Source organism: Melanostigma gelatinosum, assembly GCF_949748355.1.
Source record: "Melanostigma gelatinosum genome assembly, chromosome: 21".
NCBI classification, from domain to species: domain Eukaryota; kingdom Metazoa; phylum Chordata; class Actinopteri; order Perciformes; family Zoarcidae; genus Melanostigma; species Melanostigma gelatinosum.
This window is the reverse complement of record NC_136654.1, coordinates 13,796,629-13,868,717: the sequence shown is the minus strand read 5'-3', so window position 1 is coordinate 13,868,717 and position 72,089 is coordinate 13,796,629. Positions and strand designations below refer to the sequence as shown.

At 42.8% G+C, this 72,089-nt stretch overlaps 1 protein-coding gene across 1 annotated transcript; it reads right to left on the bottom strand.

The window, feature by feature from the left end:
• Positions 1 to 21,362: 21,362 nt before the first annotated feature.
• On the bottom strand, positions 21,363 to 44,203 carry tbkbp1 (TBK1 binding protein 1; the record flags this gene model as incomplete). The annotated part of the gene is made up of 9 exons (XM_079293077.1): positions 21,363 to 21,491; positions 23,007 to 23,794; positions 26,285 to 26,400; positions 30,862 to 30,923; positions 32,788 to 32,990; positions 35,415 to 35,562; positions 37,779 to 37,883; positions 39,673 to 39,798; positions 43,964 to 44,203. The coding sequence occupies 9 exons, from the start codon at positions 44,201 to 44,203 to the stop codon at positions 21,363 to 21,365; spliced, it is 1,917 nt and encodes a 638-aa protein (XP_079149203.1).
• Positions 44,204 to 72,089: the final 27,886 nt, after the last annotated feature.

Here is a 72,089-nt window from a genome sequence, read left to right as displayed (position 1 = left end):
AGTTGACCGCAGCGATGTCCAGTAGTCTCCAGGGAGAGCAACAGCTGGTGCACGTTGTAACGCCGCTTGTCTTGCTTTTGTTTATCTCAACTTCTCCCACAAGCTGCATCAAGTCTGCTGAAGACTTGCTCCACGGACTTTCAAAATTAAAAAAATGCGTTAAGGCGCTATAAAATAATTGTCGGCGTCAATGAATGAATGCGTTAACGCGATAATAGCGCGTTAACTTGCCCAGCACTAGTTTTTATGTCACCTGATGGCTGCCGTAGTTCTCACAACCTGTTCTCATCCCAACGCCACAAATACCGACACTTTGTCTCGTCCTTCGACGTCTCTTTTTCTTAATTTTAGTCCTGGGAATGAGAACGGGCTGTTCTCCGACACGCTTGGAAAGGGAGGGATGAGCCGAGGGGTATTCAGTTGGTTGCAAACTGCAACCTCACCACTGGATGCCACTAAATCCTACACGCTGCTCCTTTGAAGCAACTGACTGAGAATCTCTTGTAAAAGCAAAAAATAGATTTTTTTTAATCTAGATTTCCATTCGCTGTTGTATTGAAGTTGCACCTCTAATCATAAATCACACAACAATCTCACATTTGGAATAATGACAGTGCTTAGCGGCTCGCCATCTGCAATACCTCAATTCGGAGGTACTATAAACAGAACCGTATTAAGTTCATCAATACCAGACAAAACATAGGTTTGCTGCCAAAACAATGCCCTTTTCAAATAAATGGTAAAAACAGAAAGTTGAACAAAAGAAGCCTAAGTTCTTTTTAAATGTCTAAACTCAAGCAGTCACAGGAAGGTAAATAGAATACAGCGTTAAATTGACCGACTCTCTCTACCTGCTGCTTGTTGCTTGGACTGCTACCCATCTCTGTTGTAAAAGAAACAAAACCACAACGATGTCACACGTGACTCTCTGCAGCCAGCGTCATATCCTGAATCCCCTCACTATCTATCAGATGCTGGTGTTTTGGGCGGCTGCTGGTGACGAGGGGCCGGCCAACCCGAGCAGACAGGATGTGGGCAGCGACTCGTCCCGGGTAGACGTGTGTCAGTAAGACAACGGGTGACAAGGGAGGACGCCCGCGTGGTGGGAGACGTTAAAGCTTTCTGAAAGTCTTAGAAGGAGACGGAGAGAAAGAAATCTCTTTTAATCCACAGCACACACATAAATAATGTAAATACAAACATACACCACGATTAACCGACTCTTATCAAAGTCTCTGCATTCATTGTCCCGCTCTGTGCACCAGTCAAACAGCTGTTGTAAATGAATGTTGAGAGCGTTCAGAGCACGATGAGTGTGATTTATAAAAGGATCCATTAAAACTAATGAGGCAAGATGGCCCACAACGCTGGGAGTAAATCATGGATGAATATGGTCAAAATGATAATCAGATCACCATTATTTATCATGTTTATTGACTTTAGGGACAACATGTGTTTCATTTCACATTTAGATAAAGAGAGCACTGCTTTCACCTCCATGTTGTGCTACATGTGCTAACTAACAGATCAAAATAAGACTTTAAAATAAGGTTCTTCTTCCCCTGAATTCAATAAGGGACAAACGCAGCTTCTTCTCTTTCAGCTGAACTGACTGAAGCTACCATCAGCTTCATGAGTTTAGCAAACAATCAGTTGACTTTTGACCAGAAGAACACATCTTCTTCTTTGGTTGTAATACGTACATGTATGTGCATCTTTACTGTTGACTGAGATTTGAGTTACATTTTCTTTAAGTTTGTTTTATTTCATGCTTAAATTCTTGAATTAGAATTGTTGTTTTTTTTACAAAATGCAGGTTTATATCATGAACTCCTCAATTTGTCTGATCAGAGTATAAACTGTCATGCGGTGCAGTTGTGCACATGTGTGAGTATTTATATCCTTCCAAGGTGTGAATGAGTCGTGCAAATTCTGCACATGCTGTTTGTATTTGTGTGTCCGTCTGTTCATACGTACTGTAGGTGTGTGTGTGTGTGTGTGTGGAGTGTTTTGAAGTGATGGGAGGGGGGTCAGGCAGTCAGTCATCACCCAGTTTGTGAGTGAGTGGACTGGGACCACATGCCCCTCTTTTAACTGTGTCAGATCGAGGTGGCCTCATCAAATCATGTCCCTGTCACAAACACCAGCGGCACTGCACTGTATACGCCTCCAGCTTCTTTTTTTTTTCCAAAATATTCTTGGACACGGTGCACTCATCAGCAATGTTACATTTCACTCTAGTCGGTTATGTTTTCTGCAGGAGTCGTTGCATTGTCCTTTTTGTTTACATGCATTCATTTTTCCGATTTATTTGTATATTATTTTTAACCAACCTTAAGAAGAGGCTAAAGTGGAAATAGTCTTGCAAAATTGAAAGGGGACAGATAAGAGTGTTTTCCTGATTCAATATATTCAATTTGGTGTAACTGTGCAGTATACATGAAGTGAAGTGAGGTGAAGTAATATGAATGTAAATGTACTCACGTAAGCTGAAAAAAAGTAAGACAGCAGTCAACTAGAAGGAGGAAAAACAGGGGAGCAGGTGTGTGTGTGTGTGTGTGTGTGTGTGTGTGTGTGTGTGTGTGTGTGTGTGTGTGTGTGTGTGTGTGTGTGTGTGTGTGTGTGTGTGTGTGTGTGTGTGTGTGTGTGTGTGTGTGTGTGTGTGTGTGTGTGCTCGTTCGTTCAGCGTAGCTGTGAGGGAGTCCTTCAGCTACTCCCTCGTGTTTGTCAGCTGGCGAGCGTTCTCAATATAAGCACTCTAATTGCTCAGAAAATTACAGCTAACGATGATTGCACTTGACACTGGCTGACATTACGGTGACACCACAACGCCTCACAAATAGACACAGAAAAAGAACAAAGTTCGCTCTTCTCCTATTCTATTTGGGTGTTTTTGTGTTGTGGTAATGTTTGCAGATTATGGGTGTCAAAAGATGATGAAGGGACAAAGAGGGACGCTTAAGAATTCACACAACAGACAAATGGATTGCGTGTAAAGACTGTAATTCAACATTAAAAAGGTTTTTTTTTTTTAAGTGTACATATAGTTATTCCTGTTATTGCCACCGCACACTGACATATGCAGTAAATGCACGTGTGCACTGTGAGTAAAATGCCTGCATGTGCATGAGCGTGTCCGTACAGCCGGGCCCCTGCAGGCCGCGATGTGTCGCCTCTTTGTCTTGTCAGTGTTAATGTGAGCATGGCCAGCCAGGCGTGGAGCTGTGACAGATCAGCAGACGAAACCCCTGCTTCCCCACCCGCTCCCACCTCCTCTCACCCTATTTCCTCCCCTCGCCTCCCTGCCCTCAGCACATGGATTAAATATCCTTTACTGTACAGGCATCACCTCTGGCATATGGAGTTTTTATTTCATTTTCAGGTCAGAACCTGTCCCGTCGCCGGTGCTCGGGCTTTGATGCATCAGAGGAGATGCCCAGTGGGCTCCGGTGGAGGGTGGCAGAGAGGATCAGCGGTGATACAACAGGCGCCTCAGAGGCGTCACACTCATGGCTGAAAGCCACGGTGTCTTTAACCGGTGGCACAAACTCTTACAACGGCACATATATGGTGGGCTTACATTCAGTGTATGCATGGTTGTGGCTTTGTGGCTGAGACTCCCTGACATGTGAAAATCTTTGAAAGCCAGAGCAGATGCAAATCTCAGATTTTGACACGACAACAGCTTGTTTAAATAGAGTTTGTGTTAATCTAAATACGGCAGCACAAACGTCAGACATCTTGTAGTGTGCTGGGTCAAAAGGTCTCAAAACTCCCGCCTCTCTCCCGCAGTGATCAGGGGCAAGTTAATATCTCTCAGCTCAGCTCTCAAAAAAGGAAAAGAAAAGAAAGTTAAACGGCTGGAAAATAATCTAAAGGAACTGGAGAAACAACATGCTGAGACTCAAGACACCCAAATGCTGACCAAAGTTAAAGAAATAAAAAATCTGATCTTGGATATTTATAAAGAAGAAACAGAGAAAAAATATAAATTCCTAAAACAAACATATTATGAAATCGGTCCGAAAGCCACTAAATTACTTGCTAAGAAAATACGGAAAAAACAGATCTCACACTCAGTATATAAAATACTTCACCCTGAATCAGGACAAATAAGCAATAACTTAGATGAGATCGACACTGCATTCCAAACATGTTACAAAACCCTATACTCACAACCAAAACAAGAAACTAAAGAGAATATAAAATCATTCCTAAAATCTATAGACCTGCCTTCAATTGGACAACAACAGAATGACCACTTGACATCACAGATTACCAAAAAAGAATTGGAAACTGCAGTGAAGATTTAAAAAAATAATAAGACACCGGGAAGTGATGGTTTACCGGCTGAATGGTATAAGATCTTTAAGGAAGAGCTGACTCCAGTACTTTTGAACTCCTTTAATTGGACACTTGAAAATATGTCAACTCCACCCTCATGGAGTGAAGCTATTATTTCTGTCATTCCAAAAGAAGGCAAGGACAAAATGCTATGTAGCTCATATAGACCGATTTCGATTTTAAACCAGGACTACAAATTGTATGCATCCATCATGTCTAGGAGAATGGACTCCTTCATTCCTGACCTAATTGATAGCGAACAAACTGGGTTTGTCCAGGGACGGCAAACGCAAGATAATATTAGACGCGCTCTTCATGTTATAGACAATATCGGCGAAACCAAATCAAATGCTGTGCTAGTTAGCCTAGACGCTGAAAAAGCTTTTGATTGCGTGAGCTGGAAATATTTGTTTTTGGTTTTAGAACAATTTGGTTTCGCCGAAAAGTCAATTAACAGTATTAAAGCTCTATATTCTGCCCCAACAGCGAGAATCAAAATAAATGGACGTCTTACTGACCGCATAAAATTGGAAAGATCCACTCGTCAGGGGTGCCCCCTCTCTCCAACTCTTTTCGCACTCTACATGGAACCCTTGGCACAAGCAATAAGAGAAAGCTGCGATATAAAAGGAATTCTGATAAAAAAATGAGGAACATAAGATAGCGTTATACGCTGATGATGTATTACTATACATCCGTGACCCAGATATCTGCCTTCCCAACCTTTTGGAACTCCTTGATAAATTCGGTACATATTCAGGATACAAATTAAATATGCAAAAAACTCAAATATTACCATTTAATTACAATCCTTCACCTTTTATAAAGCAAAAGATCCCCATTAACTGGTCACAAAAAGCAATTAAATACCTCGGAATTTGGTTAACTCACTGTACTCGTGATCTGTATAAAAAAACTATGAAATTGTAAACAAAAAAATTAAAGAAGATCTGAGTAATTGGTCAACACCGCTATTGAACCTAAGTGCGAGAATTGATATTATAAAGATGTCCATTTTACCGAGACTACTGTATTTATTTATGTCACTGCCAGTTAAAATCCCAGCCAGACAATTCCAGGACTGGGACAGACAGATCTCCAGATTCATTTGGAACGGAAGGAAACCAAGGGTTAAATATAGCACCTTAAGCATCAGTAAGGAGGGAGGTGGTATGTCTCTCCCTAACCTTAGAGAGTATTTCCATTCCGCCCAATTAAAAATAATAGTTCTTTGGTGTGATAATGGTTACGAGGCTAAGTGGAAGGAGATGGAAAATGAATGCAAAGGTATTCCAGTACAAGCAATGATCGCAGACCACAAATTAATGGTAATTTATCGCGCCCATCTGAACCCCATTGTCTCATTCACCCTGCACACCTGGTTTGACGTTGTAAAGCAACTAAATCTGTGGACCCAGTTAAGAAAACTTAGATGGCTTGCATATGACACAGAATTTACACCAAATAGTATAGATTCTAGATTCAGGTACTGGACCAAACAAGGTATTACTGCCTTCTGTACAATAATGGAGAAAAACACATTACACAGCTTCCAGATATTGAAGGAAAAATACAATTTAGAAAATTATGATTTCTTCAGATATTTACAGTTACGGCAGTACTTTTCAAAAGAAATGAAGAGACATGAGGTAAATATGGAACCGACTGAAATAATAAAATGAATAGTACGGGCATACATTGGCAGCTCCAAATCAGTCGTTTCAAAACTTTACCAGGGAATCACAAAGGGCAGAGGAACTACCACAACATATGTCAAGGAGAGATGGGAGAAAGAACTAGAGGATCAAATATCCAGTCAGCAATGGGAGAATATGTGTGAAACCGTGTTCACGACTTCCTGTTCAATGTATTGGCGTGAATTTAGCTGGAAGAACCTTGTTTGTTTATTTATTACCCCTAAAATGAAGACATACTTAGTCTCAATAAACCGTACATGCTGGAGAAACTGTGGGGAGGGCTGTGCAAACCACCACCATATCTTCTGGTGCTGCTCCAAGATACAAACATTCTGACAAAACGCTTGGACAATTATGCAGCAGATTTTATTCACATGCAAGTCACTTTATTTGGGTGATCTACCAGAAGGAATAACAGGAAACGACAGATACCTCCTGAAAATATTAACGGTAGCAGCAAAAAAAGCTATTACAAACCGACCCACCTTCAGTCGAAAATTGGATTGAAATCATGACAGAAATTCACGATATGGAAAGACTGACTTTCCTACTGAGATTAAGGAAAGACGCATACATAGCAAGATGGACAAAATGGACCAAATATTTGTCAGAATAAGAACTTGGCTGGTGACTTGCCCTCCCTAACCTCACACAGGGTTTTTTTATTTGTTTTTTACTCTGTTCATTGCTGAAGCTGATATCTTTTAAGAAGACAGGTACTCGCTTCAAACTAGGGCTGGGCGATATGGCCTAAAAAAAAAATCTCCGATTTTTTTACAAAAAATCCGATTCACGATTTAAATCGATTTTTTCCCCCACAAATTTTTGCAGATGACAGAAGCTGTTGAAAACATTTTTTTTATTTTATTTTGTGATGATTTTCCCTCGTAGGTTGATAAAAATAAAGTGCAAACAAAACCTGAACATTGTAGAAAGGTGCCTGTAGTATACAAAAAGTATTTGGTCACTCTTTTGTTTCCCTGAATCATTTAAATATAAAATTAAATTAAACATAACATTAAATGGCATTAAATAGTAGCCTTCCATTGTAAACAACTGTGCAAATGTAACTTTTTACACTAAGCTTTTCTAACTGAATACACTGATACAAACACAGCATGAAATAAAATGTATGTGACCCTTTAACATTCACATTTTCAAAAGTGCAACATCTGATCTAACATCAACATAACATATTTTGCACAGTAAATAAGTGCATGTAAACAAAATCAAGTGCATTCACAACATAACCAACAGTATTAAACAGTAGTTTATGTTTTTTCTAAATATTTTTTGCCAGGAAGACGGCGTCGCTTGTGCTCCCGCGGTCCTGCTCCCTCCTCAGGGCGCAACGCTTCTCCCACTCGGCGGCATGCCTCTGTTTGAGGTGCTGCATTAAATTTGTTGTGCTGCTTGATTTTGTAGCAATAGCTTTTAGACAGACCTTACATCGTGGTGCTGTTTGTTCGGTGTCAGATGACATGAACCCGAACCATTTCCAGACCACCGAAGACACATTCTTCCCTCTCTTAAGAACGAGAGCGTCACTGCTGGCCGCCATTGTTTTCGTTTGTAAACAATGCGCGCGCACTCTACTACGGGAACCCAACGGGGGGGAGGGGTGGGGGCGATTTTCTCGATTTTCAATAAAACACATCGCCTTAAAGCACACATTCGAATTAATCGATTAAATCGATTTATCGCCCAGCCCTACTTCAAACAGGATGCTACTTTATCTGTGAAAATCTAGACCTTAACATAAATATTGCTGTGTATAGAACTCTTCCAATACATCATTTTGATATCTGATCCTGAAGTTATGGTTGACACGAGTGACGGACAATGTTGTTGGCATGCTGCATGGTTGTTTTGATGTATTTAGTTTTTTGTTTTTGTTTAATTTAATTATTTGTTTAAATGTATTTCCTCCTGGCCTTTTGCCAGGTGCATGAATTGTTAGTTTTATTCCTTACTTGTTTAAGATGTGTTTTTGTTTTTCTTTGCAACAAAAAAAAACAAAAAAACCTTAAAACAAAATATTGAAGTATAAAAAAAAAACTCCCGCCTCTTGTTTGGGCCTCAGACTAGTCAGAGCCGTCACATCGTATTAAACATCGACTCAAACAACAGATTTGTTTGACTTGAAGCTAAATGAGCCTGTAGTTTGAGTTAATCAATGATCACACTGTTGCTTACAAGCTAAATCTGCAGAAGTCCCTTTATCATGAATGATAGTCGACACTTTCACTAGTCTGGCATCATCTGATTTTGATACGTATTCAAGTGATTGTTTATCTAAAATAAACAACATTGACATTGGGAAGACTTCTGTGCATGTGGTATCTGAAGGATATCTGCATTATAATGAAAAAGTGATGTTTATGTGGTGCATGCATTTCCACACATGGGACACAAGTTGACCATACACGGCATATAAGAAGTGGCCGTGGTCCGTGTGGCGCCACCCACGGGCCTGTGGACTGACGTTGTGAAGCCTCAAGTTTGCCATTTTGGCCAGTGCCATCTTGTTTGCAACCAGAAGTGACGAGAGAAGGTGGAGCTTAGTACAACTGAACGCTGAATAAGACCATTTTAGGTTGACCAACATGTTACAATTAACTTTCATGAACTGAAAACACACTGTGAAAGGGTTCAAATTATAGACAAACACTCAGATCGGAACTGTCAATCACAGTAAGCCCCGCCCAAAAGCATCCCCTGCTTTATGGTCTGTTTGACTCTAGATGGAGCATAATGTACGAAATGAACATCATGCTGTATTGAAGAAGACTTGAAACTAGAGATTGAGACCATAAACTCATAATATCAAGAGAGAAGTCGAATCATTTTCTCATCGACTTCTATACAACCAGACTTCGATACAACCACCTTGCTGGCTATTAGAAAGAATGCAAGTTTAAGGCACTTCAGCATTGGCTTCACTCCTCAGACCCTGAGGCCAACATGCAGTAATTTAAAGAAAAGTATTCAAGTAGAATGTAACGTTAAACAGAAGAACTGCAAGCTGCCTGTGTTGTAGGCTCATTTCCTTTCACAATGAAGGATCTACTGACCACAAAAACACAGATATAGATATTGTGGGTGGGACCCCCCCCCCGACACACACATACACACGCGTGCATGGCTGATATGTTTGCTTGTGGTCTGTGATACTCCTTGTTAGTCAGTGGAAGCCTCGTGACTCACAGAGTCGACACTATCTCCACTTACTGAGACCACTCATCGTCTGATCCAGATCCAGGCAGCACAGTCATCAAGTCTGCCGCAGTGTTCTGTGTAATAGGCGAGTTGGAAACTATCATTAATATCCTGTCTGCTGTTTCCTATGGTTCCACTCTGGCCCTTATTTGTAATGTACACATATACTGGGTATTTTTTTTTCCATCATCCCACAAAGCAGCCTCTCACCTCGTTGTATGACCTCCACTGCAGCGCTTTGGTTCTGAATGGTTTGATCGTGTGAGGAGGCGTCTTCTGTCGGATACTAGTAAAGCAGTAAGTGACGTTGTCTTTTTAATTTTTTGCTAATGATTAACTAGACTGATCATTTAATCGAACTGCGCTCATTTATTGGAATCACTTCACAAATCACAAATGTGGGCGGCGGTTTCAGAGGTATGGAATCTGGGTAATCGTTGATGTAGAGTGAAAGCTTTCAGTCGGATTAAAATGGAAATTATGACCAAAACGTACGCAGTTAACTCTGTGTTGTGTGCATGATTCATACTGTTGTATGGAGGGTGTATATTAACCATATTAGTTCCAGTTATGATGCCAGACACTGGAGTCTAAAAACAAGAGCTTGTCCGAGATTAAAAAAGTTTAATTTGGCAAAATTCAGATTTCAATCTGGAGCTGAATCTGTAAATTTGACAAGATATTAGATGCCAACTCTTTACATTCAACATTTTTCAATTCCCGTTGCTGCAGTTTGGTCAATATCAAAAACAGTATTGAGATCCAACTCACATGACACTGGATTGTAATGTCCCAAAGCTTTAACCCGCTCCATTGACAACCCGATCTCATGGGACGGCCTATAAACATTTTGACATTATTATTGCATATTTTAGGCTTTTTTTTAAAAGTCATTCAAGCAGTCACAGTTATGTTTCGGCAACAAAACTACTTAGTTCGGTTTAGGAAAAATATCATGGTTGGACTTAAAATAAATCGCAGAAACAAAGTAACTGCAAACCTTTGCTCATGTAACTTGCTCACGTAAAAACAACACAACTTTGTGATCGTGGTGTCTTTTTACATTTAATACGACATCAATTATTTAAAGCTTAGCATTTTCACGCTTGATGGGTTTACGTTGCAATAAAAAAGAAGACACGCAAAAAGCAAGAGCGGCGTTTTCATTGCATGCAAAATGACTGACAAGTCATTCACAGCCAATTGGTAATCCCATGCTTCCATTGAACCAAACATGAGATGAGTGATTGAAAAAAATGGTCCCCATGAGCTGCCCCCTCTCTTTCTAAAAGTTTTTGTTGTTATCCCACCCAGTGGACCCCTGGCCCCGGCTGTTTGGCGCTCCCGTCACTCATCCAGCCAACAGTGATGGAGGTGTGGCGGAGGAGGCGGTGGTTGCCGGTGATGTGTTGTGACAGCGGGAGCCGGGGCTGGCGGGCGGTCACCATGCGGCACCATATTGCCGGGCTCCCCGGGGACGAGGGATCAGCATGCCAGCCTTGCCAAGAAGTGCTAATAGGCACAACACGTCTTGCTTTCACACATTAAGGCAAGCGAAGGGTGACAGATCAGAGCTGTGATACTGCCGCCTGTAAGGGGGGAAGAGAAAAAGGGGCCACGCGTTTGCCATGCAGTGCAGGCTAATGATGAAAACTCCCCGAGTCGAGCAATATGCCCACCAATCACCGAGTTGATATGTGCGCAGACAGACGTATCTCCGTCTCTCTCTCCATGTCACACAGTGGAGACCAGTGCAGCCTCACTCTTCACCAGAGTGATGCTGAACTCCATATTGTAACTGACAATAAAGCTGCGAGTGTTGAAACACTTATTTTTTTCTCCGAAGGAGACGTTCTCACCCAAAGTAGCCGAGGTCAAGTGGGCTGCTCCGGGCGGCGACACCTTTTGTCACATCTGTTATCCAGAGAAGCCACAGCTTGGATGAAGTCCGCTGAGGTGGATGTCTGCAAAACGAGAGCTTCTGTGCACTCTCTCTTGTTACGTCCACCTTGGCCATATGGTTGATTTGGCAGACTCTCAAGCACCTGCCTCCATTTGTTCGCCTCAAAGATTGAGTTGGAAAAGGGTTTGTTTGAGGAGCAGAACGAGAGATCTGAGCCCAGAGAAATGGTTATATTGTTATCTCGAGTTTCTATAATTAATAATCATTAATGGCAGTACAGAGAAGACTTCTAGCAGAGATGTTGGCTCAATACGTTTTGGAAGCTTGGCACGTGTAGCTGAACAATACTTGGAACAAAATGAAACATCCTATGCACTTGATTATCTTTAGAATAACCTTATTAAGCTCAGTCTTAACTTATTAAGCCCTTCTTTCAATTAGTCTCCCCTGATTGAAATGATCTTCTTGCTGAATGGGAGCAAATCCCTTCAGCAGGTGGAAACATTAAACCAGGAGAGTGTCATTTCTGGGTGTCCTCATACTTTTGACAATATATTTTATTAATACCAGTTTCCTACCTGGAAACCTGGAATTTCAGGGTCTGAAAAGCGGGTGACATCGTAACCCGGTCGTGTCAGTGGGACTGCTTCTTAAGTGTCGGGCGTCTGAGAGGCATTTCATGTCAGTGGATACCCGACTGAAGACCCTTGTGATTCGTCAGCGGCTGCCTGTTCTTGATCAAATATTAAAGTAGAAGGCCGTGCTGACAGTAACAACCGGCACCTCCACCCTCTCCCCGACTGCAGTAACCTTCGAACATCAATGATGGATCAAGTGTTCTGGATTAGAACATATGAACGTTTGCGCTGCATTGACACACCGCATGCAGCTGAATATTTCATACCGGATTCTAAAGGATGTCCTTTGGCTTTACGGTGCAACGCTGATCCAAATAAGACAACTATACATGAGAATGCGATTGAATGATTCATGGAGACGGTGGCTCACCTCTGTGTCACCCTGGATGTTAGCGGGTCCCTGGAGAGGACACGTGACTGGGGAAAAAGATGTCGTCTCTACAGTCACATCCTACAACTGCCAACACGCAGACAAACGCATACGCTCAACAGAATGGCTTCATTTACAGATTACTTGCAAACAGATGCATAAATAAATTGACAACACTGTTAAACTATTATATTAACTGTATATAGTAGCTGCACTTCTGTAGTCATTTTTACCCAAAGGACGATCGTTTCCCAAACCTAACTAAATAGTTGTGGTGACTTAACCTAATTTAGCTGTTTCCTGTGAAGACGGAAGTTTCTTTAAAGAACAAACGGCTCTATGCATGTAACAAGCGGAAATTGACAGTTGTTTGTCGCTGGCTGTTGTAAAGCACACGACAAATGAGTAACTTTTCCGTATATGGACACCGTAACAATGTCACTGAAGTAAATATACCGCTTTCTGTGCTTGTTCTTATGTCGTATTACTTAACAACTTAATAAGGTAACAAGCTTTAAGTCCACGCTTACTTCTGGTTTCAGACGGGACATGAACAGCGGTCTCTTGGGTGAAAGTCCTGTGTTTGTTTGACCCGTCCACCTCCTTTAGAGGACTCTCTTGTTAGCTATACCTGTTATTATACTGTACCCTTCAATAACAGTTGCTTTATATACCACGTCACTTGCTCCAGTCATCGTCTCTGCGGTTTGCAGAAACGTGCAATGTCAACATTTTTTCCAGGTGACTGGGCTGCTGAACTACATCCAGTCTTGTCTTCTTCTTTGAGGATGAAGAGTAACACAGTGAAGCACAAACCACTGTGCCATCTCTTCAGCACCATTCACTAAACCTCCAGTACCAACTGGGCAGAAACATCTGGTAAGTTCATGTCTCTTCTGTGTGTCTTTGTTATTCCACCATAACACCTTGACCTATAAACTTGACTGGCAATATTTGCCTGTCAACCGCTCCATCCATCCAGCCAGCCCTCCCTCAACTGCTCCCCCCCCCCCCCCCCCCCATTGACGCCTACAGTCCCTGGGGCCACGCTGTGCTTGCTGAAGCGCTGTGTTTGTGAGCGAGTGCGCTGCTCCACCATCAATATGGGTGAGTTACAGAGGTCGCCGGTTCAAACGCAGTTCACCGCTTCACACCAACACTGTGCCTCTATCTGTGCAGATCCCTTGTGGTCAGAGTCGCTGTGTGTCATCCTCCTGTATGTATTCTTTTTGTTGGCTTGCGTGTTTCCTCACTCAGTCACAGCACTGAGGGGTTTCGATCCCTGGCCTCTGCCTTCTGCCAGCCGACAAAATGAACATGTCGTCAGTGGGGCATGTGGGACAACCAGCATTGAGTCCTACTCGAAACAGCAGGTGGTGAATCTGTGTTTGTGTGATCAGCTGTATCACTGCGCTCAGTCACTGAAAGGAAAACGGCACGCAACAATCAAATACGGTGGTAGAAGTCGTCTTGGTTGATCTTTCGCTGAGTGGCTTTCTGCACATCCATGTGACACGCCGGCTAAATCTGAAAATGCAATTCACGAAAATTGTCTTGGTAAAGTTCTCGCACTGAAATATCGAAACAAAAGGAAACTATTTGAATGTCTGAATTTTTTTTTTTGGTCCTAACTTGGTGGACAAACAACTAAATTGCGCTTCGGTGAAGAGCGGGATGGAAAAGTCTGAATACTCTCAGATTTGAATGCAATCAAACTCTCAATGAAGACCTTCTCATTCATATATTTCTGTTGAAAACGGCTGATAAATAAGACCTGATAACACAGCAAACAGTCAATGAAGTCACTATTTTATGCTCCTGACAAATTAAGGTTGGCATGACAACAACAGCCGTGGTTAAAATCAGTGATCACAGACAGTTGGCAACTGCTACACAGCCCCGAGCTGTGTTTTCCTCACGCACACTAAAACACGTGTTTTCTGTTGTGTTCACTCTGGAGTCTGTTTTCAAAAAGCTACATTTCTGGGTGTCAAAAATGTAGAAAGATGCATTTTGCAAGTACAGCAGCCGGTTCAGTGTGGACGTAGTCTCAGAGGAGGTGAAGAAGAACTCGACTGTCTTAAGAAGAATCTAGTGTATTGCGCAGTCATCTTTTGGACAGTGAGGCTGTTAAAAAGTGAGGACATCTTTTCAAAGGACACTTTTGGAAAATGAGGATATTTCTGAAAGGTGAGAACATCTTTTGAAGAGAGAAGTCGTTATTTGACGACGAGGACAATTTAGACAGTGGGGATTATTTTGGAAAGGGGCGACATTTTTGGAAAATTAGGACATTTTGGACTCCCAGGACAAGTTTGGATAGGAACGCTTTTTTAAGGGAATGTTTTTTTGTTTGTGTTGTAAATCTAATTCTACCAAACTTTATCTAACTTAAAATGCAAAAATGTATTGACATACCATATAAGAAGGTCCAGAACAGTCCACTTCCACATGGCCTCTGCCTTTTTCCACTTATGTATAAATTCAATGGACTCTTGCTCCAGTATATGAGCACAATAAACAACTTCAAGAGATTAAATGGGAACACGAGTTCCTTCTTTTTGACAGTCTGCTGTGGTGTGAAGCTGGGTACAGTTCTGTGGTTTATGTGGTTTATGTGGCCATCTAGTGGGGCGGTGAAACACTTCCCACATAAAGACGAAAGATGGAAAATGTTTTTCTTGTCTTGCAAATTTCTTTTTTACACAGCTTCTGTACGGATGACATCATGTCATGTCTAAGAAAATACATTAAAAGAAATATATACAAATCCTCGGGCATAATGATTTTCACTTTCTGTCCATATCTATCCATTTATTTATATAACAACTTTATACAGCAATTTACCGTATAACTAATATAAATGTTCAAATATGCAACAGAAAAACAGCAGAGCTGTGGAGGCAAACTTCCTCAGTGGCTGTCAGCATCTTAACATTGCACTGCATCTGTTTACCCTCTTGACTGATGCCACTACTTTCTGTTAGATCATTAATGTCGGAAGTGGCAAACAAACACGTTTTGCTGATGTCAAAACATGTGAAGAACAAGCTCATTTTCACTCTTTCTGCTCAGATTTTTCATCACTTCTCTGTGTTTCAAAATCCAAACTCTGTCCCATCATTATGATCATCATCGTCATCATATCCACATCATCATGCAGTAATCTAAATGGAATCTTAAATATTCAAATTTAGTATCACTTCAAAACAAAAAAATCATGATCACAAATGATTCAACTTTAACCGTGTTGCCAAAAGCAACAGGCAAGAAGTGATGAGGGGATTATTGGAAATGCAGAAATTACGAAAAATCTGTGACTTCTAAGAATTTAGTATCTGTGTGCGTGTGTGCGCGCATTTAGAAATATGCGTGTGTATTTGCGTGTGTGTGTTGTTTTTGATCAGGGCTGCATTTCGTCACTTATTGACTGACTTTGTGGTTTTTCTCTATAGTTCTCTCTGCGTATGTGCTGCCTGTTTAGCTTCGCACATAGAAGTCTAGGGTTTGTGGTTTTGTGGCCCGGATGGGTGGGTGCATTTGTCTTTTTCCTGAGGTAGACTCTGCATTGAGGTTAGAGCTAAATATGCTAAAGATGTAAGAAACTAACTTGCTTGGAGGCAGAGGGAGGGAGTCAAAACAACCTTGACTTTAAACAAAGAAGATTTTCATTACTTTCTATTAGCACCAACATTCAATAGATACATATTTTTTTATATACATTTTCGTTGTATTTATGATAAATTGGTTGATCTACTCTGAAATAATGTTGTCTGACGTGCTTTGTGTGCAAATCAATATACCGGTACTTAAAAATGACATATTTAAAAAAAGATTCTTCTTCTTCGTCTATTCGCTCATTTAATGGTTCATACATACTTTGTTTTAGAGGTCAGTAATACTATGTTCTAAAGACTAAATTTGGGATTTTCAGCTCGTTAAAACTCAATGTTGCAGTCGGAACCAGACGATGCTCTCCAGGTGTTGGTACGTTTACACACACATCTGTTTTGGAGACGATGGTGACGTTTGTTGTGTAAAATGTTCGACTAAACTGTCAACATCACAAACGAATGTGCAAATAGATTCAACTGATAAAGAACCAGATGACGCTGAACAAAAACCAAAAAGGTAATTTGTGAATTCTTTGGAGACGAAGTATCCCAACATCTTTGAGCTGGATGCAGAGTTATAATTTTGAAGCTTTTAATACGACCGTTTTAAGTCATCTGTTCTACCGCTAGCTTTTATAGTATGTTTATATGTACAATATTTCATTTACACTCAAAAAATAAAGTATATTATTGGGTAAGGCTGTGAGGTAAACACATAATTCAGTTTGAAACATCTGCACCTACATTTACCTTTACCTAACATTTATAGAGAAATATCTACAAGCAGCAGTTGTTATTTCAAGTTTATGTAATTCGAAGCAATACTTATGGCTCTATAATAATAGTAAAAAATAAAAATAAAATAATGGAAATTGCGATTTGTGCTTTTTGGAGTCTCTCGACACAAACTGTAACTCCTGAAATAATTTGTACTCGCGTGTATTGCAAGCTCTGAATTTAATATTGATAAAGAAAGCGGTTGTGGAACGCAGCCGAGAATGACATCGTGTTTGCAGTGAGACGCCAGTTCATTCATTATTCCAGTGCATGTTCCAGTTTATTTATTACATTATTTACAGGCAGAGAGAGAAAGAAAAAGTGACTCTTTATATTCCTCCGGTGCTGCGGTCTGTTCTGTTTATTACACTCGTAAAAGTCCTTGGAATGACAGCAGAGTTGTTCCGCCACACAAATGTCGTGAAGTAGACATTACTTCTCATTAGTGTTGTGGAGAGTTCATAAGTGCTGAGGTCTTCATCTGCGCTTAGTGTTACCCAGGAGAACAACCTGACTCACATTACTTACAAGAGAGAGGAGCTATACCAGAATGAAAAAAGACACCTGTTACTCTTTGTTGGACCTAGCCGTTCACCTCCTGAGTAAATCTGAGGGGAAATTTGAGTGAAATTTCATGATAAAGACATTAAAATCTGTCGCTGAGATCTGATCTACTCTGTTCATCTGCTGAGTGAACCGAGGAGACAGGCTGCTGTTAGGACACAAAAACAACAAAGAAAAACAGATGAAACCGTGACAGTCGGTGACCACAAAAGAGAAACCTGAAATAGCATTTCTGATCTTTATGTGATGGGCCTCAGCACGGCTCCTGTAGCCTACGTGCAGATGTGTCGCAGGACAAACATCTGTGTTCGTCATACTGTGAGCTCGTATGGGGCATGATCGTCACTCTGCTTTGCTGCTGCTGGCTAACAGGTTGTGGTTTGCAAACATCCCAGCATCTTTGACCACAATGCAGCATCTTGCCACACACTGACATGAACAAGAATCTATGTCCTCTGTTTTTCAAAATACAGGAAATCATTCCTTGTCTTTGGTTGTGAGCCAATGTAGCTCCTCGATTGGTGGAAAAAAAGTACATGTTGTTTGTAAAATCTTTAACTGCTGAACTTTAACATTACCTCTATCAAAAAAAATCCTGCAGTCTGACTTCAAATTCACATCATTGTATCATTTTAAGTCAACTTAAAGCTACCAAATGCAGTTTAACTACTTGTGGTTTATGAGGCAACATTACATCATCGTCAGCGAAGAAATGCACATTTTGATCCTTGTGCTTCTTTCTTTCTTTGCTGCATGATAAATCAGACCAGAATAAATATGCATCTCATTTCTTAATAATGAGTGAAACCTTCAGACAAACATATCATTTTTCTTTTAACCATGTGTACTTTTAGTCCGGGTCATTGAAGCCGGAGAGTGCACACCGTCACACATCCCACAGCTTAAAACAAACAGATTGATATCTGCAAAATGTCGTTGGATATTAGTTGACAAGAGGTTGTACCACGACGTAGTGAGTAGAAGACTAAAGGTGTAGGGTAGTACTTGTATATAATTTATACGTAGTGTGGTGGGTATATATATACTGATTTACAGACACTCCAATTTGAAGTTGTTGAGTAATAGAGTACACGTTGCATTAGCCTTACACACTTGCAAAATACCTGTCTGTACACAACTTTAAATATTTTTTTATACAGAGTGATAAAGGAACATACATACAGTGTAGAATAATTGGGAGTCTTTAAAGCTCTCTTTAATTGAATAGTTAAGTATCTCTGCACTGCCTTCATAGTTTATTGTACACCTCAGAATGTAGCTCTTTAAAGGCCCATTTCAGCTTATTTCAGTTTGGTTCTATCAGTGACAATAATCACCACGTTGATTGCTTTTTTTGCAAAACAAAACCTGCAGGCACAACAGATTGATCAATAGAGCAGGAATTTAGATTATTATGCAACATTGTTTGTTTTTCAGACTACTCTGAACTTCACCTTATTTCTTGTGAAATAGTTTTCAGGGTTTCCCCAGGACGTGGTTTAGTGGAGGTGCTAGCTGCATTTCCCTTTTCTAACGGCTCAGAAGGTTTTTTTCTAATTTGCCAACACCGACCTGAATCCGACAAATCCTGACGCATCTCGTCTTGTGATCAATCGAGTTACTACGTAGGCTCACTAGGGTTGGCATTACATTTTAGAAAAATGGAAACAAAAAAGTGCAATATTTTCTTCTGACGTTAGTGAGTCTATATTTCAGGCGACGCAAAGCGCTTCTACTGTAAAGTGACTGAAATCAAATGTCCTAAAGGTCTGGTTGCGCCAGCATTAAATTCTTTATGAAGGAATGGAAAGCCAGAAAATCCAAAATGGAGAAAGCTATCGTAGCTTATTCGCTGTGTTACAGATTTATTTTAATTTAACCGTCTCTGTAAAACAGGCCAGCTAGATAGCATGTTGGCAATTCGCTCATCAGCATCAGCAGTTAAGCAATTCGTCTGGCTTCTTCGTGCTCTCCCAGATCTTAGCGATCAACAAGGTGAGCACAATGTTATCATCACCAACAGAACCAATGTCTGAACCCCAATAAAATAAGATCCAGGTGGTAATAAACCTTTAAAACGATGTTCCTTGACCCCCCCCCCCCGCCCCCCCCCCCCCTAAACCTTCATAGGAAAGTCGTTGCCTGGAGCAAAGCCTCCAGAGCAGGGGTCTCAAACTCCCGGCCTGCTACGTCATTTTATGTGGCTTTGTAGATTGAAAGTCAAAATGATGAGATTGAAAGTCAAAATGATGAGATTGAAAGTCAAAATGATGAGATACTTAAACAGTTAGAAGCAGCTCTTTGGCTGGTTACTGTACATTTAACATGGAAATGTATTGTGAGTACATTGAAGACTACTTTAAACTGTGAATGCAGAGAGTTATTTAACAATATGTTACGAGTAGTTACATTTACAACCGGTCCTTGGTGGGCAACCATGATGCTGATGTGGCCCGGAGTGAAGATGAGTTTGAGACGCCTGCTCCAGAGCTTGTCAGGATTCAGTGTGTTGCTCAAGAGTACGTCAGTGGGACTTGAAACCAATGTCCTACATCCTCCTACTGCCTCAATCACTGCCCTATGTGCTCTAATCTACCGCATTTCACCTCTTCAGTGACTTCCAACCAGTTTAAATGCATGGGTGGGTGCGTAGGGACGTCCCCTACAGTGACAGTATTGTTACAGTTACAATTACAAACTGCACATGGAACTGAAAGCCTCAGATTAGCTGACATCAGTGTAACTTTGTTGTTTTTTTTAACCTTTTTTTTTTTCAAAAAGAAGTTCACGTCCCACAAAGCAGATCGTGAGTTAAGATTCCACTTATCATAAAAATGAAACCCACGTATCAAAAGAAGAAGGAAGAGTGGTGTCGTTGCTGAAACCCTGCAGAGATAACTTTGCTGATTGGAGATGAAGTTTGATATCAGATCTCCCGAGATAGAAATACAACACACTTAAAAATCAGGTCTTGATCTCATGCAGCCGGCTGTGTGTCGTCGTCTTCTTCTTTTCTTTTTTTTTTTTGTTGGGTGGTCTGGGCAGTCGTGACATCAAACTGTTTTGTTTTGTTCAGTTCTTCAGGAAGACCGAGAAGAATCCCAGTTGTTCATTTCAAAATCTTTGTACAGAAAAGTCTCCCATGCGGTGGGACTTTTACTCTCAACTCCTCTATATACAGTAGTGTGCGAGTACATGGGAGGAGCACCAACATGAGACATGTCAACATTTGCAAAAATATATCTTCATATTTTTTTTGCCGTACAGATAGTCAATATAAATAGTAAATTATACGTGGAAAATATACAGTATATGGGGACCGAACACGGACACATCGTATAGGCTGTGCCAACTTAAAGTGCTAACATACAAGCCGCAAGCATGAAGGTATATTCTGACTCCACTTGTAGAGAAGGCGCTTCAACAGCAGTGCCCCGCCCTGCAGGGCATCATCATCACCATCACTCGCTTGAGGGTTAAAACCAAACACACTTTCACATTCGTATTCTCCAGCTTGATTTGTCAGCAGATGAAATGTGAGACTGGAATGTTTTATACTTTCCGAACTGCCACGGAAACCTTGTGTTTAGAGAAGTGAAAGTGAGCCGGCATCAGTTAGAAATCCTTAACGTTCTCTCCTCACTTCAGCATCACTCTGACGACTTATCATTTATCTGTCAGATCGTTTCAACAAGCTTTTTACCAGATCACTGTCCTCTGCAGAGAAATGTACTGTTGGTGTGTGAGATAGAAAATGTCCAACAAGGTGAACAGTATTTAAAGCTAAGTGTTGAGAGTACTCTGACGCCTTTAGAGCTCCTGATCATTCACGGATGAACACTAACTTTTTGACATGCAGAGCCCCCTGAACCTGCCAGCGCGCATCTCATACCTCGTACTTTGCTAAATCAACGTGTACAACACTGTGAAGCTGAAAAAAACAACACGATACCTGAAAACCGGCTGAAACCACACGACAAGACTCATTACAAAACAGCAGCAACCAAAGCCGGTGATGATACGAGCAGAGCTGTCTGGAGGGACTCTGCATGTGGACTCAGGAGTCCAAGAGAGACCCGTGTTTTTAAGTGCTTCCCGTATATAACCGGGCCCCTGCACTCATTTTGCATCCCTAACCTATAGATTATCGCGCGTTGGTCGTTCCGCGTTCTGACTCCCCGTCCTGTGACGTAATCTATAAGAGGAGAGCGCTGATGTGTGCGGGCTGGTTGCTGATCAGATCTTGCTGTTCTCCAGGTGGGAGTCGATGTGCTTGATGAGGGCGTCGTCGGGGTAACCCATGGGGAAGATCAGCTGGCAGAGAGGGCAGCTCCGCATGTCGCTCTCCTCCGTCTCCATCCAGAGCTGTGGGGGCGACACACACACACACACACACGGGTATTAGACAGCAGGATACATCGCATGCAGGCACAAACTTCACTGATGGTATTAGTCATCGTGTGGGAGGCAACACAATTACTACTTGGTGAGTGATCTCACTTCAGACTTTTGAAATCGACCGACTCATAGTAAATCCAGGTGGAAACTCTCATCCAAGCTCAGATTCATTGTTCAGTTTCGAGAGAAGACTAATTAGAGTTTCATGTCCCTGCCTCATTCGGCATTGCTCACCAGAGATACAAGTGTTTAAAGTATCATGAGTCAGTGCCCTCCAAAACAGAAATAAAGTTGTAATGTTATTATTTGGTTACGTTTAGGAACAAAAGCAACTTCATTAGAATGAGGTAAAGATCCTGGTTTGGGTTGAATGAAGTACTTTGTAAAGGTTAGTGAACCTTCATCAATATGGATTTAAGAAACCAACATACCGCTAGTTGGTAGTAAATGGGAAACTGGTCTTTTATTTCAAAGTTCAACGTCTTGTTGAACCATCCATCCACTCCGACCTTCTCCGATGGACAGCGGTCATACGTCCTACAGCTTGTTAACAATATTGGAGCATCAATTAATATTGATTCTATGTATTTAAAACCTTTTCTACTACTCGGATACCAGCTGCGTTTTCTGCTCTCTTCTATCTGACAGTGAGTTGAAACACTCATATGTTATGCCCTCAATGTGTCAGTTTTTTATTCCTTAATGTCAAAAATGGTTTGAAATACTGTCATTTTGTAGCAAAGTTAGAAATTCCAGCTGCTGGAGTGCTTTTCCACCAACATAAACATGTTACATAAGCACATGTCGGTATCAGATATTTGCTGAAAACAACTGAAGTTGGAGTTATTTCTTGACAAACAGCAGGTAATCCATACAGCCCGTCTCCGGCTCCAGCGTGGGTTGCCAGATTTGCTCAACGAGTACAGTTTCTGGTTTCGCTCTAAAGCGAACCTTGCAAACCTTAATTTGAAGACGCTGTGCACAATAATGTTTGTCAAGAAATAGTTCTGACCAAGTCACTTGAAAAAGAGAATTATTGTTATTACAGTTCTTTCTTTTACAAGATATAACATGTGAATGAATGCGCTTCAGAGATGTCGATGTAGATTGTGTTACCTGTGCACAGAGCCGTGCGAGCTGCAAGGCGAAACACACTCGACCGATATCGAACTTCTCATCTCAAGCTCAGAAAGGAAGCAAGTGACTGTATTTCTGTTAAGTATTTACTTTAAAGGAAGTCGAGACATGATGGAGACAGAGGATTGTGACATTCAGAGGGAACACGACTCATTGGACAGCGTCTTGGTGTTAAAGAACAAAGTCATTTTCTGTGAACCAGCTCAGTAACTACAGTTGCGACAAAGTGACACTTATTAAAAAATGTTCACTGCTGCAACTTTGTGGTTTCAGAATCACTCATATGGTATCCATGCGAGCTCATTTTCATGTTGTTATCGTGTTTTCCACTTTGTTTGAACTCACATTGATTGAAGGCCAGGACTGAGCGTGCTCTGCTGACAGGTACCTCGGCTGCGGGTGGCAGCTGAGGGTGTTGGACCTCTGAGGGATGGGGAAGACTGAGCAGGACGCCGGGCCTCTCATGACGCCACCGGGCACCGCGGAGGAGAGCACGCCCAGCGTCCGCGGGGGGCTGATGGGATGCGGGCAGTTCCACTCCTCCTCATCTTCGGAGGACTGTGGGGGCTGGGGGGCCGGTGTGGAAGGTGGAGGGGGCTCAAAATGCAGGTGGGCCACCTCCGACAGTGGGAATGGCATCTCTCTCGAGTGGCGCATGGAGCTCTCCCCGAGGCCCACGTCTCCTCCGGGGCCACCTTTATGGTGGGACGGGGAGCCTCTGTGCTGCAGTCCCCCATGAGGAGAGCCCACGTGTTGGGGCTGCTGTTTTGCGTAGCTGTCAATGTAGGGCCGAGGCTTAGGCAGGGTGGCGACGGGGTCCAGGGAGAAGCGGGGAGGGCACTGGTAAGCGGAGGGGTCGGCCACCTCGGAGTAACTGCGGCGGCCCTGGAAGCTGGCCCTCAGGTGCTGGCTGGGAGGGCGGCAGGAGTAAGAGGCCGGCCCGTCGTTGACGTCCAGCAGGGGGGAGCGGCGGTGCATGTCCGGAGAGAGGCGCTGCAGCACCGGGGAGCGTCTCTGTTGGATCGGGGAGTGGTGTGAGGGGGGCGGGACCGGAGAGTGCCGCTGCGAGATGGGCGAGTGGCGCTGAGACACCGGAGAGTGGCGCTGGTGGTGGATGGGAGAGTGACGCTGGACTGAGGGGAGAAAAATAAACAGTTTGCTGAATATGAAAATGGATGAAACATTGTTGGGGATTCTGTCTGTTATTATTTTTTATGTAATATCTGAAACCTTTTTAGAAAGTGTTAGTTTCTGGTCTTGTGTCCTTTTATCCTGTTTTTGTTTGTTTCTTTCATATTATTTACCTTAGTTCTATGTCTCGATGCTGCCCGACATCTTGGAAAATAAAGTTGTAAGAAACAGAAAAAAAGTTTGGCAACCTGTTTCTACACTAATTGGCCATTAGTTTGTGGACATCCTTGTGCATATGTCTGTGTACTTTTGGTCTGGTTCATCGTGGTTTGGGTCAGACTCCTTACTTCTAATTCAGTGAAATGCTGCAGCATACAAAGATATTTTAGACAACAGTTAGGCGAAGTCCCGCCCCTTCCGGTTGACCACATATTCAGAAGGAATATGTGCGGTAGTCAACGGTGAGAGACACATCTTTATTTGATCCTGTTTGAATTGTGCCATGAATTACACATATAATGTGCGTCAACATAAAAGACAGAAGCATTTTGTCGTAAAACAATTCAAACGGGATCAAAAAATGTTTTGTCTCTGGCGGTTGACGAATGCACATATTTCTTCCAAAAGCAGGTCCCATAGGGGAATGGGAGGGACTTCTGTTTGTGTCCCTTTCCTGTACACAAAGCCAGCTCCTTTAAAAGAAACGGTGTTCCCAGTTTGGTCTACTGGCCTGCTACATCCAACATCCTTTAGGATGAACTGGAACACCAACTGCTGGCCAGCCTGATGCTCTCGTGACTGAATGGGAACAAATCCTTGCAGCCAGGTTCCAAAATCTTGTGGAAAGGTTTCCCAAGAAGAGTGAAGGCTGTTAAAGCAGCAGATGAATGCCCGTGGTTTTTGAATGAGATGTAATGTTCAGGTGTCCATATACTTTTGACCAGGTAGTGTAACAGGAGGGGAGACATTGCACCAAAACAGTGAGTTAATATATACTTTATCAGGAGACATTCAGGGCAGTTTTTACAAACCAAACCTTCCTGCCGTAAAGGATTCAGTTAAAAGAAATGCACATTATGTCCCTGTGTGTATTCATAAAAAGATTTAGATCTGCACAGTTTAGTGTATTTACAAGACATGTTGATGACTCAGTCCCCCTTCTAGTCACCACTTCCCATATCAAAGAGGAAACATCATTTATTGCCGGTCGGTTGAGGTGTTAAAGAGGGCGGAGGTGTTTGTGCTCTGAAGCACTCTGAAAACCTCCGAGATGGAAACAGTGGAACGGGACTCTTCAGCTCACGCTCACTCTTACACTGTAACGCCCAGGAGAGCGTTCAGGGCTCAACACAAACCCCCTCTCCTCTGCTCCAAGAACAAATATTAGTTTTGTTCTCAAAAAAGGGCCAAGAGGCAATCGCATCGCCCGCACCATCCTGTAACTAGCAGTTCAAGTCCCATTTCCTATATTGATGTGACAAAACACGGCCTTAGGGAAACGTTTAACGGGGGTTCCGTGTCCCCCCCCACTTGTTAGCCGCGTTAAAATGCACACTTCTTCATTGATTTAAGCAGCGTCATTTTACAGTTTGTACAAATCGACTGCTCGGTGAAGGCGATGCCTTTTGGTTTGTGTGTTAGTAGCTGCACAGTTGTGAGACGTTGGATATGTGTGTGACTGCGTGCAGGAAGGTAAAGGTGTTGCTACTGTTCAACACTCTACACCATGTCTGTTAGTGTCTGTCTTTTACTCTTAAGTGAGAAAAACTGAAGCAACAAATCACAACCGGAAGTTATTTTTTATGCCATCAGACAGCAGAGGTAAACGTGCAGAGACCTACAGGGATGTATTTATGCTATTTTAATGAAGTGACATTCCATTTTACAAAGGGCCAGCATCTGTCTAACAAGAAAATTAAACTATTTTGGTAAATTTACAAAATATGATGTACCGATTTGGTTGGACTCAATAGAATAGAATCTATCGTTATCCCTTGAAGGGGGAACTTTGTCTCTGCATTTGACCCATCCCTGTATACAGGGAGCAGTGGGCTGAGTGACAGGCGCCGGGGAGCCGGGGGTTCAGTGTATTGCTCAGGGACACTTCGACACACGACACGTCCCAGTCGGGGATCGAACCGTTCCCGGACGACCTCTTAACCCAGTGCGCCACGGTCGCGCCACAATAAATAGTATGAACAAATTTCCGTGTTTATTTATTGTTCTGATAATTGTTATCTAAATAACATTAAATCTAACATGAAAGGATAGAGTTCATTCTGTTGAGCTGACGAGAGTTAACTCAGCCTTAATGCATTCATTTGGTCTCATTTATAAAGTATTTTACATGAGTTTACACTGGATTAAACCATCAACAGGATTTGTAATTAAATATTTGCTACGTTTACTCGGTTACTGAGCACTGAGGCACTGAGGCGACGGTGCCACAGGTCGTTTTTCCCACAGTGTCGACACACCGTATTCTTGCTAACCTGGACTAGCCTGCTCCTGCGACGCTTTCCTCAGGATCTCCGTCTGCTTGGAGCTCAGCGCTTGGAGGCGTCCCAGCTCCTCCGTCAGCTCTGTGTAGGCCAGAGCCAAGTTCACCCTGCAGGGAGGGAGGCAAATATGTCATCATCTTAATGATTGTCATTATATCACAATGTAGGTGGAATGCAATTTATAAAACAAGTTAATCAGAGTCAGATGGGATAAAACTGCATCTTAAATCCACACACTGCAGCTGAATGAGCTCTGCAGCACTGACGCTGCCTCGCTAATTGAGGGGCTTATCGGCTTATAGAGTGCATGTCACGGCACATCATTTTGAAGTGCATAAAATCACACCGTTTCATGCAAAGATGTGTCATGAGTCTCTCAGGGGCAGCGCTGACGGAGCAACTCTATTTCAAGAAGAGTAAACAAGAACGCTTGGCTTCCATGCGTCTCTACTTAAACCATGGCAACAGGCTGACTTTGAGTCAACTCATTCGCTCCAAACTGATCTGAGCCCCATCATTTAAATTACTGTCAGGCAGGCGTTACACAAGCATGTAAGGAATACTATCTGTGCATCTTCAGAGACTGATGTTATGTGTGTGGTTAAAAGCAGAAAAGAAGCAGCTGTAGTCATTGCCAGCTGCCCTCAAATCTGATAACGCACGGCTTATCTCAGATGTCGAACCAATTTTTGTAAACTCCCCCAGTCTTGACCTGAAACTCACTCACAAGCACCGCCGGCGGTAGATTAGAAAGTTGATTGCGAGACGTGAAACCCTGAAATCAAACTTGAAATCTGTTGAGATAATCTTATCCTGCCAGCCCGAGTCATTTGTGTTTCAAAGGTTCAATTGGTTTCATGAATGCAAAAATAAAACAGAGCTGAGACAAACTTCCACCGGATATTTGTGACTTTGACACGCACGTTCAAATCCAGGTTACAAACTTTTATGTTCTGCATAACTTTGGTTTTGCATGTTTAGCGAAACTTAAAAATTATCCATGAACTATCTCGGGTTCCTGTATTTGTCTCTGTTTTCAGGCCTTTAAAAGTTTATATTTTTAATCAATGTTTATATCTTTCTTTAAAAAACACGTTTTTAATGAGTTACTTAAAGCACTTTAAATTGCCTTTTGTGTGTGTGCAATTACAATTAACTTGCGTAACTCTATTGTCACTTCTACCCCCAAGTTGTCGATACTAAAAAGTTTCAAGAAAAACCGTCTTGTTGTACCCGAGTGCCAGATCGTTGCTACTCTCAGATCTGATGAAGCATCTCCGAAAAAAACAATGTTCAACCTCTTCATCAGAATTTGACTCAGCTCATTCCTCCATAGAGATGGTGGCAGATAAACGTCTGCATAGATGGGAAAATATGTTAACTTCCACTGCAGCACCGAACAAGAGAAGAAAAACACTTCTCCTGCCTTCACAGCAAATACAACACACTGTCAAATTAAAAGTATGTTCTCCAGCACACCAACTTAATTAAGTCTTCTCACTGCGTGTGTGTGTGTGTGTGTGGGTTAAGCCTGCTACTATATGTATTAAAATAAAGCCTGCATATTTTTTGTTGATAACAGCAGATTTTTTTTTAACTCTGAGCTACGATCTTAACCTTCTTTACATTTTATCTGCAAAGATGTGCACTGAAAAAACGAGCTAGCTGTTTTTTTTAGCACCACATGCTGATACAAGTTTATCGCCCCGATATTATTTAAAATAAAGTCAGGCACCCCATTTCAGGGAAGCTCACAGGCTGGAGATAAGTCATAACTTCCACTGGTTAGTTGGCTTTTGCGAGTGGCCCACCTAGTTTTCCACTGACTCTGCTATGACTCAGACAGAGTGGGGTCTCGAACCCCCTCTTCACCCACTACCTTAGAACAAACAACATCCCTCATTTTTGGTTGAGGTTGTTGGAACCTGGTGCTGACATTGAGATGATTCAGGGTCATCTGGAGTCTCCTCCAAACCTTTCAACACCTTTAGTGCGTCAGTAGGAAAACGGCAATCGAAGGGTTACTTACTGGCAACTTGCATGGTGGGTGGTGCATAAAGTATAACATTGATATCGCCAAAAATGACTTCTTTCAGATGAATCTCAGCTCCAGTTCTGCTTGGACGTCTTCCCTTTCTAATCGGAGGTGGATACGGAATTTCTCGGCAGTTGAGATGCATGCACCTCTTCCTTTTCACACTTGTTCTGGCTCACTTTTCAATTTTGCTGCTGTGTTTCAACAAACTGTGTCGGGGTCGGGCTGCGACACCTCTCACGGCGAAGCAGACGTGTGAACACCTGCACGCATTCTTTCAGAAAGTCTTTGACATCAAGTTTGTTTTGGTCTCTGCATGTCTAAAAATACTTTTAGACATTTTCCTGCATGCGCCTGTTCTTTTTGCACTTATTTCGTTTCCTTTCTTTCTTTTGCTTGTTTGTGTGTAACCGCGCGAACATACTGTACAATGTACAGTACAGCGCGTGGGAGGGGCGTGATGATTGCAGATGCAGCATTGATGGAAGATTGGCGCCTCTGAATCGATCAGATACAAGGGTGGATGTGTGTGTAGGAGATGAAGTGAGGAGCGTGTGGGCAGGAATCCGACCTTTGACCCGATCAGACGTTTCAAAGAAAGAGCCGTCACTGCAGCTGCCTGCGAGATCGGAGCTCCTCTTTGTTGGCTTCGAGTAATAATAAACCTTCTTTTTCAAACCTTCTGCAGCTCAGTCGCTCACATCGAGGACGTGGCCTCGAGGGGGAACTAACGGTTGAATACTGTGTGATGTGGCCATAACAAATACTCTCATAAACTTGTTACTGTGGTTTGGAAAAAGGAAGATATTCATGGTCGTGAATTTTAGCTGCATGCCTTCGGCCTCATAAGGGGACGTGTTCAAAAACGGAGGGGGGCTTTTCACACTCGCATGAGGCACTTTCAGCCGAACATGGAGAGGTGTCAAACAGTCCTCACACTAAATCACAGTGCACCAAACATCCAGAGTGACCTGGTAACTGCAAGTGTTGTTTTGGGGGGGATAGTTATCAATAAAAATGTTAAAAAAATGGATTTCCAGAAGCTAAACTTTGTGGTTTTTCAAAAGCCAGGCTCAAGCTTTGTCATTCCTTCAGTGGTTTTATGAATTTCCAACAAAATATAGGAAGATATTAAAATCATGTCGTGACTTATTGGAAATAGTCTCACTTTCTGAAAGCTCAAGAGGGATTAGTCAGTCGCTCTGTTTACTGTCGTAAAGGGGGGGGGGGGGGGGGGTGCAGTGTGGCTTGTGGTTGGTGAGGGCATCCCGTTCACGTAACACTAGTTCTGAGTGATGCACTCGAAAAAGCCAGTTCATTTGACTGGTTGTAAGATTACAGCCACAAACAAGAAATATGACAAAAACAAGAATATTTAGGGACGAATGGAAGAGAACATTTGTTTTGCTTTTTAGAAGGTGAAGGTTTCATCAATTCATCAATTCGGTTGCCGCTATCAACAATTTCAGTGTCGCGGAGAAGCTTTCAAAGTATCACAGAAACTAATTTACTCACAAAACACTCAGTTTCATAAAACGCCAATTTCCCCCGACAGAAGCTCTTAAAGGAATACTTTACCCCCGAAAATGACGATTCATATATGAAATACTGTGTTTCTTAAAGAAACAGTTCTAGTGCCTCCACGGTGAGTAACTGATGGTCATGCTGCTGATTATCAGGGCGAAGGTTGTGTGTTAATGTGCTCCACAGCACACGCAAAGCCCTCCGTATCAATCTGTGCAGTTTACTCGAAATGAGCCCAATTACAAGAAAAAGCAGCAGGAAGCAGAGGAGAGGCACTGTAGGTTCTCAGTGGGAGTTAGTGATATTGTTGAGTAAAACCAAAAGGTGACCAAGGTCTGGAAAAAAGCAGTAGTGTTCCACCACACACTCAGTACCAACCTCTCTGTGCTGCCACAGCGTTTACTTTCAGTTTGTCTCCCCATCGAAACACTTCTGGGGTTTCACTGTGTGGGAGTCATTTGCCCAACCTGCTGTGGTTTTGACTCTTCATTGTACCTGTAGCGCCTTGTAAACAGCCACGCAACACACGGGGCAACTTTTATAAAGGCATGAACATGAGCTCCTTTCTTTTCTCTCTCATGTGCTGTAAGCGAGTGGAAACACTTGAATGCCCACTGTTGCTCTTTTGTGTGGTTTCAGGTGTAAGAGAGAGGTAGATTGATGCCGTTATAGAGGAAGTGGTTCTGCTCTGTGCTTACACTGCCCCCTACTGCTCAGACTCATCTCTCCTGAGCAAATGTTGAATAAGAAACAATGGTGTTACAGTCGAATGCACTTAGTAAATGCGGCGTTTGTGCACCAAGAAGAACACTCCTTTAATTAATGCTGGCTTTGAACCCAGTTAGCCAGCGATGGCGAGCTCGTCGTGTTTCTAATGAGGCCTCTGGAGGTCATCTCAGCGGGAGAAGATGAAGCTCAACCAATATCTCTCTCCTTCCTAACACCTTTCCTTCCATCGCTCCTGGTTTCATTTCTTCCCCTCGCCCAGAGATCGGCTGTGGTCACTTACTGCTCATCTCCCACCTTCTTTATCCACTCCACATCACACTGCTTGCACGGAGAAGTCATTTCCTGCCGAAGTAGAGCGTGAAATTAGATTAGCATGCAGGTGCTGGGAGAATATTGAACAAAATCTGACAGCAGGAGCGCATCGAGGCAACATGTCTGAAGGTAACATCGTCAGAAATAAAGAGGACGAGGATAATTATTATTCAAGCACTGTGTGTGTGTCATTGTGCTACATTGGACCCTTTTATGGTTGCTCCAACTAAGAAAGACACAACTGTATTGGAACTTAGCACAACGACTGGAAACAGGGTGAAACAGCTAGCCTCGCTCTGTAGCAAGGAAACACAACCCACCAACCAGAACCAGGCGGCAACCTCCGGTTCTGAAGAGCGAAGCCAATGCTGAAGTGTCTTAAAGCTGCATTCTCTCTAGTGTCCACCAGGGGGCGACTCCTCTGGTTCTATAGAAGTCTATGAGAAAATTACTCTACTTCTCTCTTGATTTATTCCCTCAGTAAACATTGTAAACATGAGTTTATGTCTCAATCTCTAGTTTCAAGTCTTCTTCAATTCAGCATGATGTTCATTTCGTACATTATGGTCCATTTAGAGTCAAACAGACCATAACGCAGGGGATGCTTTAGGGCGGGGCTACTGTGATTGACAGGTCATTACTACAGCGCTGTCCGGTCTGGGTGTTGTCAATGTCTTATTCAGCGTATTATTCACCCTCTCGTGTCAATTCTGGTTGCAAAGAAAAAAGATGGCGACGGCCAAAGTGCTGAACTCGAGGCTTCAAAACCTTAGTCCACAAACCAACGGGCTACGGTTACTGTGTCTACTTATGAAGGCAAATCACTGTCAAAATCCGAGAGTGCAAATGAGATCCATGCGCGCGTGAAGATCAAACAGCCGCGCACTTATTTTACTTTGACAAGTGCTTTTACATCACTCCGAGAGCAGAATTCACTCTCGTGAGAGCAAAAGTCGCTCGCGAAGCTTAAACCCGCTCGCTCGCGAGTCAATTCTTCTTTTTGACAGTAAGTGGGCGGACCCAGTCTCCATTGTATCTCTACATCTAATTGGTTTCAATCCTCGTCTTGGGATAAACCGGATATCACTCTGACGCTAGGGGGAGATTTTCAGATTGCAGGTCAGGGGCAAATAATGTACATTTTACTGCACGGGTACTTTTACTTTCTGCACTTAAAGTACATTTTGCTGACAATAACATTGACTAAGGTTTTGAATGCAGGTATTTTACTCGTAATGGATTGTTTCATCAGTATGGTATTAGTATGTTTACTGCAGTGAAGGATCTGAATACTTTTTCATCCCCTTATTACTTGTCAGTGATTTAACAGTTCATATACAAACGGTGGTCCCTAATCTTGGCTCCAGATCTTTGAGCAGGTCCAAATTGTTGCTCATATTATGTACAACTATATTATATCTCTTCTGTAAACACAACACTGTGATTAAATATGATCATATCATGTTTTAAACTTTTAATCAATTAAGATCAAAGAGTTTCTTTGAGCTGTTTGTCACAAGAGGTTTGAGTATCAAACACACATTGTCTGTAATAGAATGATGGAGTGAATTTAAACAATCTGAGCAACTTGACTTTAACACATTTTTAATTATTGTATTTAACAACTCTATTAACATCATTTGTATTTCATCAGCCTCGACAGTCTGAAAAGTTTACAAAACCTGTCAGACAAATGTAGAACATCCTGGGATGTGGTGGAGTGTTTAGTGGCGGATTGAAAAGCACCTCTATCAGAACTAGCGTCTGCGTCAGAGTGATGTCCGGTCTGGGATGGATTTGACATTCCTCTTAATACTTCTCACACATCACTCAGGACAATACAAGGAATGTATCACAAGAAAAGCACTGCTTCTCTGACAACATCAACACTGACCCGGTCCCTCTGGCTGTTCTGCAGCATCCTCATGTCGTCCTTCAGTCTCTCACACTCCCCCTTCAGCTCCTCTTCCCTCCGACATGCCCCCTGGGCCTCGTGCCGCGCCCCCTCCAGCTCAGCCTCCAGCCGCTGCAGCTTCAGGTCGGACAGGGCGTCCAGGCTACGGGAGCTCTGAAGGGTCAAAGCTGGACAGTCCAGCACTGGGAGCAAAAAGAGAGAGAGAGAAACGAAAATACTTGATTTTCACTGCTTTTGGCCCTGACTAATGCAGCATTCTTTCTAATCTTCCGTCCACGGTTGTTGCACAATAGATGAGTATGAGAGCGCAGAGGAGCTGACTTCTTCCAAGGGCAGCGTCTTTCACTTTGTACCTGGGTGATGTGATGTGCGTGGGCATGTTCGTGATTCAGCTCTGCTCACAAAGACTCACACTCAGTCCTTGAGCCAGAAGACACTGGAGCGGCACATGGTCTGTTATATCCCAGCTCCTCCTGCCTCCTCTTGTGCACACATACTGTACACCGATATCTTCTCACATTCATAGACGCACACACCGCTCTCAATCAACAATAATACCTTGCAAGCTCTGACTCCTCACACACAAAATGAAGGCGAGACACTGCAGGCAAAAACATTGTTTGTCATGCACTGATCGATTGTGGGAATCTTCATTAAAGACCGGAGGAAAGAAAACATTCAAAATACACATTTAGGTGTTTATTTCACTACTTTGTCTATTTGTGTCTGTAGATTTCTCCTAAACTCACCAGAAGTTACCATGAGACAATGCCTCATTTGCATATTTGATTCAATGTGACAGCAGTTTAATAGTATAGATCTGATTCCAGAGAGGAGAGAAGTGACAGTGACGTAAAAATGCCTGATTCTTTATGTATTTTCTTTAAGAGGCAAAAAGCTGATTTTCATGCATCGGTCAATTTGAGATTTTGGGCTATTTTACATCCATAACGTGTCTTGTTTCAGACTAGAGGAAATAAAACATACAACATACACGTTTAGGTGTCTATATTTAGTCTATTTGCATCTGTAGATTTCTCCGACATTCACCAAAAGTAACCACTACATGATGCCAGTAATGAACTGGTGAAGGCTCATGGTGATATCTATTAGCTAAATGTTTTGACATTTTCACTTGTGGTTTCTCCAAAAAAGCCTTTTTTCCATTAAAGATGAGAGTTTGATGCAGAATGATACCTCCCCTTCACTCGAGTACACCATCAGTGGGGGGGGGGGGGGGTAGCGGTGACACATTTCTTCCAGGTTTCCATCAGCCACCCACGACATCTAAAGTTGAACACGATCTACTGGACTGCATGTTTTATCTTCTGTGCTCTGTTACTCTGTTACAAAATGAGGGAATGTGCTGACTTGGTGAAGCTTTAGAAGAATTAAAGGTTTTATTCAAATGCTTTTTTTTTTTTTTTATGTATTCAAATGCGTGAAAGCAGTGTGAGTGACCTGCCTTTGTTTGAAGCATCTTTAAAACTTTTACATATTTCCAGTGCAGGAATTGATTCGCATCGTAATAATTTGACTGATCTCGCAGGTTGTCTAGCATTTGGTGACGCAGACTCATTACAATAGAGATCACTCGGCTGTGCAGATGGAAGCAACAGGCTGAACCATACTGAGAAATCCTCCAAATATACAGCACCGGGCACTGACAAATGTTTGGATGTTGGAGGTCTCTATTCCTGCGACTGTGATTGGGGAGCTGGAACAAAATGTCCAAGCTGGTTCTCTCCAACAGGCCGAGGATTCACTGGACCTCAGTGTTTTTTTCTGGCCAGATTTGGGGTTTTGATGGCAGAGAAAAGATGAGCAGTGATTAACTGAGATGGTGTCTCGGCTGGTTAAATGTATTTTGTACTTATACTGTGCTTGTACTTTGTACTGTATTTATCTTACAGTAACTAAAATGCGTTTCAGAGTTGAGTGGTGAATGTGTGTGGTTTGCTGAACACATTGAAGCTTGACATTGAAATACAACACGCTATTATCAACCACCTGCTCCCAGAATGCACCTGTGAAAACACCTGTAAGCCGTTAGATTATTTATTTTATTTTACAGAGAGTTAGAAGATAATAGTTGTAAAATACTGTATTTTTTATTTACAGTAAAATACTGTAATGTTAATGTCATCTGCAGTTAAAGTAAATGTGTGTTTATAAGTATGAACAAATGTTTGTGTTTTAAGTCTATAGACTCAGATAATAGTGGTTGATAGCAGTAGACAAAGCTATTTATTTGGTCAGTTTTAGAAGAGTTTGAGATTAAAATCTTTTTCGAGGGAGACCCAGCCGAGAATGAAGTGTCTGCTTTTGCAAGAGATGTCAGACATTTTATATTTTGTGTATACATTTTTTGTGTTCGAGTTTCGACAAATAGAGGCCCCTGTTGCACAAATGGTGTTTTAACAATTGCAACAACCAGTAAACACGACGGTTCTCTCTGACAATGGCGATAACCTCAGTGATGGTGGTAGCAGGAAGCGTCGTTGGCTGTGTTTTAACCATCAGAAGTTATTGACTGTGAAACCAGAATACCCACACATCTCAGCTACTGATGGAGGTGATGGAGGAGAGAGGCGACCGTCACTCACTGTGTGCGTCGGGGCCGGCGTGCAGCTGCAGGTACTGCATGTCTTTGCTGTGCAGCTGCATGTTGAGTTTCTGCAGCGAGTTGTCCCTCTGCCTCAGAGCCGACTCCAGGCCCAGGGTACGCTCCACGTGCTTCTCCACCAGCCCGGTCTGCAATCACACACATTCATTTCATTCTAATCCACCAATTGCATTACAACTATACAGGATTCAAACACGTACAGAGGTTATCTACCAAACGTCTTTGATTGTGGGCCACAAACGGAAACAATATGATTATCAGGAGTCAAGGGCCGAACTAAAGTAAATGTGTCGTTTTTAACCAGATACACTGCAAGAAAGTCTGCTTCTAAACCAGAAGACCTTCTGGTGTCATGGACAATTACATCTTTATCAAAATAACTACGCTACAATACTCAAACAGGCAGGACTGGTGGATGAAAAGAGGTTAAGACAGATCATTTCACTAAATTTAGTCGACATCTAGTGTTTAAACTTGGATGTACAAACAGTGGAATTTATTTAAAAAACAGCTCAAGAAATATTCTAGTTTATATTTCAAAGTTCAATAAATGGCCGCCCCTGTTCCTTTGCCACTTCTGTCCTGCGACACACAGCCAGGCCACTTTGCGTCTTTGTAAACTGATGAAAGCCAGTTTGATATTTGTGAATACCAGTGTTATCATATCAGCGCCAGCATATGAATGTATATTACAGATGCTGATATTTAGGAGCCTTGAACATGTCAACAGTTTATCCTGAAGTTTGTTCTTGGTGAAATGTTCTTTTTTTTTTTCTTTTTCCTTTTCATTGTGCAAAATACACACACGATAAAATACATATTCATAACAATATGATGCAGCTTAGTGAGTGAGTGCACTGCTGGAAGGTTAAAGGTCAATGAGGCCCAGTAGGAAGCTGGAGCCACAGACTCTGGGTGACATTGAGACACTGGCAGCTCCAACATCTTTGGCGCACCTCGTCCCCGTAATCACATAAAAACTGCTGAGGCTGCTCGGTGTGAGCTGCTCGACGGACTTCACTGTCATATGAGAGGGTTTATTACCACAGAGGGGTTCTGGGAAAGAGCAGCCAGCCAATCTGTTCACTTGGAAGGTGTCTGGTCTGCATCCACGCTGATTTGTAGCTCCGCCACAGAAATGTGTTCGTCCTCACAGTTTGAAATACTGTCTAAATGAAAGGAGTTAAAGAGCATGAAGCTAAGAAACGAATCCGTGTATGTTATTTTAAATGATGGAAAGTTGCTGCATCTTGGACAACAAACAATAATTTAATCATTTAGAGATTTATGTGTCCTTCCAGTCGATCATGTGTTGTCTCTGAAAGGACTTTTCTCTCTGAAGGGCTGTTGAAGTGATGAAACAGGTTTGCTCAGAGGGCAATTACTCTGAAATGAGCAGTGTTGTCGAGAGTGCCAAGTTAAAGTGAGCCAATGCACTTCATGAAGTGACTCTTTTCTTTTTGGTCGTACTATCAGAGGGACGAATGTAACAGTAGAGAGAAAAAGCAGATGTTTTGAAGTTTGTTACAGAAATACAGAAGAATTAATCAAGAATCTGATGTTGTCTTTAGTTTTCGGTTATGAATCTGCTCGTCGGTTCACTTTAAATGTGTTGGATGGTTTCTAGCTCATGGCTCTGGATTTGTGCACGCTGGCTGAGAGAGCTGCAGGAATCCTCAAACCCGGAAGAGAGTCAGCAATTTTCTGTCTGACAGCAAGATAAAGTGGTGAGAATATTCTAAATATAGAGTACACATAAACAGATATTGATTTATTTTTTTAATTAAGGTGGTTGTTTCTTTTAGGTGGCAAAAATTTGTTTTGCAGCTGCAAACTGCCGGTAACACTGACTATGGATAAGTCCCTCATACAAGCCCTTTTAAAACATCTGAACTATCCCTTTACCAAAGAGTGGTGTTCATTTGTGAAGATTGTCTTGCTGGACAAAACGTGTAAGCATCATAATCGTTTCAAGTTTATTTTCTGCAATTATCCATCGAATGGAAGAATCCAGTCGAGGGGACCAGTGTGATGCTAACTTCCTGTTTAGCCGACAAAAACACGTCGACCCTGCAGCTTTGCTGTCATGTTGAAAGAGGAACGGGTCAAACACAAGAAGCACAATATTGTCTAGAACATTAGTGTCATTGTGTAGCGTTAAGATTTCTCCTGAAGTAGAACCAAAACGTCACAAACACCACATGGTGCAAACTAAAATATGATCATCTCTCATGTTCATCGCCAGTACATGATGTCATCCATGCAAGCGTTTACATCGGATTTATTAATGAATGGGCCATATGGCTTCTGCACACGGTGCAGCGGACCGAGTAACGTCTCTGACCATCTTGTCGAGGTCCCTCTGGAGGTTGCTCTTCTCCATGTGGATCTTCTCGTAGGCCTGGATCACATCCTCCAGCTGCTCCTCTCGCTCCTTTCTCTTCTGGAGCTGAAGCAGCGAGGTACAGACGGACAAAAAGAACATCAACCACAACAAAGGCTTGACATACATTTACTTTCTGTTCCCTTCTTTGTCAGTTTTCAAACGTCCTCCCAAAAGAGAGCGAGCGAGAGGAAATAAAACTTCCATTTCCTCTTAGAAGCTGTTGTGTAACCAAGCAAATTCAGGACACGGAAATCCTGACACCTCAGCACGCACGCCTCCCCCATCTCGACAAACGGGCGAATGATGATTTCCACAACCATCTTCAGCACTGTTTTGAATAATGAATTTCTCGGTGTCTTGCTGATCCATCACGCTGTGGCTTAATGAGGGGGTGAATGTCGCGGGATGGCATAATCACATACTCTCTGAGAGCGGCGACGCGGCGCTCCGGGTTGAGTGAAATGGGGGAGCTTTTTAAAGCAGAGCGAGGAAGTGTTGAAGAATATGGTCACTTTAGACAACTGAGTGAGAGTGAGATAAACAAGAGAGGACAAAGAGGGGTGTCGCTGCTGTGTGCAGCGTGTCGATGGTAACATATGCTTTGTTGTCAACAGCATCGTGACTGAGAGTAAGGAGATTTTAATACCCAAAGATGTTCTCGTTATCACGTTTTTACATTTTCACCTCAGTCTGGATTGGGTGTGTGGGAGGGGTTTGTTGTTTCAAACAGACCTCTTGGGTTCAAAGCTGGTTTTGTTCTAGTTCTTTAGCTTAATTAGTTAGTTTGAAACAGTTGATTTGATTGCAGTGTGTGTGTGTGTGTTTTCATCACCGAGGTGATGAATTCAAGGTGCCAGTTTGAATGTTGTTGAGAGGAGAGTAAAGACGAGGAGGGTCGCTAAAACGGCTGATTTAAAGGATAGTTTTCCTTATTTTCATCATTTTGGCCACTGTCTGTATCAGTTGTGATAAAGTAATGTGAAAGTGAAGCGCTATGCTCTGAGAACACAGTGGCGTTAGCCAGGTTTCCATGCAAACGTAGTGCAAGTTTGAACCGGAATTTCCAGAGAATCTGCAAAACAAAATGCTAATTCATTTGCGTTTCCACCCACTGCTGCATGTGTCCACACACCACTTGTTGAGGGAAGACTGATGGAGTGAACTCTATTTGTTGTCACAAATGCAAAATGCGTGGGGTCTCGAGGGCGGTCCGAGACCCCTTGATTGGTAAATCATAAGACAATTATTTGTCACTTGCAATCATCACTTAAATGTCTTTCAAACGCCTTAATGCCCAGTTTCCATTCTTTAAACTGCAAAACATGTGGTCACAAATGCAAAGTGTCACAGCCTAGTTGTGTGTGTGGGTGGGGGGTGGGGGGGGTCCTGTACCAACATGCTCAGCGTGGCACGTTTCCTCCCTCTGAACTCCCGGAGTCAGAACCATGTGACCTCGTGTGTCCCACGCTAATCTCTTCTGCTGCTCCCTTCAACCATTCCCTTCCTCTTTCTTGCTCTCCAGCTCTTTCTAGTTTTTCTTTTTCTTTACCGCTACCAGTTTTACCACTGCCTTCCTGTGTCGGTCGTTTCTCATTTCTATTTCCCCATGCTCTCGTTCACACAGTCATGGAAAATAGAGTTGCAAGCGAGGCGAACGAGCAGTCCAAGTACATTAAGGGCGCTGGCATTCTTCTCTCTACACTCAAGTACAGAGTGGAAAGGCAGTAAAACGGATTCCTTTGGAGTACCGTCTGTGAGTAATGTGTGCACACCTTGTTTTATATTTTAAATTAAGTCTATAATGCAGGATGTACAACCAATCAATTTCATTGATACTTAACTTTACTCTCACCTCGTGGGTCAGGACGTTGACTCTCTGCTGCAGGCTGCCATTTTCTGAGTGCAGCAGCGCCGTCTCCTTGCTCTCAAAGGAGCAGTAGGAGTTGGTGTCCTCCCCAAACTCATTGATCATGGGGAACTGCAGAAACAGAAAAGAAGTGAATGACATTCAAGAAACATAGAATTAGACGTGTTATGATCAGACTAAGAGTGTAGAGAACAAGGATGCAGTGCTTATTTCTGCTTTTTTGTTTTGTTTTTCATCCTGTTTTCTGCAGTTTTTTTATGATTTCACGCTGAGATGATGAAAGATTAATCTTGTATCAACTGCTTCTGTTTGGCCCAGATATCACTCAGAGGCTCAGCGTCTTTTAACTCGTGTCATGTTCTTTTTTCCATCATGAACTGGATTTTATTTTCCCCTTCTCCTAAAGTAATCTGTGAAGTTACATAGCAAGTATTACATCTGGGACGGCGTGTGACTCGGCTGCTGTTTGTCCGGCCATCAGTTACTTTGTTGTTCCTTCTGTTCATATTTCTGAAAAGATGAATACTTTTTCAAAATGAGAGTTGGTTCTCCAATTTTCTTTTTCTTTTTTTTTCACGATATGTCAGAAATTGTGTGTGTGTGTGTGTGTGTGTGTGTGTGTGTGTGTGTGTGTGTGTGTGTGTGTGTGTGTGTGTGTGTGTGTGTGTGTGTGTGTGTGTGTGTGTGTGTGTGTGTGTGATGGAGTCAGAATAAACTACAGTGTGTGTGTGTGATGGAGTCAGAATAAACTACAGTGTGTGTGTGTGATGGAGTCAGAATAAACTACAGTGTGTGTGTGTGTGATGGAGTCAGAATAAACTACAGCGTGTGTGTGTGTGTGTGTGATGGAGTCAGAATGAACTACAGTGTGTGTGTTCATGGTGATGAAGGAACGACAGTGAGGCTCACTGATGTGTTTTTAATGGAGCTCTGTGGCTCAGAGGAAGAAGAGATATCAGGCTTTGATGCACTCACAATACATATTAGATACAAAGAATATTATCATTATGACTATTATTGTTAATGTCAGTGTTATTGTTTTTGTTATCAATGTTGATAAATATCATTTAAATCTTATTGCTGCACCACTCATGATTCATGGGGGAAGACATATTAAGTGTTATATGAAATGAGGTACAGCTATGATGCTGCAGCATTACAGATATATATTCATATTATGCAGAAATAATTTTCATGCAGATACGATCGATTATGTAATCATAACTGTGCATTTATGGGTTGTTTTACTTGTGAAGTGAGCGATGTGTCTAGTTATGGTGCTAAACTGTTGTCTGGTGCAGACCCCTGTGATAGAAAACACACACGACAAGTTATATAACTGCATGTGGTTCGACCGAAATGAACACATTTACATTTAGAGTGCCTGCCTTAAGAAGGGAGGGTTTCTCATTTTCCGTACGAAGTCGTTGCAGCTGATGCAATGTCTATTTGAGGAGCAAACAACCCTTTTCTATTTGGCAGAACACCTCTCTCTGCTCAGTTAACAGTAAATGTTCGCAACAAGGGCAAACCCCCCCAGGAGTTCCAAGACTCCTCGTACCGGCGAGCATCGGGAGCGCTAACAACCTCACTGCAACCCATGTTCAAAGTAGCAGGAAAGCACTCCCATCTGCATCATTACAGCAGCTGTACTCGGGCATCTTGTGTGTGGAGAAAAGCCTGCAACAATACTTGCCTTTCCTTTAAAAAAAAACAAAAAGGCTTGAAATCATGAGTTTTGCAGATGAGCGAAAGGTTGTGGGGATTTAGCCTGTTCAGGAGCCAATATGATGATTATATTGATTGATTTTCCAATTTAAAAAAAAATTCACTTGCTATATTTACAGAGTCACAGGTGTGACCGCTCCGACTACAAACAGCCAACATCTGCACCTGCTCGCCCCCAAACACCAACACCTGTCTCTTTGGGAATGGACCCTGAACAAACTGCCGCCTGCGAGTAAGTCAACAGCGATGTGGCAGCCTGCAGCCCTCAGTAACAGCTGCTCACTAACAGGACGCAGGATTTCTGCACTGACACGTACATCAGGAGAGGGAAGAAAAAGTCAAGCTGCATTTCCATCAATTTCTGAACTTCCCCTCCGCCAACCCGTTACATCCATGTCTGTCCTAAAATGTCATCACTTCACCATTTTATCCCGTTAAACATTTCTGTGACATTGTCATAATTAGCTTATGAATTCTTGAATTATGGCCAAGAACATGATTTGTGAAGTCACGGTGTTGCTCAATTATCACGTAGCCGAAAAAAAACCATAATGCCTCCGACCACAGCTGCCGCCGAACAAACATCAATCATAGATATATTAAAAGCATCAGCACGAATCCTCTGCTGTTTGAATTCAACTCAAACATCACAGATGATTTAGTTTCCCCTTCCGACCTTATCCCTCGTAGACCAAGGTGCAGCAACAGCTTGCATCTTTTGGGGAATTCCTCAGCATCTCAAGTACAGCAGCCTCTCTGACAACTTTTTGTCATTTGAAGCTTTTCGTTCTCTTTCCTCTCAGACAAGACACGAGTGCTTCTCATACTCATCCTCTGTCTCTCTCTCTCTCCCTCAGTCTCTCTCTGTCTCTCTCAGTCTCTCTCAGTCTCTCTGTCTGTCTGTCTGTCTCCCTCTCTATGTCTCTCTCGCTCTCTCTTGCTCTGTCTCTCTCTCTCTGTCTCTCCCTGTCTGTCTGTGTCTCTCTCCGTCTCTCTGTCTGTCTGTCTCTCTGTCTCTCTCTCCATCTGTCTGTCTGTCTCTCTCTCTCGCCATCTCTCTGTCTGTCTGTCTCCCTCTCCCTCTCTCTGTCTCTCTCTCGCTCCGTCTCTCTCTCTGTCTCTCCCTGTCTGTCTGTCTGTCTGTCTGTCTCTCTCTGTCAGTCTGTCTGTCTGTCTCTCTGTCTCGCTCTCCCTCTCTCTGTCTCTCTCTCTCTGTCTCTCCCTGTCTCTCTGTCTCTCTCTCCATCTGTCTGTCTCTCTGTCTCTCTCTCCATCTGTCTGTCTCTCCCCCTCTCTCTCTCTTGTCTTGAACAGCACAACTTGTTAAAAGTTCTCATGAACCTGAAGTAAAACTGGGCAGCACTAGCAGAAGGCAGAGTGGGTACATTACGTCATATCATTCCTAGAAAAAGGGAAACACCACACACTCATTAATATGAAGAACATCCAGGATTTTCTTTCGGTAATCCTCCTTTGTTCTTAATTTCAGCAATGTATCTCTGCATTATTATCTCCTTTTACTCCCTCGTTCCTCTTCATCTCTCTGTGTCTTACGCTGCATCTTTCCGCTCATTTAACTCCTTCTTTCCACTTATTTTTTCCCCTTTTCCTCACTTTCTGTCCTCCCACGCTATTCCTCGACACTATACCTTCCCCCCCACTGTATATGTGTCCGTTGGCCCAGCAACTGCTAAGAGGTGGATTTCTGCCTCACCTGCTTTCTCATCCAACCGGAGAAAAAGTGGTCTGGTTTCCGCCACCAAGCAATCAGGCCTGGCTTTGCTGAAATGTTACTCTGTTATCTAAAATGACATCCAGAGTATATTATCTATTCGTATCGTATCTTTTGTGTGATTTTCTTTATGTAGATATTTAATGAGGATTGTTGGAGGGAGCCTGAGATTTGCTTCTCTGTAATTGCTGTGCACATGACAATGAATAACTTGAAGAGCCCGTTCAGCAGCGCCGCTTCCTACGACCCGGGACGGGTTTGTTGACCAATCCGCCGGCTCTACCGACACGGTTTGCATACAGACATCCAATTACAATGTGGATGAAATCAGTTGAATCCAAAACCTTCAGACCTTTGCTCAACATCTATATTTCCATGTACAGATTGCGTGTTATTACCAGGTGTAAGTGGGGTCCATTGTTACTTTAAAGGTCTGTGTTTGCTCCTGTGAGCGACTAATTCAGTGTCAACGTGAGCTTATGTGTGCAGAACCCTTTTTGTAGCCGCTCCGTTGGCTCCCAGTGCTCCTCACGGTTGTTGCTCTATATTATATTTTACTTAAACATGAGTTCTTTCTCCTGTTCCCCGCTGGTCCCGGATCAAAGCCCACCAAAGCGTTCTCTCCTTTTATCTTTGTGTACAATCTCCCTGCCTCCATCACGCTTTAAGGGTGGACGGCTCGCTCCAATTTTTAAAAGACTAATAAATCAAAAAAACAAGCTGGCCTCATCCTTGTCTGCACTGGGACAACAATATTAATGGTTAAAATAAATGCTAATATTTGACTTTGTGAGCATTGAAGTGACAGCTCTTCACCTTGATCTCGTAGATCTTGAGCTTCCTCTTGATGCTGGTGTTCTCGCGCTCCAGCAGGGCCAGCCTCGTCTTGATCTCCTGGTAGGCGCTGATGAGGGCGAAGTGGGAGGCCGAGTAGACGTCGTCGGGGGGCGAGGAGTGCCACGCCACGCCGCCGCAGCTGTCCTCCTTCAGGCCCCCGGTATCGCCGCCGCCTCCTCCCAGGAGCCCCAGCTCCCCTCCGCCGAACAGAGACTGCATCGCTCAGGGCCTCAACCTGGAGACAGACAGTCATTTGCTCGTGAATTATTAAATCACCAGATTGCTTCAATTCAGATCAATTCAATTTAATGTACCTGCCAAGAAATAAAAACACCATTTCATAATCCCGGCAGGGGTCAACTGTCTGTGTCACTGCAGCAGCGCTGACAACATCAAGCAGGCGGCTACTCGCAAAGAAACAGAACAAAGCAGTCGGTCGGATTTCTGGCACACGCAGTGTAAAATATTCAAAAGCAGAGTGAGTGCAGAGAGACGGGAGGCAGACACTGTTCTTCCATGAGAAATTAAAACATGACTCAGTAAATAATTGTACATTCATCAAGGCCCTGAGTCACATTATCACATTGAGTTTGTTTGTGTGCACAGGTTTGATTTGGAACATTGACATTGAAACAGAGATTCATTCATCGCCCTGTTTCATCAGGTCGTTGTGTGGACGCGAATAGATGGAGATTTGTCCAAAAAAGCGAAGTGAAGACACGATGACGATGTGAAAATGTTTTGTAATGCTTCGGCTTCATGACTCCAAATCAGGAATGTTCAGAATGACAGAGAAAAGGAGGAGAATAAGAGAAAGAGCTGGAGTCCTTGGAAAGTTCTGAGATCAGTCACGATGCTGAGCTGGCACACACACACACACACACACACACACACACACACACACGCCCACACTGCCAGTGGTGTATAAAGTACCCAAAAGCCATACTTGAGTAAAAGTAAAGATACCTTACTGGAAAATGACTCCAGTAAAAGTAAAAAGTCACCTATTAGAATACTAGAGTAAAAGTCTTAAAGTATCTGATATTTATTGTACTTAAGTATTAAAAGTAATTTTCTGATATTAAATGTACTTAAGTATTGAAAGTAAAAGTACAAGCAAATGCTGTTAATAAAAAAGCAAAGGGTCAGAATTATGAGAATTATGAAGTTTATTCTTTTAAGTGCTGTGGCACCATGACCAAGGACATGGAGCTGTGTTGAACATAATTGGGTTGGCTGTGATCCATTCAGGAGCAACAATGTTCAACATAATATATTGTACATAAGTATACTTTTGCATCTACTATGAACATCATAATTCTCCGAAAAGCAATATGACACTATGAAGGAGTTGTAACAGTGTGTTTATAAGTATGCTCATTAGACTAGAGGATGTAGAGGCAAATGCATAATATTGTGTTCAGCAAAAAATATCCACTTGATGCATCAGGTCAGTGTTGTGAGAAAGGACACCTGCCTTGTAAACTCCTATGGGCTGATTTGAACACAACAGACAAAGGTTTTGCTCAAGCTGAATCTGCAATTGGGCGACTGCTACCATCATAACTCCATCTGATCATCCACAACATGACTCAAATATCAAAACATGATCAATACTAAAGCAGCAACACAGTCATTACTGGAAACTGAAACATGTCCTGTTCATCTTCAAAAGAAGTTGGTTTTCAGAATTGCGAGAATTCAGTCTCGCTCTTCTTGGGCTGAAGACGAGTCCTGCGATGCTAAATAGCCTTTCACAGGCCGCTGAGGCAGGTAGAGGTGTGTTCAGCGTCACAGACAGCTTGCGCACTGCTGCGAAGGATTTCCCTAATGCTAACACTAATGCTAACGCTAATGCTAACCCTAATGCTGCGCTCTCGCGGCTCCTGTCAATCCTATGGTGTGGTGGCTAGCTAATGTTAAGTCAGCTAACGTTAGCCAACTAGTGCTGCAATGATTATAGCTAAGATGAATCAACTAAATCTCACAACTGTCAACACTTCCTCAGCTCACTAACTCGCTAGCGATCCACTGGTGTTGGTCTTCGTCACCACCGTCGTTTGTTGCGGGAGTAGCAGGTGCTTCCATTTCTGCTTCCGTCATGAAATCAGTCATCGTAGAGTGAAATTATACTCATGTAGTCGCCCGCTAGCTATAGCATGTAGCATCCTGGGCAATGATTTAACTTGCTGCTAGGACCACCGATTCACCAAACCTGCTTGCTTGCAGTCTGTGTTCCACCACAGTCCCCGACACTGGTCTCATGATTCATTTTGTTTCTAAAGATAGATTTGATTTTGTAGCGAGTAACGAAGGTTTCAGGGGGAATGTATCGGAGTAAAAGTATCGGTTTTCTTTGCAAAATGTAGTGAAGTAAAAGTAAAAGTCAACAGAAATATAAGTTGTAAAGTAAAGTACAGATATCCAAAAAAACAACTTAAGTACAGTAACGAAGTAGTTCTACTTCGTTACTATACACCACTGCACGTTGCCACCTATAGCAAATGTCAAGTTATCACATTGTCGTCAATAAACAGACTGCACAAACATCTATCGCTGTGGTTCCCAAATATTTTTCAAACCACAGCACCCCTCCACGCAGTTTCTTTTTTTAATGTCACTTAGCATTCAGAGAACACTTCTTTGTCTCTTGAGGACTGAGACGTATCCGCGTTGCTTTGAGTCAATTTACAGCCGCAGGTCACTATCTCCTACTGTTGTGGGTCGAGAACACTCTGAGTGAGTGAGTGGCCACGAAAGACCAACGAACCACAACAAGTTAAACGGAACAAAAGAAGTGAAAGTGCAGGCGGACAGCTGAACAAAGACCTGAAGCTCTGTCTGAGCCGAGGACTCCGGTGATAATTATCTGAGATTATAATGTATTACAACTATGGGAATTATAAAACACTACGATCCTTGAGAAAACAAAAGTCATCGAGTGACATAGCAATTATCAAGTGTTATGATACTTAATCTTATGAGTCATTATAAACCGCTTTATAATGTGTTATTGTTTTTAAAGCATTATCAATATGTATGATTGCTTAAAACTATAATTTTACGATGCTATAAGCAGCATTATAAGTATGGTTGTAATGCATTATAGACATGGGCGTCATAGAAAGTGTTACAGAAGCTTTTTCTATTGTAAAAATATTAGTTATAGGAGTTTTTTAAGTAAATGCCGGCTCGGCAGCCTCCTTCGCCCCGACTTCAGATGCTGCTCCACCCATTTTAGGAACCACTGGTCAAATTTATAACGTTCAATTTAAAGATTAAATCGTCGCCCCCTGCTGGTCAGCAGAGAGAATGTAAGTATTGAGACACTTCCACATCAGCTTCACTCAGCAGAACCAGAGGTTGCCGCCTGATCTATGTCAACTTAAAAAGGGGGCATTTGCACAAAAGTCGTAGTAGACGATGTAGCTGTGGAACACGGAGAGCGCTTTTCATTTACGGGTGCTGATGGAGTTACACAACAGTGATTTGATGCATACTGGAATGGATGCCTTTCTGACTCCCAGCCTTGTGAGTCAGCGATTGCCTACTGAGCTATTTTCATCTGCTCCCTTCCTCCACGGTTGCTATTTTCCTTGTGTTTTAAGAGAGAGGGGGATAAAGCCTCAGCCAATCTACGGCTCTTTTCCTTGCTGGTCTAACAGGATGATCCAAAAGCACTCCCACGGGCGCACAAACACACGTCTGTGCACATGCTGCCCAAAAATAAAAATGCACAGAGGAACAGTCGCACAAAGACAAAATGGAAGCAAAAAAAATTGTGTGCCGGTCTCTGTGCCGGTCACCTGCAGCTGCATGGAGACAGGTGTTTACACTGGGATGATATCATGGTATCATAAAAAAACACAAACGGTGCAGCTGACTTTCCTCACCAGAAGAAAAAAACCAGTAATGGAACATGTATATTAAAAGGCTGAGCTTTCACCTTGCTGTTATATAGTGACCACATTTCCATTAAAAAGTCCTACGGACGCGGCGTTCGCCATCTGCCTACGTTCAGGCTCGAGGACATAATCATCCATAGACGACAAATCTGATGAAATCACCAAGTGGATGTTGTTATTCAATTGCGTGTGGAGCACCTTTTCACAGGCAGCTTGATAATAACAGACTCATTTCCATAAAACAGCGTTTGCCAAACTTGTTTTTACAAAGGACAAACCATCCAAACCTCACAATTAGAAATGCTCCGATACTGATGTTGAATATTGGCCTGATGCTGATTAAAGTAGCAGCAGAAGATATCTCCTACTACATCGACCAGCTCACACTGCTTAAAAAAGGTGCACTGGTCCCTGATAGATGGCTAAATGTGGCCTCTGACTGGATGAAATAAAGGACCGGGACACGGGAACATCCATTTTGTCTGAGCTCCTCTCAGTGGCAGCACAGAAATGAGGCATTTATCTCTCACACTCACACACACACACACACACACACACACACCTCCGACTACGCTCTTCCTTTCTCGATCCCTCTCTTGCTCTCTGCTCCTCTACCCAAAATATCCCTCATCCGGCTCCTCCTCCGCACCCATCACAAACCATCCACTCCATCTCCTGCACCTCTGGGCTCATTTGCTGAGGCTCTCGGGGGGGGGGGGGGCCACCGAGACTGTAGAAGTGAACGCGTATACATACACAGCGAGATATTTCACAGCCAGCTCCCTGCTTCATTACAGCGATTACCTAAAGAAGTCGTACATTACACGAGGCCCACATGCCATACGTTGTCCCACTATGCTACCCCTAGTGGACCTGGGAAGGCTGCAGCCGTGAACCGAGCGCGTGACTCTGAGGAGCGATTGTGTTCGTTACCTACATGTGGCGGCAAATTGAACACAAAATATATATTAAATAAATGTATTTTCATCCTTACTTGTTTACCTGACAGTCTGTTCAGTTCTCCAAACATTTAGCAATAGATTATTAACAACTGGAAATAGTATTATTCTTTGAACTGAACTTCAAAAGAGAAATTGTAACACTGATGGTCCCTCGATTAAACGAGACGTACAGCAGCTGGAGTATCCAGCGGGGTATTCTACCAAGAGTTAAACAGAACAAGACTCATCCATTTAAGAACATTCATAACCCAATCAAACCCCAGAGCTGGTGCTCTCTGTAAATAATGCAAGTTATAGTTTTAGAATCCTTTGAGGACTGAAGCAACATGATTCTTCCGTCTGTCTGTGTGGGCCAGTTAGTAATGGAGGCCAGCTGTGGACCATAATGGAGCAAATCTCTTCTTACAGATGTTAATATTGATGCATTCTGTCCTGGCTCCTGCTTTATGGAACAACCCTTTAATGGGTTACAAGCTACATCATCAAAAGTTATTTACTTAGCTTGTGTATATTCAAGGTTCTGTGAATAGAGAGATGCAGGGATGACATATTTTTGTTGTCCAGTTTCCATTGGATTTTGGATTATTGAAGAAAATAAACTCTGTGGCAGATGAAAGTTTTAATACATACACGTTTTGTTCATCAAGATAATCTTCACGAATGATGTTTGAAGCGAGAATACAATCAGCAGCAGTAAGAAGCTAACGTTAGGCTATGAAGGAACTCCACCACGGTCACATGACTTCACGTCTCCTCCACGAGGCTAAAGGAGGACGAGTGTTCGAGTCGTCTCATTTACACTCTTGTTAAAGACACATAAAAGCTTCTAAACTCACCAGAGGGGTGTTTACTGACCTATTTTATATCAGAGAACTCAACTTTAAAATCTCTCAACCTTGTGACACAGACCTTATTTTAGACATATAACCAAACACACATTCAAAATACACATTGAAGCCAAGATGTAGGAAGTGCAAAAATGCGGATTTATTTTTGGGTTTTAGGACTCGTTCCTGCAGCACTCTATCGTTCACACCACGAGCGACAGAGCAAAAGGCTACAAGTCATTGTCGATGGAAGTCAGTGCCTTAGAAATGAGCGACAATATATATCCGCCACGCTTGGCCGTTATGTAGCTTTGTGGCTTCTTGTGTGAACATAGCATATTTATTTCTGTGTCTCTTTTGCATCCCAGAGCATAAATATATGAGTGCAGCAGAAATCCTGCCAGCTGGGTCGGGGCTGGCTTTTGCTGTGATAACAGAACCAGGACCAAAGAGGAAACCGGGGAGAGAGTCTGCACAGTGTGTGATTTGAATGTTGGATCTTGTATAAGGGAAATGCAACCACTCTCTGGCTCAAAATGTTTGTCTCTCTTTCACTATCGAACCTCTAGCTACCTTTCTTTCTCCCTCTTCGTCCCACCCTTCCTCTGTCCCCTCCTTTCATTTCCTCCCTCCTCTCTGTCTGGCACTGTGAAACAGTCCAGCTCTTCTCAAAGCCACCCTGTGATCCCCACGGGCTGAACATTCGGCACCTCTGACTCAGACAGTATGTCTGTAAATGCACCCCCCCCCCCCCCCCATACTTCCATAATGCCGAGCTTTGCTCCGCTGCACTGGTTTACTCTGTAAAAGCCTCGTTCTCACGGAGCTGGAGGGTCCAACACACACACTGAGAACCTATTAACATGCCGGCAGGTAGCGTTTGATTGTGTGCGAGTGTGTGTGTGTGTGTGTGTGTGTGTGAGAGAGAGAGAGAGAGAGAGAGAGACAGGTAGGGAGGTATTGATGCACTAATCCAATGTACTGGATCTGTATCGACCACGTGCACTGACCTTATTAAAGGATCAGTTATGAGCCAGACATCTCTGATCCGCATCAAATACTGTTTCTTAGTCACACTCATTAAGAAACACCAACGACTAATTACAAATCGGTGTAAAAAACTTCTGGTCAAAAATAACTAAATCCTGCACATACTCACGTAGATATCTACGAAGCCTCAACCTCTGAATGCTGAGAAATGAAGCCAAAATGGAGTGCCAACAACTGCAGTTGCTCAAATGTCCACTTGATTTGTCGAGAGTGAGTCAGTCCCCATAGACCTCTATGTTAAAATGCCCAACTTAACAGCCGAAATAAACATGTTTACAGCCTGGTAGAAAAGGGTTTTGTGGTCTCCGTGGCTAACATCTCCATTTATAACTGTACAGAGGGTCAATCTTTATATAACTCACCCATTTAAATTATTTTAAGGTTAAAAGATAGGCGTAATTGAGGGCGTGGCCTCTTTGAGTGACATGTGGGTGTCATTTTAGGTCGCTTGCCTCCTCTGCTGCGTTCCTTGGCCCGCCTCGGTTCTACCGATGATTCACCTCTTTGCCCATTTTTAGAGGGAGGCTTTGTCGTCACTGCCAAGATGCCACTTTGAGCTGATCGGTGACGTCACGGAGACGATGTTAATATTTTATCCAGTCTATATAGTAGCTACCTACACATTTAGGCTTCAAATCTGTAGACAGCAAACCAATGGGTGATGTCACGGCGACGACAGTCACAGTCCATGGTTTAGCATGGCCATCGTTTAGCTCCTCATATCTAATCCAATCACGGGACAAGACTACCACCTAAGACACCGTGCACTCTTAAAACACATACTGTACTATACACACAGCTCAGCAGCCATGTGCCACTGCTGTCCATAACCACACACACACACACACACATTATACAAAGCCTGTCAGTACAGGAGAAAAAAACACCTCTAACAAATGCCTCGCTGCGCGCCATGATTCATCACTAGGGGAATCAGCCGTGTAGGCAGACAGACGTGTGTGTGTGTGTGTGTGTGACAGTAAGGCACCTGCCGTTCAGGAGATTGATGGCAGGGGCAGAATGGAGACAATGAGCTGTGTTGCTGTATTTTTTTTGTCGCCCCTTCTCCGTTTTCTGTCTCCTTCCTCTCTTCCTCCCTCACGTTTCTTTCCACCAGAGCTGTATCGAACCGTCAATCCCTTCCCTGCAAAGTTCATCACAGCCCTGCTGAGGGAGAGAAAAAAAACCTCTATCTTGACTTCGAATGAGAACTTTCTCCACAAAAGACATTGTTCTCCTCATTATTACTACAACCAATCCAATACTTGGATTCCCTCCCTCTGACATCTGAGTCAAAGTCGAGCTAAGCTGCAGCCCAGAGGCAAAGAGCAGCGAGAGAAGGATGGAGAGGACCAGATAAGAAGCCCACCCTCCTCCTACCATCCTCACTTAGCCTCCATAATTAAGCGCGGCCACATAAGCGGTCCTGAACACACGCGGAGTACATGCAATACACACATACATGCTGAATGCTGACAGGGTGAGTGAGTTGGATGACTCACGAGCACTACTGTGTTTCCCCAGAGAAACTAAGCCTGTATTTGGTCTCAGCTGATCAAAAGTGCATCACGAAAGAGAGTGAGGTGCTTTCTCACAATGCACCAGCAGGACGGCGTGAAAGATGGCTGCTCGGGACACAAGAGACGCACATTGTTGTGAGACGGGAACGTGAGAGAGCTCAGCTCAACGTATCCTCAAACAACGGTTTGTGTCGATAACGTTACTCCTCATTGTTTGTGCGTTTACCACTGAAAGTCCAGCAACACGTGTGAATTTCTGCTCGTTACATTTGTACAGTCTTTTTGATCTATGAATTACAGCGCTGTATTTGTGTAGGTGTTGCTAATGCTGGATGAGACCAGCCAGTTAGCTGTACAGCTGGAGACCTGGTGGACAAAGTGGACCATTTAGCAGCTAAAGAGCCGTATCAGGAGTTAGTAGTGACAATAGACTGTATAGAAAGTGGACGTGGTCACGGTGATGTTTTGTGGACTACGATTTTGAAACATTTTTGCCGTCGCCATCTTGTTTTTTTGCAAGTGAAAAGAGAGGTTGAGCTAAAAAAAACCTAAAACACCTTTTTCTATCTTTATAACTTTTGAATTGTTTGTTCAACAGAACGAGGTCTTTAATGACGTCTTTTTGGGCTCTGGACATTTCAAAGACTATTTTTCATTGATTCATGTGAAAAATAACCAACACGTCAATAATGAAAAGACTGCCGCCATGATGTAGAGCTGAAGCTTTGTGATGCAGTAGCCTTCTGAGCAAAGGGGAGGCTCTGATCCTCTGTGGGATGTGATCAGTCTTATGGCTTATTTATCAGTGGTTGCTAATCTGATTATTATCTCAGGGCAGTGTGGTTCTAGGTTTGTGATTTGGTTTAGTGATGCAGCGGTCGTTGTCGGCCGAGTTTTCATAAGCTGCTGCGATGGAGGACGAAGATCTAATGCAAAGCGTTACGGCGTGCCATGACTTCACAACCTTAACGTGGAAAGTGGTATCAATCAGATCCCATCACACACACACACTCACACACACACACACACACACACTTCGGTGGCCCCCCCGCCTCACAGTAAATTCACACATTAATGCCAGCCGGAGACCTTGACAGCAGGAGCAGCTCGAATCATTCCAGCGCCAGTGGCCCCGACTCGTACTCGGCTCTCACTCTTGTCTTGTTCCCCCGGCATCTAAAGGCCTGCGTGCCTCACAGAACATCACATCCTCCTCCAAAGTGTCTGTTCGGCTGTCATGCACTGACTACAGGACTGATAGTGTTATGGGAAAATATGTCATCGTCTTATGCTTTAGGATTAAAGAATGCAAATCTTTAACTGTACAGGCACCAAACACCTTTTCAGTAGATGATTCTATCAGTTTTGCATCCAGGTGTCTTGTTATTTGTTATCTTGTTATCTGTTTGTTCCTGTGCATTGTTTCTGTCTTTCAAGACGGGGACACACACAGGGGTCATGATTGCGGTATTTCCCTTGATGGGCATCAGCTGAAGGGCATGACCCTCTGCAGGCATATATGATGGGTGATGGTTCACAGGCTTATTCCGTCTCTGCATACTGTGACTTAACTCTTTGACCAGGTCACAGTGACATCAAAGGACGCATCTGACTGGGTGTATCCATGGTTTATTGTGGGGCAAACTGATAACAAAGGGATTTGTAAACAGGCCGTAAAAGCGCCTTCAGGTTATCGTAAAGACAGGACACTGTGCTTCAAAGAAAAACATCTGCCTTGACTGGTTTCCTTCTTCTGTTTATTCTTGTTTGCGAACCAAGATAACAGCATTCTAGCTGGGTATAAATGTCCATGCATTTGAATGTGTACCTCTTGCACCTCTTGCAGATGACGTGATGTGTCTGTGAGACTGTGTTCTCTTTGCTTGCAAGCAAATAAATTGACTATTACAACTTTGATCGTTCATCCAGACTCTGTTTCATTTGACATTGATTTGATAACACTTTAACTCTTCTCCCGACTATTCATAGAAATATTCCACAACAATTGTCAGACATGATAGTCAGAATGACTAAAATAATGGGACCAAAGATGCATGAAATGACAATTAATAAATATAGAGCGTATAGCAACACAGTTGTTACACTATCAAAATATTTTTAAAAAACACATTATGTATTCATTTATTCTAAGATTTCAATTTCATCCCTATTCAAAGCATTTGAATTGCTCTCCAGAGGACATTTCCTGAAGACACCAGATGCATGCAAAGGGCACACAAGAAAAGCATACGTAACAGACATACGCACACAGAAGCCTCATTAAATGCAAAGCATAACGTGGTTTTATGAGGACAAGGGCTCCTCCAAAGAGAGCAGGAACCCATCACAATACAAAAAATCTATCTTTATCTCAATCTTTATATAACAAATTCAAATCCAATCTCATCCAATAAGACTTATAATATATACTGTGCATGAAGCTGCAATAAACTGAGGGTCTGGCCTCTATTATTATAAGAATAAAGATCTATGAGAACCTGCTTAAGAGAGAAGTGTTTAATTGGCTCCCAGTGCTGATATGACAATCTGTGTGTGCTGATTAATTAATGCTGCTGCTGCTTCTTGTTGGACGAGTCCAGAGATGAGATGATGTGTGAGGGGGGGGGGGGGGGGGGGGGGCGAGAGCACTGGCTTTGATCAGAAGGAATATATGATCAACGTGAGCATTGCATTGTGGGAGCAAAGCGTGTGTCTCACGATGTGTGACATCATCTGTACACAAAGGCTGCACCTCGGTTCATCCAGGTGTCGTTAAAATAAACAACACGTGTGACCTCTGAATGAGTGTGTGTGTGTGCGTGCGCTCTTCTTTGTGGAGGCTTTAGCACAGCACTTTAATGCAGTCAGTGTCCTTTGCAAAGGACACAACCGTCCTCTTCCCCCCCCTGTCCTCACACACACACACACACACACACATTTTACTCAAGTACTGTACATACTTGTACTTGACTTGAATATATTCATTTCCTGCTACTTTATACTTTATGTATAAAATGTTGCTACATTTTTTTGTTTATTTAGTTACTTTGTGGATTCAGATTTACAACATCAATTGTGATATGATGGATACAGTTAAATGAAACTCACAAGCTATCTGGCAGTATATAAAGTTTAACAAATGTTTCAGTTGCAGCATTAAAGTGATATATATACATGCATCAATAACCATAATGCAATCATATAATATATATTATTTTGAAATGGATACTATATATTTTGATGCTACAGTGCAACAGTATATGTACTTAAAATAAGCAGAAACATCTCCAGCAGTAAAATGCTGAATGCAGCAGTAATATTCATCCAAACACATCTTAAATGAGTACTTTTACTTTTGATGCTTGACATACATTTTGCGGATATACTTAAGAAAGGTTTTGAATACAGGACTTTTACTTGTAGTGGAGTACTTTTACATCAGTAAAGAGTCTGAATACTTCTTCTACCAGCAGTCACCAACACTATCTGACTGCTGAGAAGATTCATATGCAGCTGCCAGCAGAGAGAGAGAGAGAATAATGACAGCAGAGTGAGAGAGGCGTGTAACACTTGTTGAGGATAAAGCAAACAACTACCGTACAGTAGATTACAGCACAGCTGACATGCCGAACAAAGATGGAAGAGCGAGAGAGAAGGGGAGGATGAGGGGAGGAAAGAGAAGGAGGGATGAATGAGAGGTTTCACAGGCTTTCTGTTAATGGCAACATGTAGAAGGGATGCGTTCCACAGCCAATTATTACAACACAGACGCAAGCCACAACAACAGACTTGTCAGGGCATTGAACCCATATGTTCCAGTTCACCTGTCTCCGCACACTTCACATATAGACCTCACCATTAATGGGAGGAACACCATTCATCCACCACGCAGAGGAAAAGGCTCCCAGCTTGTTCTTTGTCAGAACATAGTAAGCTTCTGCACACATGTAACACCTCTCTATCTTTGAATCGTCTGGCGTGCAATAAAAGATGCACGGGAACGTGTTGAAAAGAGGTCTTTGAACGTAACATCAACCACACAATAAAAGAAGGTGATACGTGAACGGATCGGGGGAGTGCTCCATGAGACAAAATGATGAGGAGAGTATGGAGATGTATCCTGGTGATTTATCGATATCATTGTATTGATTTGCACAGGGAATGATTGTCTGCCTCCTTTGTGTGCAGTTCATCTGGTTATTGGCTTTCAGCACCACGGACAGCAGCCCACACAAGCAGCAACATTACAAAGGCTTTTTTGCAGGAGACACAAAGTGCTTGTACACATTCTTGGACCCTGAATAGATGTGATATTGTTTTAATGAGACAGAAAAGTCTATCAAGTCTGGACTCGCCAAGTTTGTCAAAAAAACTTTTTTCACATTTTCATGACATTAACGTGGATGTTTCGTTAATCTTGAATGTTCCACCTGGCCAGCCGTACCTGTCGATACATTTCTTGGCGTGGCTGCCACGATTGGTCAGTGGAATAGTGTGGGAAAAACGCCAGAAAACAATGTTGGAATTGTACATTTCTGTAACCACGGGACACGTTGAATGTCGACCTTTCTGAACCAAAAATAAGTTCATATCAGCCTCGTATAACTCTTGCAGAAATGCACAATATAAAGTGGTTAATGTTGAGAAACGATTGGTTAGGTTTAGTCACAAAACTACTTGGTTAAGGTTGGACACCGTAGCCTAACAAGGTAGCGTAACAAGGTAGCGTAACAAGGTAGCGTAACAAGGTAGCGTAACAAGGTAGCGTAACAAGGTAGCGTAACAAGGTAGCGTAACAAGGTAGCGTAACAAGGTAGCGTAACAAAGTAGCGTAACAAGTTAGCGTGCCAAGGTAGCGTGACAAGGTAGCGTGACAAGGTAGCGTGACAAAGTAGCGTAACAAGTTAGCGTAACAAGGTAGCGTAACAAAGTAGCGTAACAAGTTAGCGTGCCAAGGTAGCGTGCCAAGGTAGCGTGACAAGGTAGCATGACAAGGTAAGGCAAGGCAAGTTTATTTGTATAGCACATTTTAACAACAAGGTAATTCAAAGTGCTTCACATAAAACCATTAAAAGCATCAAAACATAAGGCAAAAGAAAAGGAGATTTAAAAACAATTAAAGAAACAGTGTAAGAAATAAAATTCAGTAGTAAAAAGTAAAGGAGATTTAAAACATACATTGAAAGCGTGACAAGGTAGCGTGACAAGGTAGCGTGACAAGGTAGCGTGACAAGGTACTCAACTTTAAAATCTCTCAATCTTGTGACACAGACCTTATTTTAGACATATAACCAAACACACTTTCAAAATACACATTGAAGCCAAGATGTAGGAAGTGCAAAAATGCTGATTTATTTTTGGGTTTTAGGACTCGTTCCTGCAGCACTCTATTGTTCACACCACGAGCGACAGAGCAAAAGGCTACAAGTCATTGTCGATGGAAGTCAGTGCCTTAGAAATGAGCGACAATATATATCCGCCACGCTTGGCCGTTATGTAGCTTTGTGGCTTGTTGTGTGAACATAGCATATTTATTTCTGTGTCTCTTTTGCATCCCAGAGCATAAATATATGAGCGCAGCAGAAATCCTGCCAGCTGGGTCGGGGCTGGGTTTTGCTGTGATAACAGAACCAGGACCAAAGAGGAAACCGGGGAGAGAGTCTGCACAGTGTGTGATTTGAATGTTGGATCTTGTATAAGGGAAATGCAACCACTCTCTGGCTCAAAATGTTTGTCTCTCTTTCACTATCGAACCTCTAGCTACCTTTCTTTCTCCCTCTTCGTCCCACCCTTCCTCTGTCCCCTCCTTTCATTTCCTCCCTCCTCTCTGTCTGGCACTGTGAAACAGTCCAGCTCTTCTCAAAGCCACCCTGTGATCCCCACGGGCTGAACATTCGGCACCTCTGACTCAGACAGTATGTCTGTAAATGCACCCCCCCCCCCCCCCCCCCATACTTCCATAATGCCGAGCTTTGCTCCGCTGCACTGGTTTACTCTGTAAAAGCCTCGTTCTCACGGAGCTGGGCGGTCCAACACACACACTGAGAACCTATTAACATGCCGGCAGGTAGCGTTTGATTGTGTGCGAGTGTGTGTGCATGTGTGTGTGTGTGCGTATCGATGCGGACATGTGAGCACATGCATACCAGTGTGTGTGGGAAATGAGCCAGTGAAACGAGAGAGAGGGTGTGTGTCTGTGTTCTGTGTGTGTCAGTCAGTACAAGGACATGGCTGCAGCAGTGCAAGCAGGAACAGTACTGTGTGTGTGTGTGTGTGTGTGTGTGTGTGTGTGTGTGTGTGTGTGTGTGTGTGTGTGTGTGTGTGTGTGTGTGTGTGTGTGTGTGTGTGTGTGTGTGTGTGTGTGAAAGAGAGAGAGAGAGACAGGTAGGGAGGTATTGATGCACTAATCCAATGTACTGGATCTGTATCGACCACGTGCACTGACCTTATTAAAGGATCAGTAATGAGCCAGACATCTCTGATCCGCATCAAATACTGTTTCTTAGCCACACTCATTAAGAAACACCAACTAATTACAAATCAGTGTAAAAAACTTCTGGTCAAAAATAACTAAATCCTACACATACTCACGTAGATATCTACGAAGCCTCAACCTCTGAATGCTGAGAAATGAAGCCAAAATGGAGTGCCAACAACTGCAGTTGCTCAAATGTCCACTTGATTTGTCGAGAGTGAGTCATTCCCCATAGACCTCTATGTTAAAATGCCCAACTTAACAGCCGAAATAAACATGTTTACAGCCTGGTAGAAAAGGGTTTTGTGGTCTCCGTGGCTAACATCTCCATTTATAACTGTACAGAGGGTCAATCTTTATATAACTCACCCATTTAAATTATTTTAAGGTTAAAAGATAGGCGTAATTGAGGGCGTGGCCTCTTTGAGTGACAAGTTAGCGTGCCAAGGTAGCGTAACAAGTTAGCGTGCCAAGGTAGCGTGACAAGGTAGCGTGACAAGGTAGCGTGACAAGGTAGCGTGACAAGGTAGCGTGACAAGGTAGCGTGACAAGGTAGCGTAACAAGGTAGCGTAACAAGGTAGCGTAACAAGGTAGCGTAACAAGGTAGCGTAACAAGGTAGCGTGACAAGGTAGCGTGACAAGGTAGCGTGACAAGGTAGCGTGACAAGGTAGCGTGACAAGGTAGCGTGACAAGGTAGCGTGACAAGGTAGCCTGACAAGGTAAGGCAAGGCAAGGCAAGGCAAGTTCATTTGTATAACACATTTCAACAACAAGGTAATTCAAAGTGCTTCACATAAAACCATTAAAAGCATCAAAACATAAGGCAAAAGAAAAGGAGATTTAAAAACAATTAAAGAAACAGTGTAAGAAATAAAATTCAGTAGTAAAAAGTAAAGGAGATTTAAAACATACATTGAAAGCGTGACAAGGTAGCGTGACAAGGTAGTGTGACAAGGTAGCGTGACAAGGTAGCGTGACAAGGTAGCGTGACAAGGTAGCGTGACAAGGTAGCGTGACAAGGTAGCGTGACAAGGTAGCGTGACAAGGTAGCGTGACAAGGTAGCGTGACAAGGCACCGTGACAAGGCAGCGTAACAACGCAGCGTAACAAGGCAGCGTAACAAGGTAGCGTAACAAGGTAGCGTAACAAGGCAGCGTAACAAGGCAGCGTAACAAGGCAGCGTAACAAGGTAGCGTAACAAGGTAGCGTAACAAGGTAGCGTAACAAGGTAGCGTAACAAGGCAGCGTAACAAGGCAGCGTAACAAGGCAGCGTAACAAGGTAGCGTAACAAGGCAGCGTAACAAGGCAGCGTAACAAGGCAGCGTAACAAGGCAGCGTAACAAGGCAGCGTAACAAGGTAGCGTAACAAGGTAGCGTAACAAGGTAGCGTAACAAGGTAGCGTAACAAGGTAGCGTAACAAGGTAGCGTAACAACGTAGCGTAACAACGTAGCGTAACAACGTAGCGTAACAAGGTAGCGTAACAAGGTAGCGTAACAAGGTAGCGTAACAAGGCAGCGTAACAAGGCAGCGTAACAAGGCAGCGTAACAAGGTAGCGTAACAAGGCAGCGTAACAAGGCAGCGTAACAAGGCAGCGTAACAAGGCAGCGTAACAAGGCAGCGTAACAAGGTAGCGTAACAAGGTAGCGTAACAAGGTAGCGTAACAAGGTAGCGTAACAAGGTAGCGTAACAAGGTAGCGTAACAACGTAGCGTAACAACGTAGCGTAACAACGTAGCGTAACAAGGTAGCGTAACAAGGTAGCGTAACAAGGTAGCGTAACAAGGTAGCGTAACAAGGTAGCGTAACAAGGTAGCGTATTCAAAAACCTTTACATTCAACATATCCATGGTTTGCAGATACGTACAATTCCGTCATTTCTTCCTGGCGACAGGGCTAGCTGAAATGTGTATCATGTCACACACGTGTGCACAACTGTGTCCTCCTGTTATTAGAATATAATATACAAACTAAACAGGGACTCGGTAAACATCGCACAATAGCGCCCCAAGTGGCCGAAAATCCCACAGGTCACCTTTAAGCTTTGCTGAAGTCAAAGATAACCTTGATATGTATGTCCTCCTCACCTGCACTTGCAAACTAACAAGCAGTTTGTCTGCCAGCGACAAGCGTCCGACAAAAACACACCATCAAAGACCAGGAGGTTGTGAATACAAAGCAGCTGGTCCTCTTTAGTCACTGAAGTAAGTCCACCTCTCCTCTGCTCTGCAAACTAGCTCCAGCTCACAGAATACAAACTACTACTCGGTGCCTCCTCTCTCTCTGGTGCGAGCTGTGCCAGCTACATATTTGTTGGAAATCTATGTGCTGTGCCCAGGCCCTGCTGCAAACACAGTGATTATCTCACACATGAAATATTCTGTGTGGCCTTTGAGTCAATTTGACGGCAGTTTAATTGTAAGGTCTGATTCCAGGCAGGAAAGACATTGTTTTTCATGCATGGGTGGATTCTGAGATTTTGGTATTATTTTGCTTCCATAACATGTCTTGTTTCAGACTAGTGGAAAGAAAACATCCAAAATACACATTTAGGTGTTTATTTAACTGCAAATTTCTAAATTCACTAAAAGTACATTACATAATGCCTCATTTGCATATTAAAACATAACATTTCGGAAAACTTGTAATACAAAAAACAATTGTCTTAATATCAATAATCAACTGGGGAAGTTTAATGCTGTTATTTTATTTTTTACCATATTCACCTGCTGAGGATTTATGTTAAGGCATTGAAATAACAAAAATGTTCTCACAAAAACACTATCGGGGCATTTCAGACTGTGAGTAGATATCTTTAGGTGCACCAGAGGGAGTTTAGGCAGTCGAGTGACAAGCAAGTGGGTAACCTGGTTTTTCTGAGACACAAAAAGAATCGTGTGAATCCCCAGCGGGCATGAAGACAAAACGGACTTTCTACTTCTTTCTGGAACCAGAATATCTCCAGTGTTTCACACACACGAGGTCCTTTCTAGAGGCCATTTCCCTCTCTTTTTTCTAAAACTCTCTGTGGGTACGTTAGAGCCCTTCTGTCACACACACACTCACACACACACACACACACACACAGAGACGCACGGTGCCTTTTACTCCACATTATGCCTCCATGGTCGGGCACAGAGCCTCGCGTGGGCCGAGAGAGTGAGTGGTCACATTACACTGCAGTTACATCACATTCCTTCAGTCTCCTAAGCAACCAGGTGTCCCTCCAACAACAAAAGCAACTATATAACTGGGTTATGTCACCCCGAGCAGTTGTCGCACAATGTTCACACACAAAAAAAAACACGTCATCGCGATCCTGCTGTGCGAAAAGGCGGCGGTGGTGTTTGGTGCAGTTGGTGGGGTAAAAACAAGCCGGGATAGGCCAGTGGGAGGTGTGAGTTTGTTGCTTATGAGAGCAGCAAAGCAGAATTTGGGAAGAGGTGAGGCTTTCTTCCCAGAGAGAGAGAGAGAGAGAGAGAGAGAGAGAGAGAGAGAGAGAGAGAGAGAGAGAGAGAGAGACTCATCTGAAGCCAAAACTCTGATGGAGAGAGGAGTGCCTTGATGCAGGTGGGCCGCCCATGACTTTTCTCAGAAGCAAGAGAAAAGAAAGAATCAGTGGTCCCTGCCTTGGCCCACAGATATTACAACACAGTTATGTAAAAAAAAAAAAAGACAAACCGAGTGGAGGCAAAGCCGGGTGATGAAGAATGAGCATGTCACCATATTCTATGTGTTCAGGCAGAAATCAGAAATGAAAGCCTGGTCTGATTGCATACAAAGGCAATGCGTCAACCTTTTATAACCCGTTATTAAAGTTGCAGTATTTTCTATCTTTTAAAGGTATTTTCGGTCTTCTAGCCTCCCTCTCTCATTCCTTCCACCACCTCCTTGTCGAGGTCAGGCGTTGCGATATTTGTGCATATCCAAAAACCTGTTTATATTCAAGTCTTTCATTATATTTAAAAGTAGGAGTGTTTCTCCTTCCGACCAGAAATGCAGGCTTTCCTTTTTGGGCATGCATCTCTGCAAACTGTTGGTAGTTATTTTGTTTATAACTACTGTACAACGCACAGAAATCGGCATATCCCACATGTCTTAAATGGCAATAAGGCCTAATTTTAAAAATCCAGCATGCTGTTTACATGACCCATTTTAAATTCGCAATTTTGTCATAATCTGAATAATAGTGGAATATTAGTGTGCATGTAAAAGTAATTTAAGTTATCAATGATTCATAGTTTTACAGTAAAACTGCACACAATTGGGTATTAATTTCCTCTTTGCATATTTGCATATTTGTTATAATGTTAACCTCAGATTTTCTGACGACATTTATTTTTTTTGGCCACGTTGGACTTCTTCTTGCCACTGCGTTCTTAGCAATTTTAACTTTGCACTAAAATCATGTGAACTTAAGCAGCAGGATTCACACTGGATGGCGGGAGCGACAAAGAGAAGAGTATGCAGTGAAAGCAAAAACATGGAGTTAATGCAAGAAGAGCAGGGAGCATGTGAGCTGTGTGTTTGTGAGTGCACCCCCGCCTCCAGGGGTTTCAACCTTGTGGCCTCCTGCAGGTGATGGAAAAGGATTCCTTAAGAGGCTTCGTTTCCTGGAAATATCGAAAGCTTTGATTTGGCACAGAAACGTCCTTCAGGTGTAACCGGTCTGGCAGCGTTTTGCTCTGTGCCGTGAAGCAGATTAGTCCATCTGGATAGACTTTACCTCCGTGCTCCAACAGCTGGCTGTCTGTCACTGGCTAGACTTTGGCTGCTGTTTGCTTCTGTTATTTGGGGGATTAAAAAATGAGATGAGATTAACTCACTTTTATCAATCACACTTCAAAAGGAGACTCTTGTCTCTCTTTTCATGCCAGCGAGCCGGAGGACAAATTATGTTTAATTGGATTTCAGTACTTCCTGTATAGCAATTAAATAACACAGTCAACAGTTGTGACTCGTTAGCAACTTTTGGAATTGGTCATTACTTCCTTATTGTCGCCCAGAATGATGATTTAAAAATGATAATTTCACAGAAACCTGCAGCATCGACTTATGAAACAAAACATCTGATTAGTTGCAATCTTTTGACTTATTCAAGCCTCAATTCAAAAAAAATAACAATAGTCTTGTAAACAATAACAACAGGATCACAGCAGGTCTTTGTTCTTACTCCCCCCTTTACCCCCAGCGACCCTTGAAAGCCGTCTATGAATATTCCATCAGCCGGCAGGGCCTCTGCTCGCCCTCTTCATTGAGTGATTCGGTCTGCAAGAGGCTTACATAAAAGTCCATAGTTATGTATATGAATGCAATCATAGCATAAGTGTGTTGCTGAGATAAAAGTCCATATTTATGGCCATGAACCTAATCCTAGTGTAATTGTGTACATTCACAGAGAGAGCAGAGCAGGAAACATTGAAAATTAGTGTGAAAAAGTAGCAGAGACATTGGAGGGAAATGGAATAGGTTTTGCATAAATTAGCACTATGTGAATTATGTCAGCACTGTTCTAAGCAGGACACTTCCTCAGTGTGTGTGTGTGTGTGTGTGTGTGTGTGTGTGTGTGTGTGTGTGTGTGTGTGTGTGTGTGTGTGTGTGTGTGTGTGTGTGTGTGTCTGGTCTAATATATGCTGCCTTCCGGTGAAGAGCCTGCAGAGTGAGATAAATGACCTCATATTCTCATGTCCGAGCCCGGCTCTCTGGTGCTCTCCGTGGGAACAACAGCATCATGTAGCCGCAGAGTTATTAATGCAACTTCAGAGCACAATATTAACTGTAAAGTGTATTCTAAATGAACTTAAGCTTGTTTCGGGGTGAAAGTTATTACATTTATCCAGGAATAAAAGATGGGTTGTAGCATCACAACAAGCTTAACAAGCAGCCTGTCGGCAGGTTAGTCGTCACAAACTTTGTTCAAACACACAGAACTTAATTTCTAGTGTTGGGCTCTGACTATATGGCTTCAACATGTGCTGTGGAACAAAGAGTCAGGCCTTCCCTTTTGCAAGCAAAGGTTTCATCCTGATTGTGGTTTGATGAGCACCAAACCTCCTCTGAAGGAATTTCACATTAGGGTGTGAGTTTCCTCCCCCCCAAAAACTATGCGTTCCTGAAGTCACCTGAATGCACCGCTGCAATCTCATTGGCCGAGAGCCAAGACACCCAGGACCCCTGTGGTTCAGCCACTGTTCTACAAAACTACCTGCAGCCCCCACCTCAATGCTTTTTCCACCAATCCCTCCGGGGTAACAGGAGGCACGCAGCAACGTTGTTCCTCTTTTTAACCAAAATCCTAGGTTTCACAGTTATATTCGCTGGCCGAATTCACCAAACTGTCTATTTTATCTTTGTTCGCATCCACGAAGCGAACCCTTTGAATCCTGCAGAAGTGAAGAAGCAGACTTCTTCAGAACGAGAGACCGAGAACTTCCACTCTTCACTCTCCACCAAACGCCTCAGCTGCTCCGGCCATAAGGACACGAACCTCCCTTCTCCAGACGACAGCGATCCTCTCCCATCGAGAGCATACCTCCCGTGGCCCGCAGCCTGAGCCCACCGAAGCTCAGAAGACTCCCCTCAATCACCACGATTGCATCGTACCATAAGGCAAGATAGAGTCTGGGCAGAGTTAGAGAGAGTTCATTTGTGTTTATTTTGTCTTGTTTACGTGCTTAAAGTACTGTTCATTTTTATAACGTGGTGTATGCTTAATAATCGCCGACACTGACGATCACTGAGATCGTAGGGGTCGTGTGTAAGTAGCGTGTATTCCATGCTACTGTGATCTGTGTTGAAACAGCCGCCTAGTGAGGTCGAAGTTGCTTCTCATCAGTTCAGGAGGTCAGAACCGCCGGCTGAGACAAAGAGTCGCTGTTCTCTCCCCGGGCTGAGAGAGCAATCTTCCGTACTTTTCAATAGTCTGTTGATTTTAGATAGCGTGCTCATGAATGTATAGTTGTTAGTTTAGATATTAGTTGACTAGATCAGCGGTTCCCAAACTTTTTAGGCCACGCACCCCCTTCTACATCCCGACCGGGTTCACACACCCCCAACCCCCCCCCCCACACACACACACACACCTTTAAAAAAAAGCAACAGAGCCGCATAAAAATCGGACGAATGAGAGAACGGTTTGCTCGCGCGTGGCGTTTGTTTACAAGATAAAAAACACAAAAACTCTTCCTGCACCGTGCCTTCGAAAAGGTAACGGACGTAACGTTACGAAGGTAACGGACGATTGGCCAGATTGGTCACATCTGTAGGCTCGTCTACTTGCAGAGAGTAAAACTCACTCTTCTTCACGCGACCGACTAATGCAGCCAGGATGTCTTCGGACAAAGCATCGATGCGCGCGACAGTGTTGTTGGACGCGGGATCACGTCCAACTTTTTCGCTTCTCTCTCTCCAATCATACATTCCACCATCTCTTTAACATTTTTCCCTCTCCACCACCGCCTCTCCTCCCTATTACGCGGTCAGAATACTACCACAACACACCGCCTGTCTTCGGCAGAAATGCGCTCATCCACGCACGGGAACAACACCGAGTTGTAATATATACCTCCATAACACCCCGGCACTCTCGGCTCATACCTCCCCAGCAACGAGGCACATCACCCGGTCACAATACCTCCAGAATGTCCCCCGGGTGAAATCCGGGACTTGGTGTTATGGTTCCGAGTGGCGGCGCTCACTCGTTGGCGCTGGGACGCGAGGTCTCCAGCCGCCCCCGCCGTGAGGCACCCGATCGTCAGGTCTTCAGCCCTCGGAACAGGCCGCGGGTCAACAACTCGTGTGTGGCGGGGTAGAGGCGAGGCAGATCACAGAAACATAAAGACTAGAGTATGGCAAAGATATGTTGATGAGAAGCGTATTTGTACGTCAAACACAAACGTAATCAGGGAGAAAATACGTTCGTGGTAAAACGTAATTGAGAATGCATTTTAGTTTTGGGGGAACGTCATTTTTAGGAGACAGGACTGCACCGCCATTACATTTTTCCTCTCGCGCACCCCCTAGAGGCAGCTCGCACACCCCCAGGGGTGCGCGCACCCCACTTTGGGAATCCCTGGACTAGATCATTAGTATTAGAACTTAATAAACTGTTATATTTTAAAGAGCAGCTGTCTGTGATTACTTTGTGCATGCGTATTGTGATAATAACTGTATATGTGGTCTGTGCTCGAACTTCAACCTTCACTTTCGCTCTGAATGTGTAATAGTACTCAGACTACTGACATTGTGAGTGAACACTCATTATGAGACTTAGTTTTATCGTTTGGTTATTGGTCCCTGTTCGCAGGGTGGTGCCCCGTTATTATTAATAATCATTCATAATTGTTACTGACATCAATAATTCTATTGATGTCAAGAATTTAGTTTCTTCGATGCTGATAACCCAAACACGCTCCTTTACGTTCCCAACACAAGTGTAGGAGCCCAACAGCCATTACGAGTCCTGCAGGAATCCTAAAACCCGAAAATGAGTCAGCATGTTTGCACTTCCTGGTCCCTCATCTCGAAATCAATGTGTTTTTGGTTAGATGTCTGAATCAGTAAACACCCTTCTGTTGAGTTAAGAAGCTTTTACGTGTCTTTCAAAAGATTGTAAATGAGACGACTAAGCGTCCTCACTAGAACACTAGTCCTCCTTTAGCCTAGTGGAGGAGACGTGAAGTCACGTGACCGTGGTGGAGTTCCTTTATCGACTAACGTTAGCTTTATACTTCTGCTGATTGTATTCTAAAATCATCAAAAAGTGGTGTTCATTTGTGAAGATTATCTTGATAAACAAGCACTCTAATTTTCATAAATGTTTGTTTGCCACAGAGATTCATTTCTGCAATAATCCCGTTGGCTTTTTGTCGAGGGAACCAGTGTCAAGTTTCACTTTCTGTACAGTTTCCCGTCGGAAAGGTCTGTGTGACAGCAAGATACAGTGGTGAATATATTCTAAATATAGAGCACACTTAAACAGATATGGATTTTTTTTTCATAAATTTTGGAGCAGCAAACTGCCGGTAACACTGTGACTATGGATGGATAACATCCGGACTATCCCTTTACCACCATCGGTCAAGGAAACACAATGCAGCTGATGAGCAGTAAACTCAGCGGAGACAGGAAACACACGTTTTTCGTGGTATTTCAAATTCAATCTTACTTTGAAGGCCAGTTTGAAAAACACAAGCCTTAAGTCGAGCAGCTCTTCATTCATAGAGCTGAAAAGCCAGAGCTTTTACCAAATACCAAAATAAATTAAAAATCCAGCCTCTTTGCTTTGACAGAATCCTTTTCACCCTTTTTCTGAAAGAAAGCGACACATCTGATAGATTGGTATTATGGTCTGTCCTTTGTTCGGTTGATTGGCTTCAATCTTTTTGGGAACGTTTCAGTGCATTATTATGTCAGAGCTGCCTCTAAAAGGACCTTTTTAATGAAAGAAGATGAATACAGTGATGTTTAGTAAAACATGTTGTTACATCATGTTGCTCTCAACAAGTTGGCAGCTTTTATTATGTCAAAGAGGATGTTCAGATTCAGGGAGGGAATCAACAGAGAGTGCTCGTCCAGACTAGAAGCGTCGCAATACACCGGTATTGACATTTACTGGTATATTTAAAGCTACGATGACATTGTATTGATGGCAGATCAGTTCATCTGGTTCCCTTTTCACTATCCATTGGCGTAATTCCTCTTTTTGTACGGTTATGGTGACAGAATCTCCGAGTCAACTGTTGGTGGTTGAATTGCATTGTGGGTAATGTAAAGCTGCAGAGAGTCGGATTCATAGGCTATATACATTTATGTATAAAACAGTCAGAAAGGTCTAATAAATGCTTACATATGACTTTATTTTTTGTAAGTAAGATAAATAACAAAAAACTGAGCCTTGCACCATACAGTATGTGACTGTAATGAATGTCAGCGTCCATGTGTTTGGGATATAAATACTGCGAATGATAAAAATGAAAAACAGATTTATATTTACACACTTGACAGAATTGAATGTGTAATTTGCAGAAAGAAATGCAAAGTGTGCCACTTTCTAAACCCAATAATCGGCTGCTTTTCTTGACTTTGCGATGCTCAGGCAACACTTTGCAAATGCTTCCTTTTTTCAAATGCTTTTCAAATTATCTCTCGTCTCTACTGTGTGATTTTGTTCTTTTAAATTAGATCCACATGGTTTCATGTACGGATTTGATTTTCCAGATTCAGCAGCAGTATCCACAACATCGAACAAGTCACTCTAACGGCGGCCGTTTCAGCTGTGATTTATTTGCTTCTTTATTTGCTCATTCATTCAATAGAGAGAGAAAAACGTCTTCTATTCAATCGAAGGTGCCAATGTTCTCAGTCTGATTGCACCAATACACAACACGCACCCCCCGCCCTGAACATGAAGGTATGCACACACAAACGCACCCTCTTTGGATGCTTTGCAGGAGTTGTTTCAGAACATCGCTCCTCAAGGTCAGCTGGAACAAAGCAGCTCCAAAGAACACTCTAATTAAACGAAAGCAACACTTGACGGCTGTGTCTCCGATTATCAAGCATCCATGATAACGAAGCCGAACACAACCTGCTGGAACATTCACGCGGCCTGTAAAGTGTCCCGATACCGTCAAACACAAATATGAGGTATAATGTATTGGACAGAGTCCTCGGTATAATCTAATACCTTTTCAAACTAAATCACACCGAAAGGCCATTTCCTCCTGAGAATAAGTTCACTGGCATAACCTCACTTCACAGCGAATCATGTTTCAGTAAAAAAAATGCATCAGCAACACTCATCAGCAGATAACAAAGCACATTATACAACAGCTCCAAGCATGGAGGAGCTCGCTGGGATCCAATTTAAAAGCGCGGGATAAAGAATAAAAAACAAGATTAACGAGGGTGAAAATGCAGAATAGCAAGCCCAGACCCATGAGACACTGTGGAGCAGTTGTGTGATTGGTGATTAGCAGGTAGGCTACAGCCATGATTCACTCCCTTAAATTAGCTTCTTTGGACACGACCCCACAGGAACTGACGAGAAGGGAGGGGCTGAATGCTTAAAATTAAGCGGTGGGAATCAAGTGAAGTGAGGAGCGTTAAGATCAGGCTCTGAGTTCTTATTGTAGCCTGACCCCTCTTTAAGGCCACTGCAGTGACTGTGACTGACAGATGTTGGCTTGGGGCTGATTATCATCAGGCCTGTATGAGTGTGTGATTCAGAGATCTCCAACAACATGAGTAAGTAGTCAGCGGTCCTCTTTCATGGCCAGAAGTTATCAGCCCTCCATGTTTCTCTAAGAGACCAGCGAGGAAAAACCGGGCTGCATTTCAGCACCACGTCGCTGTCCGCTCGTAATCCACTCCAGGCTTTCTTTGAGGACAGAAACAGTCCTCCTTCAGGCCTCACTGCAGGCCACAAACCCTGTGTGTTTGTGATAAAAGCAGGACTTCAGATTTGTCACAGTATAATCTGATATAGTTCCAAGACAGAAATACTTTTTTTTATTATTATGGCTGTTAGCCACGTTAATGGATTGCTGTGAAATTCTGCACAGAAATACCAAAAAACACCAAACTTTCACCGGGGATACTGCTATTGTGTCCCGCATTAAACCAGAAGTCCAAGTTGACTTATTTGCAGCACAACTTCCGTACTTTAGTTATTTTAACCCAAATGTTATCTTATTTGTCCAAAAACGTAGGTACTTGAGTATTGTTGCTGCCGTAGTTATTTGAACCCAAACATTGACTTATTTGTCACTTATTTGAACTCAAACCACGATATTTTCCCAAAGCTAACCACGTAGTTTCCTGTGAAGACGGAGGTTTATTATGAAAAGACTGTATGGATGTAACGAGCGTTGTCATTCTCAACACGAGTTGCTGGACATTCGTAGGAGAACGCACAACAAATGAGCAATATCTTTTGTTAAACTAGAACACGAACCGTTGTATGAAGAGAGAATCCCTTAACTGTCCCTGTAGCGCCACCGTGAGATTGACATGTTTGGTTTTAAGGGAAATGCCTTGACAACTTTTGGATAAACTGCCATGAAATTTGGCAGAGATTTCACATGCCCCCTCATACTATTTTTGGTATTATCACATTGATATTCTAATTTTCGAGGGTGACACACAGCATACATTAAGCAGTGATGCCTGTATAGAGTCTTCTATAAATAATTATTTAAAACATTATCATGCAGATGTCAGTCATTAAATCCACATGCAAGTGTCTTATTATAGGAGCAACTAGCATTGCATCTCTTGCTGCTCTTGCATTCGTATAAAGCCTGTTGTGAAGACAGTGTTTGTATTTCCAGGACAGACGGGTCCAACAGCGCATGAGCAGTTTTACCTTCATTTTTTGTTTTGTTTAAAATAAATATAGATAGTTTCATAATAAAAAACAACCACTGGCCTTAACGTTCCTCAACATTCTCACAGGGTCTGAAATGATAATCCGAGGGAGTTCAGCTGTGATGTCTTTATAAAGGCTGAGAGCTGTTAACTCTACCGTACAAAATAATCTCAGACATCATCATTCAGATATTCAGGACATCTACATTTGCATGTGAGCTTTTTTAGCATGAGGAGAAAAGATGAGCGGTGTATGAGTCTATATTTAGTGTGTTAACAGTGGTTGTATTTCCAAGACAAAATGTTCCACCAGCCCTGCGAGCACCTCCTTTCCTTTTCCTCTGTTAACCTATTGTTTCACAGGAGAAATTAGATAGAATGAATAGGCTGAAGAATAAATAGGCTATATATATATATATATATATATATCTATATATATATATATATATATATATATATATATATATATATATATATAATTGCAGTGTGGACATAACCTGATTCGTTTTTGGCTACGATACATTTTATTAAGCGTGTCTCTCCAGTTTCTTCCTTTTCTCACATGGATAACATGCATTGATAAAAAACAAGGCCAGAGAACAACCAGCCGGCAGATGTGGGCTACTTCTCGCTGACCGCCTTCCACCAGCTCTGAGCTGAAGTTGAAGGCTGCCCGCGGCCGTGGCATCATCGCTCTGTGTGCGCGTGCGTGTGATGCTGATGTTGCCAAAGCGCCAAAGCGGCTCCTTTAAGGAGATGTACGCATCAGTTGTGGCCGCTGCAAAAATATTGCGCGTGCGATAAATAAACACAGCAAGATGATTTTTTATAATTTCATCTTTTACATCCCTCGTGTCAAAACGAGGCTGCCGGGTGGCGATGGCTAAACCCTGGCTGCGACATCAGTCTGCTCTGTTGTCTGCAGCACGCATTGTGTCCGTCACATGAAAGACACTGCACCGGAGATTGTGTATAAAGAGGGATAACTCACGCG